This window comes from Salvia splendens, chromosome 18 (assembly GCF_004379255.2).
Source record: "Salvia splendens isolate huo1 chromosome 18, SspV2, whole genome shotgun sequence".
NCBI lineage: Eukaryota > Viridiplantae > Streptophyta > Magnoliopsida > Lamiales > Lamiaceae > Salvia > Salvia splendens.
In genome coordinates, this window is record NC_056049.1 from 22,898,958 (window position 1) to 22,970,270 (window position 71,313).

The 71,313-nt window shown below is 39.5% G+C and overlaps 7 protein-coding genes and 1 pseudogene across 7 annotated transcripts; 2 read left to right on the plus strand and 6 right to left on the minus strand.

Annotated features, from left to right (window-relative positions):
• Positions 1-3,458: 3,458 nt before the first annotated feature.
• On the minus strand, positions 3,459-6,096 carry LOC121777289 (transcription factor bHLH62-like). Its single transcript, XM_042174486.1, has 8 exons — positions 5,164-6,096; positions 4,912-5,085; positions 4,763-4,828; positions 4,613-4,681; positions 4,448-4,519; positions 4,221-4,361; positions 4,053-4,131; positions 3,459-3,963 (listed from the first exon to the last, which is right to left on the minus strand). The coding sequence occupies exons 1-8, from the start codon at positions 5,839-5,841 to the stop codon at positions 3,926-3,928; spliced, it is 1,317 nt and encodes a 438-aa protein (XP_042030420.1). The 5' UTR covers positions 5,842-6,096; the 3' UTR covers positions 3,459-3,925.
• A 5,741-nt stretch (positions 6,097-11,837) lies between these two features.
• Positions 11,838-16,149, minus strand: LOC121776186 (30S ribosomal protein S1-like). Its single transcript, XM_042173335.1, has 10 exons — positions 15,758-16,149; positions 14,839-14,998; positions 14,141-14,202; positions 13,613-13,772; positions 13,411-13,531; positions 13,114-13,195; positions 12,934-13,037; positions 12,444-12,522; positions 12,269-12,319; positions 11,838-12,187 (listed from the first exon to the last, which is right to left on the minus strand). The coding sequence occupies exons 1-10, from the start codon at positions 15,989-15,991 to the stop codon at positions 12,104-12,106; spliced, it is 1,137 nt and encodes a 378-aa protein (XP_042029269.1). The 5' UTR covers positions 15,992-16,149; the 3' UTR covers positions 11,838-12,103.
• Positions 16,150-25,045: 8,896 nt separating this feature from the next.
• Positions 25,046-32,589, plus strand: LOC121777177 (protein transport protein SEC23-like). Its single transcript, XM_042174344.1, has 12 exons — positions 25,046-26,055; positions 26,241-26,414; positions 26,581-26,742; positions 27,340-27,482; positions 27,823-27,898; positions 28,243-28,409; positions 28,648-28,720; positions 29,415-29,492; positions 30,323-30,484; positions 30,577-30,840; positions 31,771-31,875; positions 32,012-32,589. Exons 1-12 carry the CDS (start codon positions 25,285-25,287, stop codon positions 32,162-32,164), a joined length of 2,328 nt encoding a protein of 775 aa, XP_042030278.1. The 5' UTR covers positions 25,046-25,284; the 3' UTR covers positions 32,165-32,589.
• Positions 32,590-34,164: 1,575 nt separating this feature from the next.
• Positions 34,165-35,544, plus strand: LOC121775702. The gene has a single exon (XM_042172725.1). It carries the CDS (start codon positions 34,284-34,286, stop codon positions 34,992-34,994), a length of 711 nt encoding a protein of 236 aa, XP_042028659.1. The 5' UTR covers positions 34,165-34,283; the 3' UTR covers positions 34,995-35,544.
• Positions 35,545-37,637: 2,093 nt separating this feature from the next.
• LOC121775715 (UDP-glycosyltransferase 75C1-like) lies at positions 37,638-39,581 on the minus strand. The gene has a single exon (XM_042172741.1). The coding sequence runs from the start codon at positions 39,144-39,146 to the stop codon at positions 37,773-37,775; it is 1,374 nt and encodes a 457-aa protein (XP_042028675.1). The 5' UTR covers positions 39,147-39,581; the 3' UTR covers positions 37,638-37,772.
• A 2,171-nt stretch (positions 39,582-41,752) lies between these two features.
• Positions 41,753-43,417, minus strand: LOC121776226 (annotated as a pseudogene).
• Positions 43,418-50,928: 7,511 nt separating this feature from the next.
• Positions 50,929-52,439, minus strand: LOC121776496 (UDP-glycosyltransferase 75C1-like). The gene has a single exon (XM_042173669.1). The coding sequence runs from the start codon at positions 52,403-52,405 to the stop codon at positions 51,041-51,043; it is 1,365 nt and encodes a 454-aa protein (XP_042029603.1). The 5' UTR covers positions 52,406-52,439; the 3' UTR covers positions 50,929-51,040.
• A 3,276-nt stretch (positions 52,440-55,715) lies between these two features.
• Positions 55,716-56,929, minus strand: LOC121776940 (UDP-glycosyltransferase 75C1-like). The gene is made up of 2 exons (XM_042174083.1): positions 56,694-56,929; positions 55,716-56,598 (listed from the first exon to the last, which is right to left on the minus strand). The coding sequence occupies exons 1-2, from the start codon at positions 56,927-56,929 to the stop codon at positions 55,716-55,718; spliced, it is 1,119 nt and encodes a 372-aa protein (XP_042030017.1).
• Between the last annotated feature and the right edge of the window lie 14,384 nt (positions 56,930-71,313).

The following is a 71,313-nucleotide window of genomic DNA, read 5'->3' on the forward strand; positions in this document are numbered from 1 at the left end:
AGAATTGATTGAAATCTTTTTTTCACCAACAACCATCTTGACTTAATAATAAAGATATGATATGATCCCTCTTTGCATCATATAATTTGATCTTATGGTTAAATATATCTTTTTCACATACTAATATATTGTTATTTATTTTATGTGTCCACATAGATTCTTGAATTAATGGATAGTGCCATATTTTCTTGATCTTTGTACAAACCAAATCTTTCAAAAGCAAGAAATTAATTGATTCCGTTGAAAGATTTAAGTGTTTGGTACACTGATATTATACTGTTATTTAGGAATATTTATATATAGCTGTAAAGGTGAATTGATGTTCCAACTGTTAGGTACCAATTTTGTTATTAATGGAGAATAAGTATGCTTGCACGCACTTCTTAAATTCTAGTTAATGACAGCCCAAATTTTAGGTATAAAGAAGATTTTCGCAGCATCGAAGGTAGATGTGGTGCCGCGGTCGTTGCTAGTATTCGATGGTATACGAAGAATGAAAGAGAATCTCAATTACGAAGGGCTGGGGCAAATATGTTGCACTGTTGGATCGGCAGTAGCTCCAAAATCGAATTCAACGGTTTTTGGTCCACATGGACCGGCGGTAGAATTGGTCAATAGATTTTGTGGTTTACTACATAATGCATTTTTAAAACACCATTCTGGATGAAGAACACTCATACTATACCATAAGGTAACATAAGAGAATTTTAATTAGAGCGGAGCACCCACACCCTAGGGTCAGCAACATCATAAATTAAATTTAATAGAGTTTTTCGGCCACCATAGTTATAGACCGACGGTGGAATCAGTCGATAGGAATGATTAGCAAAAGGGAGGTGGAAATTAGGAATGGTAAAATTTTGTGCTTTAATATTTAGAGCATCCACATCCGTGCTATTTGACAAGAGCACAGATGTGGGCCCTGACCCACTTTTATTAGTTTTTTACTCCCTACTCTTCCCCAAGAGCACAACCCCCACATCCATGCTCTTCCGCAAGGACATGCTCAAGGGTCCCACCATTCCATTATTTAATTTAAATACTTCAATTACTAAAAACATTTCCACAATATTAAAATACATTAAAAATATCCGATACCATTACAAATTACTAAAAATTAAAAATTACATAATTAAAATCCTAAAAATTAAAAATTACATAATTAAAATCCTAAAAACAAAAAATTACATAATTAAATTCATAATAATAAAAAACACACTACTCGTGGCCGAATTTCGCCCAATGTGTCTTGTTCTTCGCGCTCCGCTTCAGGCTTCATCCATGATATCGGTGAAATCCATTTTCAGAGAGGGCTTGAGTGAGAGAGGAAGATGTAGATGAGTTGTATGAAAAATGATGAATGAGAGATAAATTTGATGTGAAAAATGGATGATGAATGTGTGTATTTATAGATGGTTTTGGGGTTTTAAAAAATTATAAAAAATCAAAAAAATTCCAAAAAAACGGTAAAAAAACGGCTATATTTTTGGGAATCTGAAAATATATATTTTTTAATTTTGGTATTATTTTCGATTTAAAAAAAATCCAACAGAAAATCCGTTGGCGAATAGAAACGTGCCACGTCACCTGCTCAGCGGCACATACGAGCTCGATGCATCTAGTAGCGGTGAGCCGCGCCGGCGGCACGGACGCCGTCCGTCCCAGCGAACACCGCTGCGGATGCTCTACGCAGTTTAGTGTCTGAATGCACAGTTCATTTTTGTTATATTTAAATTGAAATTGTAATAATAAATTTTAGTTCTAAAGCAATAAATCCGTGTTAAAGCTTCAGTAAACCCCCTAATTAACTACTCTAAGTCTCTAATTATTAAAAATTTTGCCTAACTGGATTTAGTCAAGGTCAATTTCTTACTTTAAGATACTGTATTTGATTTGGGAATTGGTTTCTTCATTGGATGCACTACATATGCAATAATTACCTTTTTCTAATATCCTGCCTTGTATTATTAATACATGTATCATGTATGTATTGCAATTTACTATTGTTGAATATAATTATTCAAGAAAACTGAAGAAAAATATTCAAAATCAACAATTTTCAATCTAAATACTCCAGCTTTCTAGTTGTCTGTCAAAGTAAAAAAAAACATTAAATATAGAAAATTTTAAAATATACATTGATTTCTAGTTGGAGTATTAAAAAACCAAAAGAGAATAAGTAGTACTATTAAATATTGAAAGTAAAAAAAAAATACTACTCCCTCCCTCCGTCCCATAGATTACTACTAGTTTCTGTCAAAGTACTAAAAAAGGAATAAAAGTCCACAGCAATGTTTTAAAAATCGGACCGGACCAGCCGGTTCGACCGGTCGGACCGCGAACCGGTAGGTAGTCCGGTCCGGTTCACCCCTTTAAACCACCACTGCATTGAACCGCCGTGAACCGGTGGAACCGGCCGGTCGGACCGGTTGGACCGTGAACCGGAAACATGTTTTCTATTTTTTTTTCAAAATTTTTTAAAATTTGTTGTTGGTAGAGGTTGAACTCATGACTTCTCTTCTAATTAAGAAGACCTCTACCACTCCACCACATGGGCTCATTGAACAATTTGAACATTAAATATTTTTATACATTAACCATTAATTTTATCTACAAAAACTAATCATTCATTTTGGTTTTATTATTCTTTAATATAATTATTAATTATAATATATATAATTATCATCCTTTATATTTTAATGATGCTCTACTTACCACCTATATTATTATTAGTATCATATAAGATTCATTATTTACTATAAATAAATTTTTTATATTACATACTTAATTTATATACCCTAGCTATTGACCTTAATGAATAATCTTATCTAAACTAATTAATAAGTACTTATTTCGTATTTAATTATATATTATTTTATGAAATAAATTTTCTTAAATTAATATAAACATTATCTATTTTAATACATGAAATATTAATTTTTTTATCTAGACTAACTAATATTAAATATATATATCTGAATATATTTACTAAATTTTAATATTATATATATTTATACATCACTAATTATCTATAAGGTTTAATGTTTTGTGATATATTATTAATTGTAAATCATTTACTAAATTTAATATATTTTTATATATATTTGCAACAGTAAAACGGTTAGACCGGTGGTTCGACCGGTTGGACCGGTTGAACCGTGAACCAGTAACGTCGTCGTTCGCTTGCCGGTCCGGTTTTTAAAACATTGGTCCACAGTGATTCATTTGTCCACTCACAAATTCACCATTGGCAACCTGTATTAAATTGCAACTTCAATTATAAAAATTCTTAAAACAAAAATTAAAAAATACTAAAATTTTACTGATTAGATGCAGAAGAAATAAATCAAATGTCAAGAAATGAATTTGGATTCCAGCTCAATGATGCAAACCAAATCAATTTCAAGTAGACATTTTGTCCCAACTAACAGCTGTTTACGAGTATAACAAATCAAGTCTTGTACAACTCACAAGCCCCACCATCAAAATTCTCCAAGGAATATGACATTTGTGGGAGCAAATTGAAATTGAAATTCATTAAATTGAACCAAAGGTACATCAATAATTGCACTAGATAAATGACAACTCTATGAATATCCACAAAGATTTTTTTTAAAAAAGGCAAAATATTGAAAAAAGAATTATTACATGGAAGATTGATGATTGTCTCTTCATCAACCCCTAAACACAATACATGTTACAATTGACTTTCACAGCCTTGGTAACTAATTAGTGTGGAAATTTCCTCCCAAAAAATTTGATAATCATATCAAAATACAGAGCAAGAACCAAAGAAGGGAAGTCTCCATTTTCTGTCACCATTTCTATAGCTTGAAAAAGCATTAGTTTTTTCCCACTATATACAGAAGCCACTCTCACTTGGGGCCTCAATTTGAATAGAAATCAAGAATGGTATATGAATCCATCATAGCTCAACTTTCATTTGAGATGTGGGAAGAATCCCTGCACATATTATCATAACATATATATCAAAATTTCAAGATTTTAAAGAGCAACTTTTTTTCAGACCAAAATGTGACATTATCACTAACCTTGAAAATTTTGCATCTGGCCTTGTCCGAATCCCATCTGCACAATGCTATGCAGATCATCTTCCCAAAAGGATGAGACCTACAAAAAACCACAAGATCATGTTACTACAAAGATTCCTAAAAGTCACGAAACCCGAATCTCAGATCAAGACTCATGAAACCACATACTTGAGAGGGTGCATCACCGAAATTCTCCATTTGAGGCCCCTGGTTCCTCCCATGGCTAGGCGGGAAAGGCGCCTCGTTCCCACACAGGGATTGGAATGGGTAGCCATCCGATGGGTACATAGAGCCGCGAGACTGAAACATCTGCAGCATTCATTCAAATCAGCCTCACTCACTCACCAAAAAGATCTATTCTTAGTTGATGATTTTGTGAGAATGTTGCTACTTACATCTTTAGACATTAGTGCTTCCATGTTGAAATCCATTCTCGGATTAACAGTAGTCAGTTTCATCGAAAGGAACTACACAACAACATAGCCAATTACAAACTGCACACACATATTATATATACACATTTTTTGTCATTGACATATTCTTGAATCTTGAATTCTTACCTCAACTTGGCGCTGCAAAGACTGCACATAATTAATGATCTCATCAAGCATAACGGCTTTCCCAGTAACCTATACATAGAACAACAATTCATCAACACTTTTTTTCTCAGAAATTTAATAAATTCAACTCTCTGAATCTGACCACATTACCTTATTGCAACCTGGCACAAGATCTTGAAGCACTTTCATCCTCTCACTGATCTTCTCTCTACGAACCTAAAGATGCAATTTTTATCAAACAACCACTCGATATAAAGCAAATTACATTTCTTGAAACGACGAATGATTGATTTCCATACTCTTTCTGCGAGGCTATGGGCGTCAGTAGCTTGGCCACGCCGAGCTCGGACATGGATGTAGTCCTTGGGAGGCTCCGGAAGCTTCGAATTATCCTTCGACGCCTTCTGATTCGCCTTCTCCTCTTCCGATTTGCTTCTCTTCCCACTCGATTCACTATTCTCCGACGCAGAAACCTGCAATTGATCAAATCACGTGAGCAATTCCGCAATTCTCTTCGAGAATTGTTATATAGAGAGAGAGAATTGAATTACATTAGCGACAGCGGTGTCTTTCCCCTTTCCCTTGGCAGCGGATTTTCTCTTTCTAGGGTTTCCGCCATTTTCGGGAAATGGGATCTGCTCGGAAACAGTCGAATTCTCCCTCGAATCAGCTGCATTATCAGGCGTGGAGGATCTAGAAGCCATGAACTTCTTCTCCGGAGCTCTAATTGATTCCCAGTTTTCTTGAACTGACGGCGGCGGGATCTTCGTCGTATCGAGTTTTGGGGGAATTTCGCTGAGTCCGCCCAAATTGCTGTTTGCGAAGCAGGATAATCTCGCGGCCCTCTCAGCAAAAGCCGGATCGGGGGAGAAGGTGGGGAGAGAGAGAAACTGATTACTCCCCCTCTCCTTCATGAGGTTGAGCTTCGGAGGCGAATTGAGAGGGGTGCTGTAGCAGGAGGTGTTAGCACTGTTGTTGTTGAAAGGGGAAATCTCCCCCGAATTGCAAATGCTGCCCAATCGCCCAATCAGCTCACGCAAAACGATGTTCTCGCCATTGTTGTTGCTGTTGTTGTTGTGTGAAGCGGTAGGGGATGAGACCATGGAGCTCAATGCGGACTCGAAGGGGTCGTTCTGATCGACCGAATTCTCCCAATTGGGACGGAAAAGCCTGCAATTGAGATCACTGGAGGTGGAAAACAAGTTGCTGGCGTTGCCCTCTTTCTCCATTGATGGGGTTTTTTGCAGAGAAAAAACAAGAAATCTTTCTTGGGAAGTATGGGGAAGTGAGATGCTTTTGGTGTGAATAAGAATACAAAAAGTGGAGCAGAGGCAAGGAGAGAAAGAGAGAGAAAAGGTGATTGCAATTAGCTCAGTTGATTCGCTTAAATGAGAGAGAAAGCGAGGAGAGAAGGATGTAATGTGAAAAACGAAAGAGGAGAGAGGAAGGAAGCAACGAGCTGAGAGAGATGTTTGTTTGAGACCCTTTTTTATCAGAGTACTATATTATATATATATATATGGATGGTGTATGTATAGGTTTTGGTACTTGCTTAGGTTGGTGCGGATGTCCGGCGAAATTAACCGCGGAATTCCAAAAAACACCTTCTGCCACGTTACAAGGACTTCTCACTGCACTGCCACATCATACGGACTTCCCATTGCATAATGGCGGAATTCCCCTGCGGAATTCCCGACGGAATTCTCACATTAAAAAAATCACAAATTCACAAATTAAACAATTTCCGGAAGTAAACAATTTACGTAATTAAAATTTCGACGAAAATAAAGAAAAAATTTCATTAAAATAAGAAAAGTACATTTCACCAAATAAAAAAAATACATTTCAATAATTAAAAACTACATCAACGATGACCCCTACGCTGCCACACTTCTTCAATAATATCGTTCTGGAGTCGAACGTAGGCTTGTTTTTGGCGCATGTCGGCAAATGCACGGACTCGATCGACGTCGTCATGGGGAATCCCCATGCGTACATTGCTAGTGGCCACGCCGTGGCTTGGACTCGCAGCATCAGCATCATCATTGGCCCAATCGGTCAGTGCTGGACATTCATCTTCGACGATCATGTTGTGCATGATAATACATGCGTACATGATGTCGGCGACACTGTCAACGTACCACAGCCGTGATGGACCCTTCACTGCCACCCATCGAGCCTGGAGCACACCAAATACCCGCTCCACATCCTTGCGCGCTGCCTCCTGACGTTGCGCAAAGTATACATTCTTCGCATCCGTTGGGCATCTGATCGTCTTCACAAAGACGAGCCACATCGGGTGTATCCCATTCGCCAAATGAAACGAAGTTCAACGAGCGGTATATATAGACATTACAAAAAAAACGAAATAAAGCGGAATTCCGGGACGTCCGTGGGAATTCTGAGCGGAAGTTCGCCATTGCGGATGCTCTTATCAAAGCATTACCCAAACTCGGTTATACACTTATATCTCGGCGGGCTCAGTCGTTGATCGATCCACCGTTCATACGAAAAATTCATTATATTCGGTTGTTATTTATTTCCGGGTACGACGACTCTGTTTAATTCTAAATGTGGTTCATTTTCGCTCTTTATGATTGTCGCACTGTTTTTTTTTTAATCATATCATGGGTCTAACTTTACGTATGAATTATTATGAAATTGTAGTCTTATTATTACTAATAAAAAATGGACAAACCAGGTTAGAGCCGGAACTAACTAAACAAGCCGAAGATCGCCCGAAACCAAAAAATTGTGTACTGTCTCTATTGAGCCGATGATGGTTTAAACTTGAACCGATAATTTTAAAACCGCGAGCATCTCTAATAACAAACTAAGGGTTTTAAATATACATGAGTTTTCCACACCCATTTAGTGGAGTATCTCCTATCTTTATCTAGCTACTTTTCATTATCATATTTAAATACAATGTACTTTTCATTTTCTTTTGCTTTTTGCCTTTACCCTTACTCTATTCTTTTTCTATTATTAAATATTCTTTTTTTTATTCAAATTTCAGATCACCCTTCCCTACCTCTATAGGCGATCTATGTATAATGTGTATGTACAATGCTTAGAAGTAGGTATAGTTATATAGTAGTGCAATTTTATTTTTTATTTAAGATATCAATTTTTTTTGTTCATCCCAACTTAAATAGCCATTTTTATTGTTAAAATAAATTAAAATATTAAGTGTCATTTTCATTCTATTTTACTCCGTTCAATAACTTCAAATTAAAATTGCAGTGTCACTACAAAAAGGTCATCTTTAATAAAATGGAGATAAAAATGGAGGGACTACTAAATTTTAGTAGGACAAAGGACATGACGCCTACTATAATAAGCTTTTCTCCTTTGAACCAAGCAAATTCTATATTATTTTCAAGAATAGGACCAATGTGTTAATCCCTCAATCTAATTATAAAAGCTTTTGATGTTCTTGCAACTCATGATCTAAATATTGTGACGTTAGACCTTTTTCTACCTTTTAATTATAAGCACTTTTTCATCCAATCTTAAGCCCCACATACAACTTGAAAATTTTATTATAATTAAATTTCACACAACAGTATAAATTGAATTTGAGCGATAGTATATTAATTATGTCCTTTTATCAAACTTAAATTATACGTGTAAATGAATTTAAATGTTAAGTGGGGAAGGCTCTATCATATCGTATTAATATTGATCGGATATCGATATTTTTATTCAAAAAGTAATAATTTGCTCTGTTTTTATCTACTCAATAATTTATTGCTTTATTTATTCTTAGTTTCTTACCAAATACAGATTCTTTTCTGATCTTGGACATATCTAATTGTAAGCCTTTGCTACGAACGTTCCTCTCGTTTGTATCTCTTACTCCTTTTGTATGTATTGTCAAGGTTGTTTTTATAATGCTACTTTGATGCTCGTCATCTTTTGGCTTGAGCCTTTTTGTGACACACTGATTAGGTGATAATATGAAGAAATGCAAAGTTGGTTATATAGAATTTTCTTTTTCTGAAGAAAAAATACTTAAAAAGAAAACATTAACATAAGATTGAGTGGTGAAATGGGAAGAGGATCTCCTTGCAACTTGAAAGACCCACAATTATTTTTATTAAATTTATTTACTACTACTTCTTAACTAGTGGAATTAATGTCATGTCACTATTGAGTTAGTTACACATATATATTACTATATGCGAAAACTTCTAGTGAAGTTCGTAATTGTAGTATTTATTAACTCAATTATGCCTCATAAAAATTTAGAGTTCTAGTAAAGTTTTTAGTACGAATCCAGAAAAAATGGTCAGAGCTGGGGTAAAGCTACCACACTATTAAATCCACAGCTAAACGGGGAATTTAATGGAGTTTTCTTACCCTCATACATTGAGGGTATATCGATCAACCCCGGCTCAACTGAAATCACAATTGATTATAGTCCTACGAAAAGTAGTAGTATTGTAGTACTAATAAAGTAGAAGGGAACTAAAAAATAATAAAAAGAGAAATATAATTAGAACGACTATATTGAAAGCAATTTAAATGGAGCTAAAATTTAATAAAAAGAGAAATATAATTAGAACGACTATATTAAAAGCAATTTAAGACATCATTTACTCACTAATATTTTATGGACGATTTTTGCAGTCCCCCACTCTCTCATTTCTTTCTGAGACTCGATCTCTTCTTCTCGTTCACGAATTAAATTAAAGTATATTATAACGTGTATTTCATGGATGATCAACAATGCCCTACACTGTATTTATTGTGTAAATCATTTATAATGCTTTTATATACGAAATTAGTGCAACATTGATGACCCCTCTTGGCCTCCACTCTATAGGTTGTCCACACAAGTCTAATGTTCACATTCAAATTTTCAAATATAAAATTTTTAAAGTGTACATAAAATTCATGAGCTTATTAGAATATACATTAACTGGATTCTCACATGTGGAATGATCTCATATATATAATTAAATATAATATATATTGAGGTGATAGCCTAGATAATAATTATAACAATAATAATAATAATAATAATAATAATAATAATAATGTAGGCTAGTACATTGTATGAAAAATAAGGGTTCTTTATTTAAAATAATTTATTTGGTCCCTATCGATTATATATATGCATTTTGCTAATAGGGAATAGAACTTAATTAAAATTATTGTTGGTCTAAAGTAGTTGCATGGCCTAAACAATCTTTGCTAGAGAAAAAAATGCATTCAAATCCCTAAGACTGATAATGTAGGTATTAATTATGAAACTACCACATAATGATCTTATCCATTATTTAATTCATTATACTTTTACAAATAATTATCTCAGCCATCTTTGACCAATATCTTGTTAGAAGGTGATCTTATTTGATTAAGTATAACATAATTGTGAGCTTAGAAATGTAATGATTATTACTATCCAATGAAATTTGTCGAAAAATACTTTGAATTAAGATAAATAAATAAGGAGATAAATACGTACCGAACTCTAGTTACACATTTTAGAATTCTTGAATCGTAAACAAAATAAGCTAATTTGAGAGTGAAATCAAGTTAATAGTAGGTAAACATGACTAAACAAGAGTTCATCAATTATCAAGTCCTGAATTAGATGTAAAATAGTTTTAATCAAGTGTGAAATCGAGTTTAGTCTCGAAACATAGGCAAAGATAACTAGTTCAAAAAAATAATTCAAGTTTAAGTAATAAATCGAAGGCAAAATAAACTTATTTAATTATGACTAAAAACCTATTTATCAATTTCTTATGAAATCTTTATTTTTTAGCTTCATTACATAAGAATGTCTATTTTAATAGTTTTCGAAAAAAAAAATACTCCACTAGGAGTACTTAATTAACCACGGAATCTTCTACTTTAGTTTTACTTTGTCTTTCTTAAACAAATTCACTACTCATTGGACTTTAACTTACGAGAAGTTTAATAAATAATTATGTAAAAACTACTCTAATCGAAATAACGTGACACTCAATCATTGAAACAATAATTTAGTTTTACCCCAAGAAATAAAATATGTGTGGAGAGACAATGGTTACTTAACCATTAATTAGTCATTAAAATTCACACAAACCGAGGTGACGGCAATAATTTTATCAGGATTTCAGAAAATAATTTACTGACAGGTTGCTGTGTTTTTTTTTTGTTTGATATTTTAACATGTTACTTTTCTTTGAAGAATAATTTTGGCAGAAATAATGAGAGAAGTCTCCTCCAATTAAATTATCGTAGAAGGAATCATCAACAAGAACATGATTAGTTAGTGGATTATTATTATTGAGTTTTTATTTTATTGCAAGTTACAGACAGTAATGTCAGAATTTTATTGTATAGTTTTGATTAATACTGAAGAATATATACATATAAGAAGAAGCTTGATGTTTCCTTGTGGTCCACGAGAGATTTATAATTATTTAATTTGTTGACCTGTAATTGCTCTTCTTTGAATTTAAATTTGTGAGAAATGAAAATTACCAATTTGCTTGTTCAATTCAAATGGAATCAATTCTGCAATTGGTTTTTGAAAAATTAAATTATTCAAGCAACGAATGTCAGTTCATTGTATACATCAATATGTTAGAAATGAGTGAGTAATTTCGTTATGATATTTTATGCTACCAAAAAGTAATTTAGTTGAGCGAAAATCTGTGGAAGAATTTGGTCTGTTTAGAAAATAAAAAAAAAAATGAAACAGCAATTTTATTTTTGACACTTAAATATATGAATATTAATTAAATTTATCAATTTTAATGAACATTTACTCAAATATATAAGTGACAAACCGGTTGTATATTTTATTGCATATTATTTGTCAATTATTCGAACTCATTACAACTTGCCATTTTATATTTGGTGTCAAACTAAATGTGAAGTGGCGAAAATCACGAAAGGCGGAAAATAAGAAAATATATTTAATAATGACACTCCTGTCCAAATTTTGACCTGATACAAAATTCAAAATTCCAGGTATAGTATCTATTTATTGTCAAGGTTAAATATTTAATTTTGTGCTACTTGTTAGAGTAATTACAAAAAAAAAACCCAATATTTTAATTTCGACTTTTTTAGCTATTAATTTAAAGCCAAAATTAAAACGTTGTGTACCTTTTCCAAATACCATAAAGATGAGATATTTTCGTATAAAATGCTAAAACGATAAGACAAAATCAAATATTTACCCTTTTTGCCAAATTACCTAGAGAGAAAACTACTGAAATAGAGAAGCAGATCAAAGAGGCTATTAACATCTGTTAAAATGTACAACTTTCACAAGTAAGCATTGTCTCACTGAGGCAAAGTAAGCATATACATATATGATTCAAGAATTACTTGAGCAAAAAGGAACAAAAAATATACATCACCTTGAAATTCTTTGAAATGTATGCGGATTGTGCTAATTGGCGCAGCGTCCCCCTCTAAGTAGAAGTGTATAATGCTACACAATCAGAAAATTCGGGATCTTCAGCACAAGGCGATGAGAAACTATGGGACTCGTTCCAGGACTCGCTGCAATGCTCTTTTAATTCCATCTTGATCAAGTGAGGTTACCAGTTGTATTTCTTGAACCTGAACCAAAGGTTTGGATTATTGTGTGAAATATGATGTAAATATATGTGTCTCTCGAAGAGAGCGGGTGGGAGAGAATGCCTGTCTTCCAGCTCGAGCGAGAAGTGTGTACTGATCGCCTATTGGGGGCGCCTGTCAGATGGTGATACATTTGGAATGAGTGACAAAAGATAGAGAGAAAAGATATACACTGAAACCGAAATTTAGAAACAAATTAGCGTTATGAAGACGATAAGACGGGTAAGTTTGTTCATACATTTGATAGCCAAAGCTGCAGATCTTGTGAAACTACCCGCTTCTCAAATCCTTGCCGGCTGATTTTCACATCATTAATGCTGGAGAGGGGAAACACAGGACATGGTCAAAACATTGAGACTGGTATCATGTATTACTAATAATACGCCTCGTTCTTGACTACAAAGGACTAAAATAAATATCTCAACTCATGAGGCATTTTCATGAGTCAATCGAAACAAGCCTCTACTCTATCCTCTCTCGCTGTTAACATGTTAATGCTAGTTAATACTTATCAATGGGACTCAGATTATTAGATTCTGCCACAATATCATAATTTTTGTAAACAAAACTCCGAGACCAATATATATATAATTAACCACTCTTAACAGTGAAGGCAGAGCACAAAGCAGCAGGATGAGAGAGAGATGTTCATTTCTGTATTTCCTAAGGGAATGACGGATGCAGAAAGTGAATCACAGCACAATCATAGAACATGATTCTAACCATACCCATCTTCCTTCAAAAGCTCTTCGATAATCGTGTCAAGCCCAGGAAGAGGTTCTATAGCAAAATGTTCACTTCCATTTAAGGCATTGGGATCAACTGAGGTATCCTGGTGAAGCACAAAAGTCATCAGTATTTGTATAAAGCCAAAGTTTGGTTGGGAGAATAGATAAGTTTGGCCAAACCTGAGGAATAACTTTGTCTAAAGTTTCCAAGAGGGGATCTTCCTCCAATTGTTTTATTGACAAGGTGATCCTCGATTTCTCTCTGCAACATGTTCCCAGTTTCACAAAAAACAGTCAATATATCTAGCGCACAAGTATAACTTTGTCAAAATTTATAAGTGTTGAAAGATTCCAAGTTTCTGAATTGCATAAGCTAGATTAAGCCTATGCTTATCAAGTTTTCTACCATATTTTTTACAAAAATAAAGCTCAACAGTAGACAAGGCATATAGGAGAAGCATCACTGCAGAACCACACCTATCTATGTTTATAATTTTGACTCTCACTTCATCACCCTCGAATAGGACGTCTCTTACATCTTGCACTAAATCCCATGAGACTTCTGAAACATGCACAAGTCCTGTGAGGTGATACAATCCTGCAAAGATGCAGAGCAAGTTTAAAACTCAGCTGCAGAATTGCAAACTGAATCAATTGGAAGTAACTCAGAAATACATACCGTCCGGGAAGAGCAGATGAATGAAGGCACCATAATCCTCGACAGACCCCACCTTACCTTCAAAAATGTTCCCCACCTTCAGCTGTGGAGAGAACTTAGACCAGTTGGCTTCCTTCTCTGAGAAGATCAACTTCCTGCTCTCCTCATCAGCTTGGATAGCCTAAGAATTGAGGATATCATCTAACGTGTTAACAATTTCACCTAAATTAATTTGCGATAATTCTAAGGTTATTGGAAGTCTTATTTGAAGAACATATTTCTAATATAGAAAGTCATATAGATGAAATATTTGATCACTATTATTGTGATCACTGATTCTCGGGTATCACTACTATGCTATTCCCAAGTACACCATTTTATATGCAGCTCTCTTAGTGTAGAGCACTTTATGACAGGAAAAATCTATATTTGGCCCCTATACTTCAGGTCCCAATACTTTATTTTGCTAAAATCAAGTCTACATTAACATCAGGTCTTTAACAGCATCCAAGAATTAGAAAAGCTATACATCAGTAAAGAACCCCTTACCTTCACAGAGATAATAGAACCTACCAAAGCTCTTGCAATCTCTTGGATGGACTTTTTGGGTTCTGCATGAATTGAATTCATCATGAGCAGAAGAAAAGATGAAAGTTGGCATAATACTGTAACAGTAAGAGAAGAAATAAAACATGTATCGTCATTTATTCCGAAGGGGAAAGGAAAGAGTTAGAAGTGCATAGAGAGAGCCTGATAATCTTCAAATTACTTAAGCTTGAATTGATTGAGTAAATCTATAAAATTTCTGGTATTTTAGACTTTCATCTTAACCCTTTGATGTGATTTTCTGTATTATCCATTAAACTTTTCAAGTAACTAAATATTTATAATTGCGATTAGAAAAAAATAGATTTAGCTGGTCAAAGGTGTCACTGAAGAATCCATTAGGAGAAGAGATGGTGTAAAAGTTTTCATTGGATGATTACATGCTTTTTCACTGAAAAAGAGTAGTAAATTCTGTAATTTCACATGCTGCACTGATCATCCCAAAACATCCACAAATTTCTACAAGTTTTTTTTGGCTTGACAATTGACAAAACTTAGTTATCTATCAATAAATCAATTTTTTTACACTAAATGAAACTGGATACTTATTATTTTAGCTAAAGTCATTTAATAACATTATATTTGGACAATAAGAAAAGTAATTTCCATTAGAATGTCGACCTTATAGGTGGAATGTGTACCTCTGCATGAATGGGAGGGGCTCAACTGTGGATAGGGAAGAAACCCGAGAAGAGAATAAAATTTGATCAGCAAGCCGCCACCATTGAATCCCTCAACTCTACCATCATAGGTGAGGCCTTTAGAGTGGTATGCCTTTGCCGCTTTCCAATCAGCAGACCTCTACTTCTTTGCATAACAAAGGAATAGATAAGAAGCTTGCATAAAATCAGAACCAAATATTTTATATTAGTTGAACATAAGCAGTATCAATCTTCTTCAAATCACCTAAAGAGTTCTTACAAAGTAGGTAGCACTCAGTTCTGAAATAAGTACTACGTAAGATTGTGACCCAGAAAAATGTGTAGACTAAGAACATTTACACCATATATGCACACAAGCAACAGCATGTTCACAAAAACCAGCAGACCACAATTATTATTGCTATTCGTCATTGCCTCAAATGCTGAACGCATCATCAGCCGCCCACCCACAGTCTCAAGTGAGCACATATAACATCAGAATATATTTTAGCTAAATAAACAAGGATAGTCAAATATGGTAGAAAATAATTAAACATTTACAAGTTGCTGAGAGAGCAGGACAATCAAGTTTGGCTGACAAATTCCTAGCTAAAAGTATCCCAAAAGACTGCATTTATCAAGTTTCTAAACAGGAACAAAAATAGACTGAGAATAAGCATGAGAAATGAGAATCATGACCAAAGATAAGACGGGTGAATGAGATGCATTTTAATAGTATTTCATTTAAACAGGTCAAAGATGAGCTTTTTTGGATTGCATAGAGATTGTGATAAGAATAATCTGATCATGAATTCATGATCACGAATTAGAGAATTTCACACAGTGATAAAGCAATTGTCACCCAATTCTTATAAAACAGAGTACCCAATCGAATTATAATAGAGGAAAACACACACACCCGGGATTGTTTGAAATCATCGGTAAGCGAAGATTGATCGACGCTGCCATCGGTTTGGGTGGCGCTGGCGCTGGAAAGAGAAACTCTAGCCGGGGTTAATAAATTCGGTCGCTTGGTCCAGAGATTGGTGAAATTAATCGAGGTTGGAGTGAGGGGTTTCTGAGAAGCGTTGTCAGAGGAGATGGGGAGAAATGCAAAGCCGCCTGAAGCTGATAATCCTACCAAAACAGGCATTGCCGAGACTGTCGCCACAGGCAAAATGGAGAAGCTTTGTTTTTGTGGTTTTGATTTGGTTTGGATTTTGGGATGATGCAGTGGAAATAGATGCGATTCATCGACGTGTCTTCTTCACATCCTTACTCGGTTGAAGAAGATTAGTTTCATTTCATTTTCACTAACAAAAACAAGATATGCTATTACAAAGCAATGACCTTATGTGACACGATATCTTCAACACAATAATCAAATTGATGGTATAAAAACCATACTTCTATTCATAGATAATGAAGTATTTAGGTAGAAACTATACTTGTATATTACGTAGGATCGACCGACCCCACCGTCAGCCCATGAGTAACATGGTAAACATTTCAAGAATCAACCTTTGATCGAAGTATAAAAACCATACTTCTATTCATAGATAATGAAGTACTATTTAGGTAGAAACTACACTTGTATATTACGTAGGATCGACCAACCTCACCGTCAGCCCATGAGTAACATTGTAAACATTTCAAGAATCAACCTTTGATCGTATGATAGCTCTATCTCTGCCTCGACCATTCACTTGTCTATTATGCGATTACGAGGACTTTGTCATAATATATAATCCGAACTTATATCTTATAAAATTGCAATTCGTAACTTAGATAACTATTAAATCATTTTCTTACTAATCTTATTTTTGCTATAGTCTCACGTCACGGTCTTTTATAGTGTCGAATTAGATTGAAGAGACCCAATCTAGATCGGCCCAAGTTCTGTATTACCCGGTCCATGTATGGCCCAATTGATTAAATAGGGTGGCTGAATTTCATCACACTTTTTGGAAGATAATTCTGTTAATAAAGTCCATTTATGCATTATACATTTATACTCCACATCTAAAATAAATCTCCAATTTACTATTCTACTTTGATTTTTTTAATCATATTTTGACGTATTCTTCACAATTCTTTAGATAGTTTTGTAGAAATGTAACGCTATGTGAACAAAAACACAAGTACAAATCTAAAAATGAGTTTAGATCGAAAGTAAAATGAAATTAATACAAAATAATACAGATACATGGAAATGTTTCAAATGTAAAGTAAATCCTGTCTAGGAAATATCTATAGAATGTAGCTATAGTAATCAATTAATCCGCCATTAAGATCCATTTTCTAAAAAATAATTTAAGATGGATCTTAATTCTCAATCCATTGAGTAACCCAAAACCAGCAAAAAATGGAGCCGTTAAAGATTTTAATAAAATTCCGGTCTTTTTTTTTTCAAACTAAGCAATTACATAGATCAAGAAATATTAATAAAATATCACTAAATATTTGAGCAATAGAAGAGCCTCATATCTTTAATTTAATCATCAAATCGAACAATATATATCAAGGAAAAATAACAAAAAAATTTCCCCCTCGGCCCTCACACACTAACATATATACAACCAATGAATATGGACAAATAGGCCTATCGTGGAATTACAAGGCAACCAAACGATTTATAAGGAGAGATGTGGATAGAACAATGAAGAATATACATATAGATACAAGATTTAGAAGATATTATTGAGTGTATCTGTTATGAGAATTGGGGCAAAACTGCACAATCAGTCAAGCTCGGTGTTAGCCGAGCTTAATCGTGCGCGGCAGGGACTGATATACTGTTAGGTGATTGATTGCAGCTCGGTGTTAGCCGAGCTTAATCGTGCTCGGTGATTAGCCGAGCTTAATCGTGCTCGGTGATTAGCCGAGCTTGCTGGTGCTCGGTTTTGGCCGAACTTAGTCGAGTTCGGTATTAGCCGAACTTAGTCGAGTTCGGTATTAGCCGTTGTTATTAACTGATGCATAGACAAACGTGAGCCGTCGGATGCGATTAGTTAGTTAGCTTAAATGACAGCCGTTGGATTTGTTATGGTTGTTAGATTAGTGTTATATAGAGTGAATAACCGAGCTGTGCAAGCGAGAGTGAGAGAAAGATTTTTCATCCATCAGTTTGTAATCTTCCACAAGAAATTGAATACAAGATTTCCATTAATTCTCCGAGAGTTGTTCTTAGCTTTATTCATTTTCATATCGAGTGTTTGTTCTTCTTGTTCCGGAATCGATCTTGTTGTGATAGCAAGATTGAGTCGCGTATTTGCTAACATTACAAATTGGCGCCGTCTGTGGGAAAACGAAGAAGGACGACGCATTCAACAATGTCTACCACGAAGTTCGACGTTGAGCGGTTCACCGGCGAAAATGATTTCGGCCTGTGGAGATTGAAAATGAAAGCTGTTCTTATGCAGCAAGGAGTCTGGGATTATGTCAAATCCAAGGCGGATGAGAAGGAGATTCAAGGAATGGATGCGGCGAAATCTCAAGAACTGGAATACAAGGCGTATAGCTCGATTGTCTTGTGCCTCAGCGATAGAGTCTTGAGGGAGGTTCAAAAGGAAGATGATGCCGCAGGAGTTTGGGAGAAGTTAGAGAAAATCTATATGGAGAAGTCGATCTCAAATAGATTGCATCTCAAACAAAGGTTATTCAATTTCAAGTTTTCTGACTCCAAGAACTTAGCAGATCAATTAGAAGATTTTCGCAAGTGCATAGATGATCTTGAGAGTGTGGATGATGCCATGAAAGATGAGGATAAAGCTTTGATGTTATTGAATGCTCTGCCTCAGAGTTTTGAGCAATTCAAAGACTCAATACTTCTTGGAAGGGATTCAAAGGTGACTTTAGAGGAGGTATATTCTGCATTAAAGCTGAAGGGAATGCAGAAATTTGTCAGCAAGCAAATCGATCAAGCTGCTGAAAGCCTTAATGTGAAGACTGCATCAAAGAAACAATTCAAATTCAAGAAACCCTCATCTGATAAATGGAGACCACGGGGTGCGAAGGAAGGTGATCAGAAGGAGTCAAGAAGTTGTTTTTGGTGTAAGAAACCAGGACACATCAAGCAAAATTGCTTTGCTTGGAAGAAAAGACAAGCTGAAAATCACAAAGCAGATGGTACAGCAGCTATCACTGAGGAAATTGAAGAGGCAAGAGCTCTCAATGTGGTGGAGGATAGTCCATTATCAAGGCTGTGGATCATGGATTCAGGTTGCAGTTTCCATATGTCCTCCAACCTTGACTGGTTCCAAGATTTAAAGGAATCTGAAGGCTCGGTGTTGCTAGGAGATGATCATGTGTGTGATGTAAGGGGTGTTGGGAACATATGCTTGAGGATGGAAGATGGATCACTGCGAAAGCTTACTGATGTAAGGTACATCCCATCCATCAAGAGAAATTTGATCTCATTGGGACTTCTTGAGAAGATAGGTTATAGATTGACCCTTTATGGTGGAGAAATGCTTGTTACAAAGGATGGCCAGACGATTATGAGAGCTATCAGAAGTAATGTACTCTATTATCTACAAGCTGAGCCTATTGATGGTTCTGCAAATTCAACTCAACAAACCATCAATTGGCATACAAGGCTCGGGCATGTAGGAGTTGCTGGGATGATGCAATTGGTGAAACAAGGCATAATTCAGATGTCTGAGTCTGATGTACAAAGACACATTGGATCTTGTGAGGAGTGCATACTTGGTAAGAGCAAAAAACTGCCATATGGAGTGGGCAAGCACACATCGAAAGAGCCTCTCCAATATGTTCACAGTGACATATGGGGACCTGCACCAGTGAATAGCCTTGGAGGAGGCAGGTATTTCTTATCCTTTGTTGATGATTTTTCAAGGAAGGTTTGGATAGTAATAATGAAAGACAAATCAGAAACATTCCAGAGGTTTCAAGAATGGTGTGTAGGTGTTGAGTTGGAGAAAGGAAAGCCATTGAGGTGTCTTAGGACTGACAACGGGCTTGAGTTCTTGTCCCATGAATTTGATCGATTCTGTAAAGATAAGGGGATAAAGAGGCACAGAACAGTCCCTCACAACCCACAACAAAATGGGGTTGCTGAGAGGATCAATAGAACCATTCTTGAAAGGGTGAGGTGCATGTTAATAGCGTCTGGAATGTCTAAACCATTTTGGGGTGAAGCAGCCTCTACTGCTGTTGTTTTGATCAATAAATGTCCTTCAGCTGCCATTGAAAATCAGACCCCAGACAGCAAATGGTATGGATCTTATGGGGATTATTCAAAACTGAGGCCATTTGGGTGTAGAGCTTATGCTCACATAAAGCAAGGTAAATTGGAACCTAGAGCTCTCAGGTGTGTAATGATTGGGTATCAGATGGGAGTCAGTGGGTACAGGCTGTGGTGCTGTGAGGAAGGAAACAAGAAAGTGGTGATTAGCAGAGATGTGATCTTCAAAGAATCTGAAATGCCTTTCCTCAACAAGGATAATCAGAAAGTTCATTTTGAGGTGGAAGACCAGAGAGTAACTACAGATGTAACTCAGACTGATCTAAATGCTACATCTGATGTCAGTGGTGGTGGAGCTTCTGAAATGCAAGCTGAAATCAGAACACCAGAGAGAGTGATTGCTAGAAACAGAGCAAAGAGGAATATTAAGCTCCCTTCTAGATTTAATGATTATGACATGATGCACTATGCACTGGCAGTGGCTGAACAGATGGATTACCATGAACCTTCATCTTATAAAGAAGCAATCAGAAGCCCTGAAAAGGATCAGTGGTTATTAGCTATGCAAGAGGAGATTGATAGCTTGTATAAAAACCACACATGGATCTTGGTACTGAGGCCTACTGATCAGAAAACAGTAGGGTGCAAATGGATTTACAAAAAGAAGGTTGAGGCCTTCAACAACAACCATATCAGGTTCAAAGCAAGGTTGGTGGCTAAGGGGTTCACACAGAGGGAGGGTGTGGATTACAATGAAATTTTCTCACCTGTTGTCAAACACAGCTCCATCAGGCTATTACTTGCTATAGTTGCTCAAAGAGATTGGGAATTGCAACAACTTGATGTTAAAACTGCTTTTCTCCATGGTGAACTTGAAGAAAAAATATACATGGAGCAACCACCTGGTTTTGTGAAGCCGGGAGATGAAAAGAAAGTGTGTTTGCTAAAAAGAAGTCTCTATGGTCTAAAACAAAGCTCAAGGCAGTGGTACCTGAGGTTCAATGTGTTCATGCAGAAGATTGGGTTTGAAAAATCTTTGTATGATCACTGTGTGTTCATCAAGAGAAGAGGTGGAGTTGCTGTAGCATATCTACTGTTATATGTAGATGATATGCTGATCTCTGCAGAGCATAAGGAAGAGGTGGAGTTAGTGAAGGCTGATCTGAAATCTGAATTCGATATGAAAGATCTTGGTGATGCCAAGAAGATTCTTGGGATGGAAATTATCAGAGATAGAGATCACAAGCAGATATGGCTGACTCAAAGGGATTATATCAGTAGTGTGATCAAGAAATTCCAGATGGATCATAGCAAACCAGTGAGCATGCCCCTGAGTTCACAGTTCAAGCTCAGCAGCAATCAAAGCCCTAAAGATGATGAACAGAGAAGAGAAATGGACAAGGTCCCGTATGCAAACATAGTGGGGAGTATCATGTACACCATGGTGTGTACAAGGCCAGATATCAGCCAGGCAATAAGTGTTGTGAGCAGGTACATGGCTGATCCGGGTATACAGCATTGGCAAGCTTTAAAATGGATATTAAGGTATCTCAGTGGCACTCGGGATTATGGCATACTGTTTGATGGAAGTAAGAATTTTGATACACAGCCTCTATTGGGATATTGTGATTCTGATTTTGCAACTAACATTGACACAAGGAAGTCCCAATCCGGCTATGTTTTCTGCATGTATGGAGCTGCTGTAAGTTGGAAATCGAGTTTGCAATCTGTGGTGGCACTCTCAACAACTGAGGCAGAATATATTTCCATGGCTGAGGCTGTAAAGGAGAGCATGTGGCTGAAAGGAATCTGCTCGGATTTTGGAGTCGATCAAGAAGCTGTGACTGTATTATGTGATTCAAATAGTGCCATATGTCTATCAAAACATCAGACATTCCATGAGAGGAGCAAGCATGTGGATGTTAAGCTTCATTTTGTGAGGGATGAAGTTGAAAAGGGCTCAGTAAAGATTGAGAAAGTAGCTACTGAGCACAATGCTGCTGATATGCTAACAAAGGTGTTACCCGGACTTAAGTTGAAGTATTGCATGGATTTGGTGAATCTGATTCAGCTGGAGTGATTGTGGAAGATGGATATGCTCTGTGGATTGTCCAGTTGTGTCCCAAGGTGGAGATTTGTTATGAGAATTGGGGCAAAACTGCACAATCAGTCAAGCTCGGTGTTAGCCGAGCTTAATCGTGCGCGGCAGGGACTGATATACTGTTAGGTGATTGATTGCAGCTCGGTGTTAGCCGAGCTTAATCGTGCTCGGTGATTAGCCGAGCTTAATCGTGCTCGGTGATTAGCCGAGCTTGCTGGTGCTCGGTTTTGGCCGAACTTAGTCGAGTTCGGTATTAGCCGAACTTAGTCGAGTTCGGTATTAGCCGTTGTTATTAACTGATGCATAGACAAACGTGAGCCGTCGGATGCGATTAGTTAGTTAGCTTAAATGACAGCCGTTGGATTTGTTATGGTTGTTAGATTAGTGTTATATAGAGTGAATAACCGAGCTGTGCAAGCGAGAGTGAGAGAAAGATTTTTCATCCATCAGTTTGTAATCTTCCACAAGAAATTGAATACAAGATTTCCATTAATTCTCCGAGAGTTGTTCTTAGCTTTATTCATTTTCATATCGAGTGTTTGTTCTTCTTGTTCCGGAATCGATCTTGTTGTGATAGCAAGATTGAGTCGCGTATTTGCTAACATTACAGTATCTAATTGATTCCATGGTTTTCCGATAGGACAAGCCTAGCTAAGATGACTCTGTATAGAACTACCTTAGCTTCTAAAGTTCTCTTAATTTTTTATTTATTTTAAATAACTAAATAAAATACTAACTACAATATTTAAATTCATTACCGTTTATATTAAAAATTCTTACCTTGAATTTATTACAAAAGACCATTGTGTAGATTGGGTGATATGAATATAAGGCCACCCGCAACGCGTTACGCGGGTGGCCCGTGTTTCGTTATGGAGTGACGGATCGGTGGCGGGACGCGTTGCAGCGTCTCGTCCCGTCACCGTCACGCCGGGCCGGCTGTCCCTCCTAGACCCATTGCGTGACGGCTCGCCACGCACTCCCGCGACGTGGCGAGCTCCCAGGCCATGCGTGACGCCGATTCGCCGGCCCGCGAGTGAGATTCGTCACGCTGACGCAATAAATTATTTTTTAAAAAAAATCAAATTATTTTTTTTAAAATTTGCAAACGGTAATGTTACCGTTTTTATAGCCGTTTTCATTTTTTATTTTTATTTATTTTTTTTACTCTATAAATACTCATAATTCACCCTCATTTCACACACAATTACACATATTCTTCCCAAATCATCTTCATTTCCTCTCCAATTTTCATCTCAAATCATCTCTCTTTTATTCTTCCCCCAAATTTAATCGATCTCATGGATCCGTATGAGCAAATGCGTCGAATAATGGAAGAATCACTTGAAGAAGATCGACGCCGGGAGGCGGAGGAAGCCGCGCCGCCCCAAAGACGCTCCCGTACTTACATCCATCATAACCGGGAGGAAGCCGCCGCAAGGTTAGACCGCGACTACTTCTGCGATAACTTGGTGTGGGGAGATACCTACTCCCGTCGCCGTTTCAGCATGCGGCGACCGCTATTTCTCCACATCGCAAATACATTGACGGCCCAGAAAGAGTTCTTCCAAGAAAGGTTCGACGCCGTCGGACGTCCCAGCCACACAACGCTGCAGAAATGTACGGCAGCAATCCGTCAGCTTGCGACTGGACAAACGGCGGATGTGTTCGACGAATACCTCCACATTAAAGACAGCATTGGGACAATGTGTTTGCTCCAATTCTGTAAAAGGCGTCCGGGCAGCCTTCACCGACGAATTTCTCCGGAAGCCAAGCACGACAGATTGCCAGTTTATACTCCGCCTTCACGAACAAGTGCACGGATTCCCCGGAATGCTTGGCAGCGTCGATTGCATGCACTGGCAATGGAAGAATTGTCCGGTAGCGTGGAGAGGGTCGTTCACGAGCGGCCATAAAGGCACCCACCCACCGTTATACTCGAGGCCGTCGCCGACTAACGGCTATGGATCTGGCATGCGTACTTCGGGGTCCCCGGCTCAAACAACGACATAAACGTGCTCCACCAATCCGACCTCTTCGCCGAAGTTTTGGATGGTAAAGCGTCGGCCATCAACTTCACCGCTAACAACCGACGCTATAAAATGGGGTACTATCTTGCCGACGGCATCTACCCGAAATGGCCAACCTTCGTGAAGACATGCCCCAGACCTGTGAACGCAAAGCAAACGCTTTTTCCGTAGAAGCAGGAGGCTGATTGGAAGGATGTGGAGCGGGCATTCGGGGTTCTCCAAGCGCGCTTCAACATTATCAAAGCTCCGGCTCGTACGTGGTTCATGGAGAGCATGGTCGCCATCATGTATACGTGCATAATCTTGTACAATATGATTGCCCAAGACGAAGGACCCGAGGCGGGAAATTGGTTCGACCCTGAAGTCCCCGGAAGCTCAACTGCATGTAGTCCGCCTCGAAGTGGAGTGCATCCGTCTATACAAGAACGGTTGTCTATTCGGGCAAGGACACGTGACTCTACCGTCCACGCCCAACTCCAAGATAATCTAATGGAGCACATTTGAGCAAACTTTGGCGGAGGAAATTAAATTATGTATTTTTATATTTTTTAGAATTTTTAATTATGTTTTTTTAATTTTTTACGAATTTTATGTTGTAATGTTATTTTATTTTTAATGAAGTGTGTTGTTTATTAATTGAATTTATTGGAAAAAAATAAAAAAATGAAACTGAATGAATAGTAATTTAAGGGACGAATAAGGGATGTTCCGTCCCTTAGTTAAGGAATAGAGTAAAAAAATATAGTGAGACACGTGAATGGTAATTTAAGGGACTATTAAGGGATGGTATAGTGACAGTGATAGGGTTGTGGATGGCCTCATGGATATATTGGGAGCCGTCATAATTTACCCATTGCACCTTCAATTACGTTTCATTGCTCGTTTGATTTCACACACAACACACACCCTTGACTCCATTTTCTCCCTCTCTTCCTCCGGCGTGACCCCTCTGCCTCTCCCTCCCTCTCTTCGCCCCCCTCTCTATCGCCTTTGGGGTCCGCCCAACCGCAAAAACCCTCATCCAGAAAACCCCCAATTTCCCTTAATTTTCCCGGAATCCCCTCCGATTTCGCATTCCCCAACCTAACAGCACCCCCATTGCTTCATCAATGGCCGCGCCGGAGCTAGCTCAAACCGAACCAGAGGGAATCGAAGGAGTCCGGATGACGTGGCTGAATTGGCCGCGATCGAAGGTGGAGGCGTCCAAGTGCGTGATCCCAATCGCAGCCTCAATCCAGCCGATCCGCCCCCACGTGGATCTGCAGATCCTCCCCTACGCGCCGCTCCGATGCAAGACGTGCTCCGCCGTGCTAAACCCCTTCTGCCGAGTTGATTTCACTGCCCTCATATGGATCTGTCCATTCTGCTTTCAGAGGAACCAGTTCCCGCATTATTATTCATCGATATCGGAGACGAATGTGCCTGCCGAATTGTACCCCAATTTCCCGTCAGTTGAATATTCGATCCAGAACCCGCAGGATTTCAACCCGGCTGCGGCGCCTTCTCCGATTTTTTTGTTTGTGCTGGATACGTGCATGATCGAGGAGGAGTTGGAGTTTGCCAAATCTGCGCTGAAGCGGGCGATTGGGATGCTGCCAGAAAATGCTATGGTTGGGTTTGTATCGTATGGCACGCAGGTGCAGGTGCACGAATTGGGGTTCTCGGAAATGTCAAAGGTGTATGTTTTTAGGGGATCGAAGGACATCACAAAAGATCAGGTCTTGGAGCAATTGGGCCTTGCTGTGCCGGGCAATAGGCGGGCTGGCCCGGGCATGCAGAAGAGTGGCGGTGTCCCGAGCCCTGTGGCTGGAGCTGGGCCAAACACGGGTATCAATAGATTTTTGTTACCCGCATCCGAATGCGACTACACACTTGATTCAGTAATGATTATTTACCTGCTATCTGCATATTAAGTTTTTGGTTTGGTCTTTGAGGATAGAGTTTAGAGCCTGGATATACATGTTATAAATAAATGTGACTTATTATTTTACATTGTGGCAGTTTCGATCATTGTTTTATGTCAAATTGTCAATCTTATCTTTCTGTGGGACTTTCTGTGATGCAGTTGTTGGACGAGTTAGTGACCGATCAGTGGCCGATGGCCCCAGGTAATAGGGCATTGCGGTGTACGGGAGTTGCATTGAGTGTTTCCACTGGACTTCTAGGGGCATCAACATCAGGGACAGGTGCAAGGATTATTTTATTGGTAGGAGGTCCATGCACAGAAGGTCCTGGATCGGTAATGCCTTGAATTTTTAGTCTCCATGAAATATGTGTATACTGTATAACAAAAAACAAAAGGAATGGACTCTAGCAAATAGAAATGCTTCCTCCACCATTTTGAATCTTGTATTATTTTGTTTGGAAACTTAGCTGGTAATAACAGTGTTCTTTGTCTTGTATAGATTGTCTCAAAAGATCTGTCTGATCCAGTCCGTTCACATAAAGATCTTGACAAGGACGCAGCACCCTTCTTTAAGAAAGCAGTCCATTTCTACCATGAACTTGGGAAACAGTTAGTTAGTCAAGGACATGTGTTGGATGTCTTTGCCTCTGCTCTCGATCAGGTTTGTGGTGCTCAACTTGACTTCATATTGCCTGTTCATGGTTTATGTTATTTGTGTATTCATTATCATGCTAAACATATGTTACAGATGGACTGTACAGGTCTATGTGAGACTAAAAGAAAGTGCTGGTTCAAAATTTGTCTTTTCTGAACACTATTATCTTTCCAAAGCGAGGTTTCTTTTTGAAGTGAGAGAACATTTACTGAGATGGAAACTAAAACAATCAATGCATAATACTCCTATCTAAAATATTGCTACCGGTTCTTGTTCCTATTTATGGATGTTACTAGCATAAATCTCAATATTTCTGAACTCCCCCAGCCAAAATATAGAATCATAAATTGTTTTTACGCACCATTACTCCATTAGTTCATACTCTGTGCTGTAGTGGATATAATAAACACGAATGTCTTATTTTCAACTATGATAATAAATACAAAGATTGGAGAGTGGATATCTTCTTACATTCCTTGGCTGACCCATGTTGGGCACTGCTTTGGTTTATCTGGGACTTGGTGCATCTCACACCTCTACAAGATTCCTATTTCAACCAATTCCGGCTTTACTGTTACTTAACAGTGTGAATTCACACTTCAGGTTGGGATTGCTGAAATGAAGATTGCCATTGAAAAAACTGGTGGACTTGTTGTTTTGGCTGAAAGTTTTGGCCACTCTGTCTTCAAGGATTCGTTCAAGCGCATATTTGAAGTTGGAGAGCAGTCATTGGGGCTTGCATTCAAGTAAGTTGACCATTGGAGTTAGTAAGGTCTTTTCCAGTTACATGGTAGCAAAGCAAAGGAGGGTGCACTATCTCTTTATTTTAATTAAAAACTTGCCATTTTATATATTTGTATCATGATTATGCTGTTTCTTGGTTGTTTAATAAGCATGACCAATTATATTAGAAATATTTTCTTTACTATCTAATAAGTTCAGATTAGTAGCCACTTTCTTTATGCTGAGGTGAAATATTGATTGATTGTCTCGTTTTTTAAACTAATATGATGCATTGACTTTTGTTTGACAGAAAGTTATGGTCATTTCTAACATCTTATAATAATTATCACTGAATATTTTTAGTGGTACGCTGGAGATCAACTGCTCAAAGGATATCAAAGTCCAAGGGATCATTGGTCCATGTACCTCACTTGAGAAGGTTTTTAATCCAAACTTCATCATACTGTTTTTAGTAGTAATTAGTACTCCCTCCGTTCCTTGTTAAAAGAGGCATTTTGTTTCGGCACGGAGTTTAAGAATAGTGTGTTAAGTGGAATAGTGGATGGTGAATGTAGTAAGAGAGAATAAAGTAAGTGAGAGGATTACTTTTTGCCAAAAATAGAAATGACTCAATGATGTTGGAACTTCCCAAAATAGAAAAATGACTCAATTAACATGGAGCAGAGGGAGTATAAGACTCCAATTCTAGTTCTGTTTGCGGGTTGCTGTTTATGCTGTTACATTGACTTATCTTGTCTGATACGGATATGATGTTTTGTGCAGAAAGGGCCTGCTGTTGCTAACACAGTTATAGGACAGGGCAATACTACAGCTTGGAAGATGTGTGGCCTTGACAAAAGTACGTGCCTGACGGTTTTCTTTGACGTTTCATCCAGTGAAAAGTCTGATCCTTCAGGGTCAAGTCAATTATACATACAGTTCCTTACTAGGTATGAGGGAATCTCTATAACCTATCTAGTAATTGAATGAGTCCCAACTAGTAATTCTGACTTTCATTGGCCCTTTCTCTCTTTTTTTTCGTTTTTATATTTTTTCCTACCAGTTTTGTATTCCAAGATGGTATGCCTAGTTTTTTCTCTCTTGATAAGATGCATGTTTCCGTCTTAGCAATGAGTAACTCAACTACAGATGCTGAATTGTAATATAATTTCTTTCTTTTGGATACAGTTATCAAAGCTCTGATGGCCAGATGAGGCTGAGGGTCACAACTGTTACACGGAATTGGGTGGCAGGCAGTGAGGTTGGTTATTTCTCCTCTCTCCCAATCTTTTTCCTATTGTCTCATTTTCTGGGAAGATCCTTCAACAAGAAAATGTTAGTTGTAGTAGTTTATTATTGCATCTGTGTTGCAAGACTCAGTCCCTCAAGAGCCTTCAAGGCACACTACATCACTGAGGTGGTGAACCTAGGCTCTAAGGCATGTGTGTCAACAAAAAAATATCATAGGCTTTTTTATACTCCCTCCGTCCCGCTTTAGCAGTCCCAGTTGCTTTTGAGCACTCATTTTGTAAAAATGATAATAAATAGTTAAAGTGAAGAAATGGTAAAGTAAGAGAGAGAATAACATCGAGAAGCGGGACGGAGGGAGTATATAATTTTAAATGAGTACAAGTTCTGCTTATATAGTATTTGTATAACAAACTAAAACATAAAAAAAGGAGTTTGTAAAAGTGAAAAAGTTGGGAAAAGGGAAAACATCTAGATTGTAAGAAGTTTGGTGAAGAAGAAGATGAGGAGATATAATGTAACATGTTTTGGAATTTATTTAGTTGTGCTTACAGGAAAGTTTGATTTACTATTAATTTATTGGAAATCATCATGGTTCTGTGTGTTGTGAACATGCTTCTTTTTAGTTCTCTTATTATTGTTCACAGAAAGTATGTTATTTATTTCTGGCTGACTGAAACTCTTCCCCATTTTCTGTGTGGCTTCAGGATTTAGTTCAAGGATTTGATCAAGAGGTTGCTGCTGTAGTAATGGCCAGACTAGCTTCTTATAAAATGGAAATAGAGGTAAAACTTGTCCCATACCTTTGGCACCTGTCCTATGAATATGGAGCAAAAAATACCTAGTTTTTTCTCTGTATGCTAGCTATGAATTTGGCCATCTCACTCTGGGATACTGGGTTTCTTCCACTAGGACATTTGAAAAATGAAGATACTGATAAAGTGACATATTTGAGATCTGTGACTTATTGAGAAAACAAACAGTTGAATTTGAAGGAAATTAGCTGAGTAAATGCTAACATAACTTTGAAGATGGACTGAAGATTAATCAATCGGGTTACCAAGTCTCATAAATATGATTTTTATACATTTAAGGAACAATATGGATACCAGATAGGATAGTTTTCGTACTTTAGGGATGACTTGACGTTTGTTAGTGCTATTCTTGTCTTGCTAGATAAATATAGTCTAGAACTGAATCTAGGCGACAAGGGTAGAAATAATAAACGACCAAATTGATGTTATAGAGGTTGAATTATTTGATGCAGGCTTCTATATTATGTATTTTATTGCTTAGTTATGATAGTTTAATTGGAGAAGATGGACTGAAGATTAATCAATCGGGTTACCAAGTCTCATAACTGTGATTTTTATACATTTAAGGAACAATATGGATACCAGATAGGATAGTTTTCGTACTTTAGGGATGACTTGACCTTTGTTAGTACTATTCTTGTCTTGCTAGACAAATATAGTCTAGAACTGAATCTAGGCGACAAGGGTAGAAATAATAAACGACCAAATTGATGTTATAGAGGTTGAATTATTTGATGCAGGCTACTATATTATGTATTTTATTGCTTAGTTATGATAGTTTAATTGGTGACTATGCTCAGGAAGGTTTTGATGCGACAAGATGGTTAGATAGGAATTTGATACGCTTGTGTTCCAAATTTGGGGACTATCGCAAAGATGATCCTGCCTCGTTCACCTTAAACCCCTGTTTTTCGTTGTTTCCTCAGTTCATGTTCAATCTGCGACGGTCACAGTTTGTACAGGTGAAATGCTGCGCACAGTGTTTATGTTTCCTTGCTCAATTATAATATTGTGTAATAGTTCTTAATCTCTCTAGTTTTCCCTTTCTCTATAGGCGTTTAACAATAGTCCGGATGAGACTGCCTATTTCCGTATTTTGTTGAACCGAGAGAGTATTAGCAATGCTGTAGTCATGATTCAACCATCACTGATATCATATGCATTTAGTTCACTTCCTGCACCTGCTTTTCTTGATGTACAATCCATTGCACCAGATTGTATTCTCCTGCTGGACTCTTATTTTAGTGTCGTTATATTTCACGGAATGAGTATAGCTCAGTGGAGGAATATGGGTTGCCAGAACCAGCCAGAACATGAGGTATGTTTTAATTCTGCTCATCTTGGTTGGTGACTGTTGTTACATTTGAACTCTTTTAGGTAGAGCTTCTATTGTTTTATCAATTGAACTCTTTTAGGTTTTAATTGTTCCTGCTTTGGCTGTCTTCTGGTGTGGGTAAAATGACGGTGAACTCGTACTAGGAAATATTGACGGGAAACTTAATGCCATTAGCGTATAGTAGTTGATCTGCTTATTTTGCTTTGTTAACTTTTTTTTTCCATCAAGGCAGCACCGCATCATAGGATAATGTTAGGACTTCCTTGAATTGGATGTATTTCTCTAATTTATGAAATGGTCACTTCCATTCAAGTTCCTTCTCATGGAGCATTATTATGACTAATAATTTGTCTTTACTAGATATTTTATCTATTCCAACTCTTTCAAGTGGAAGCTTAACTCTTGTACAGATATGGAGAGTTGTTGGATTAAGAGAACTATAGTATATTTTGCCATCGAAGAGCTTTTGATCTTTGTTTGAATTGTAACAATTGCAATTCCTAGTCCCTTGAATTATGCTTTGGAGTTCAGCTGTAGGTTTGGCCATGCTGTTATTGTCTTATTTTCTTCCGTTCCACGTCATAGTTTGACCGGTGATGATGATATCTGCAGAGGGCACATCATTTTTCTTGCCTCTAAACATCTATTTCAGCTCATGTTACTCTTCATGCGATTGCTCTCTTCTTTCAGTCATGCACAATTTCCTTGGTTTTCTGGTAATAATTATCATATTTGAAAGTCAATATCTTCCTTCTCGTCTCTAGACATCTCCAACGGCCTGTCTTACTGTTCATAGTTGGTATTCAGTCCATATATAACATGAAAGGTTTCATCTTTGCTGTGCTACATTAGAGTGATACTTTGTTGCAATGCACGAGAGAAATTTCATTTAATAAACCTTTGCATTCATAGGCCTTTGCTATGTTGTTACAAGCTCCACAAGAGGATGCCCAATTGATAATTCGTGACCGTTTTCCTGTACCAAGGCTTGTGGTGTGTGATCAGCATGGTTCCCAGGTAATCTTTACCTCCTGATATAATCCAATCTACATTTTATTGTTTTCTGGTTGAGGTGAATGTGTGACCATATCCAATCTTGCTAACTATTTTTTTCATCGATTCATCTTTGAATGCGTATAAATGTTGGCAACAGGCAAGGTTTTTGCTGGCAAAGTTGAATCCTTCAGCCACCTACAGTAGTGCACAAGAAATGATGCAGACCGGTTCAGATGTCATCTTCACCGATGATGTAAGTCTACAAGTATTCATCGATCACCTTCAGAGGCTTGCAGTTCAAGCTTCTTAACAAGGTAATGAGAGTTGATTCACCTGCTCAACGGTTTCTTGGATTCTCTGGAAAAAGTGCTGGAGTGAATTATGCCTCGTCTAGTTCCTGTATGAAACTATGCCTTATTGTCGTCCAATTGCGAGAATGAGGTTATAGAGCCTCACTGTTTGAACAATGAGTAGTTGGTGGGCTTGAGAGGTCTTTTGCTTCATTGGATTCCGAGGTGCTCGCCGAATTTTTGTAACTTAAATAGTTATTGGACAGACCTAAGGGTATAGTTGTAAGTTAAAAGGTGACATTTTTTGTGTTTTGACATATATTGCTAATTTTCCACCTTATATTCCGCTGTGATTGAAATTTTTGTATTGAATTTTAGGATGTGATGGAGGCTAGACAGCTTTTTGTTATTTCTATTTGGAATAGAAAGTATATCTTCCAACTTATCTTTGTTGTGGGTTCTTGCCATCTTGTTGTTATGACCATATACAACCGTGCGCCAATACAAAATGCGTGCAACGGCAAATTTTTCGGTTTTGAACATTGCTACTGCTTGCTCCCTCTGTTCCGCCATTGTTGTGGCGTTTCTTTTTGGCACGAAGTTTAAGAAAAAATGTTTATTGTGTGAGCGAGAGAAAAGTAAGAGGAGAAAGTAGTGAGAGTAACGTAGAAAAGTGAACGAAGTAAAAGGGAGAATGAAGTAAGGAAAAAAGGTGAATTAATTATTATTACTACTATGTAGGGAAGTTATTCAAACGAACTTTTTAAAATGAAAAAATGATTCAACTATAATGAATTTTAAAATAAAAAAATGATTCAAATGAAAAAAAAGAGTTAGTATTTGTGTTTGTACGGTTCACTTGGGTTAGGCTTTACTTAAGTCGTCAATCGATTTAATTAAATTAGGTTTTAATTGGACATTGAATTAATTGGTTGTTCAATAATTCAATAAATTAAATGGCTAATGTGTTTAATTAACTACCTTATAATTGGGCTCGGTCCATTATGATTTATGCGAATGGATAACCTCATTTAATTATTTGATTTCACTTAATTAATGGGCTGATATGTTTAATAGGCATCACTTATATAACGATGAGCTTAATTTGTGCTTTCGTTGATAAATTGGGATGAAATCATGAAAACGAACAGGGATTGTGTTTTCTATTTTGCATTGATGACTAGGATTGATTTTATGCTTTTGTGATGAATGGTTGAGATTAAAAGCACACGGATTATGCTTTTGTGCTTCCTATTTTTGTGCATACGGATAAGATTGATTTGCACTTTTGTGATGAATGACTGAGATTAAAAGCATACGGATTATGCTTTTGTAGTTTTTACTTTTGGATGAATGGCTAGATTACTTTTATATTTGTAATGAATGGTTAAGATCAAAAGCACCTAGATTGTACTGTCGTCGTACTATTATAAATTGAAAAGTTTTACTCATTTATTTGTATCATCAATTATTCTACTCGTTCAAATACTGTTCTTTCAAAAACTATTTTCTATCCTCTGAAATGGATCCAAACTCTCGTTACAATTCTTCATCATCTTCGGATGAAGATGAGGGAAATTTGCAAATGATGAACTTTTTCATCCAAACACAAGAATTTATGCTTCAAAGAATCCACAGCAACAACTTGTTGATTCAACACCTTCTTGACCAACAAAGCCGCCAAGCAACACGACGTGGTTCGGTTCTCGGGCATATTGTCATCAATCGTGATCGAGAGGGAGCTCACGTTAGATTGTACAATGATTACTTTGCAGATAATCCATTGTGCAATGAGGCCATGTTCCGAAGAAAATTCCGTATGTCTCGTCCATTGTTCGTTCGCATTGTGGATGCAGTTAAGGAACACGATGAATATTTCATACAACGACGAGATGCAACGGGACGGGCGGGACTATCACCCCTTCAAAAGGTAACATCAGCTATTCATGTATTGACAAGAGGTTTGCTACCTGATGCCAATGATGAGTATGTCAAATTAAGCGAGAGCAGTGTGATTAAAAGCCTAAAACGTTTTTGTCGCGCGATAATAGAGTTTTTTCAACTCAGTATTTGAGAGCGCCAACAAGTAGTGATATTGCTAGACTTCTATATATTGGTGAACAACATGGATTTCCGGGGATGTTGGGCAGTTTAGGTTGTATGCATTGGAAATGGCAAAATTGTCCTACCGGGTGGAGTAGTTCACGTTCAGGTCGTAGTGGAAATCCTACGATTATTCTTGAAGCTATAGCGGATTATGATCTTTGGATATGGCATGCTTATTTTGGATTCCCTAACACCAGCAACGATGTTGATGTGAATGTGTCAGCTTCATCTAATCTTTTATATAATCTCACTCAAGGTATTGCTCCTATAGCTCATTATGTTATTCAAGGAAAAGAATACAATATGGGTTATTACTTAGCTGACAGTATATATCCGAAATGGTCTACGATTGTGCAAACAATTGAAGAGCCTCGTTATCCAAAGACGGAATATTTTGCAATGAAACAAGAAGCATGCAAAAAAGATTTAGAACGCGCTATTGGTGTTCTTCAGGCACGTTTTACAATTGTGGTAGGACCTGTGCGTGATTGGGATAAAGAAGCATTGCGTGACATAATGATTACATGTATAATTTTGCACAACATGATAGTTGAAGATGAGCGCGATTTTACTTCTCCAATTGAAGTTGCTAGAGAGGCGCCAAAACCAGAAGTTGAGATGGCAACCAATCAAGATGCTCGGTTTCAAGAGTACTTGTCTTGGTATGAAGCGATAAGAACTAAAAATGCTCATCTAGAACTCCAAAATGCTTTAGTTGATCATTTATGGGAACGCTCTAGTTGATCATTTATGGGAACAACGTTCAGATTTCAAATCTTAGATTTAGCTATCTTACGTGTTAGTGGAATATCTTATGTAATAGTGGCACGTTTAATGTTTTTCAGCTATTTAGATTGTTCAGTTTAGTGGAAGTTTGTTTTGAAATCGTAAATTTTAGCTATTGTATGTATGTTGTAAAATAATGTAATTGAGGCATGGTTAATGTTTTTCAGTTATTTAGATTGTTCAATTTAGTGGACGAATGTTTTTGAATTTTCTGTATGTATAGTCTATAGATGCAAATTTGAAGCAGTACTCGTAAAAAAATGTCATGAAGGTTGTGGCAACACATTGCAGGATGAGATAAACATATCTTCACAGTTTATTAGAAATAATTAAAATGCCATGAGTTAAAAAGTACAGGATTGTGTAATAGTAATTATAAAGGAATTGGAATCGATATAGATACAGAATAGAAATTTATACCTAATTTACGGGTTGAAATTATCTGTATAATTAAATACATTCTGTCAATATATATAATAATCACAAACAAGCTTAACAATCTACTACATACCAAACAAGTACTTTAAAAATTAATAGTTTCTAGATTATAAATCTTTATTAGATGAAAAAATATTAAATCATATATCTCTGAAGTTTAACCACACACACTCTGCTGCAATCTAGAATAGATAGGAAAAACAAAAGAAGAAAATCATCATATCAAAATAAATGGAAAATATTGAGAATAAAGCTGAAATTGCAGTACTAATTAAAAAAACTTTTGGAAGAAGGCAATATGGCTATATTCAACACTATAATAAAAGGGCTCTAAATAAACAACTAGTTTGTTGAAGCAAAACAATTTGAGATTTATATTGCTGCTTGGGAAACTGTGTGAGCCTAATGAATCGCTCATTGAAAATATTTTAAAACCAAATCACATAAAAATAGCAATAATCATGATTCATTAAGCCACACAATTTCTAAAGCCACATTATTTTTAAAATGATTTTCAACCTCAACCAACTTTTCTACATAGAGCCCCTTCATTATAGTACCGAAATATAGCCTTCAAATATGTCCCGTTATCAATAGCACAACCCCTGCAAAAAAATAAAAATATTCGTTAATAATTTTAAATAAATGATAACAAAATACAATATCCATAAGCAAGTAGATTGTCGGTGACGATATTCACAAAGATTTTAATCAATAATAAAAAATACAAAAAAAAAATAGAATAAAAAGGACAGTTATGGTGATTTACAGTGACGTAAAAGGTAAAACTTGAAAAGATAAAAACATCAGATCAAAAAATTTCACTAAATCGGGTAAAAGGAAACGGTTGAACTTGAAAATATAAATTTAAAAAAATAACAACCAATTTCAGTAAATTAACCGGCGATCTAAATATATCTAATAGTTCTCACAATAAGCAATTTAGATCAGCAACATACATCTTTAAAGACATAATTCAAACAAAATCAACGGTAAATGTTGAATAATAATGGAAAATTATTCAAAACCTCATAAACTGAAGCTACCGGGATACCTTGAGCTGCCGCCGTAAATCAAATCTCTACCGGCACTTTCTCCACGAAAGCCGATCGCAACAGCAACAGCAACAGCAACAAATTGATTCCAAAAATACTCAAAATTACTGGGAGGGAGAGCTGAAAGAAGCAGCAGTGATTTATGAGGGATGGAGGTATTAGAATTAGTGATGTGGTCGATCAATTTATAGAGGCTTAATACTTGGAGAAGAATCTAGGTCTAGGGTTTGAGGGTTTGTGGGCTACATTGTTCACTGTGATGAATATGGGCCTGAATTTTTTATTCGAATATACTATTAACAAGAAAGTTTTTTTTTTCTAGTTCAATAATAATAGACATTCACCAGCTACCTCAGTGCATTGCAAATGGTAGAAATTGGCCCATTGGTTTAAAGTTTTATTCTTCACCAAAGTCAAGCCATTATTGCTGATTATTTCAACCATACCTTTTAAGCTAAAGCTCATTTTTATTGATTGATAATCTATTGAAATGAATAAAAATTAGTTTAATCCAATTCTTCAATAATTCATACTCCTATTTCTTTCTTCATTCTCTCAATACTAAAAATAATATACATATATATATATATATATATACCTTTATTTTATACTTTAAGCTTTTTTCTCAATTTGGGCTCTGTCCCATGAGAAAATACACAAAAACTATGGGGAAAAGAAGAAATATTTTATTCACATCACCGGCCCGGGAAGGTCAATAACCCCATACTCTCGCCGGAACAAATTATTTTCATGTAATAATAGTTCTTTTCAAATTTGTTTCAATTGATAAATTTTGATCATAAGTAGAATCAAACTTTGAGTTCCTAATGATTTTTTTGTTTATTTACATTTTTTATTTTGCAAAATAGTACTATATGTTGTATTTACTCTATAACTGTATCAAATTATCAACGACGGTATAGTTATTTGGTACTCTCTTCATCAGATTAAATATCTCATTTTAACTCGACACATATTTAAAAAATGCATGCAAATAAAATTAATTTTAAAAAATTAGTGAAATATAGTTCATACTTTTATAAATTAATTTTCTATACTGATACTATTTGTCATTTAATAGCAATATGATAAACCCAACAAGTCCAACTCAATTTACAAGATCAAGGCATATATATTAGCACTAGCTTTAGTTAAACTTAATTCATAGGAAGGAAGAATTAATTTTCTAATTCCGGCCAGACATATTAGTCCAGTCCGATTAACATCCCTACTAATGATGACTTCAACATGCTTGATTTAAAAACACCTTCAAATTCATGGTGGAAGATCCATTTTCCGCCGCAGCTTCTCTGGCCAATCCCTTCCATTTATTAGCATTTTGCCTGAATTCCACACTCTTGACTCCACCATCCATCACTTCCTCAACACACCTCCAAATCTCCTCACTCTCCACAATCCCATCCTCATTAGCTCTAACCCTAGCCCCAATCCTCCAAACATCCTCTATCATCTTCGCATTCGTCCCCTGATCCGTCCATCGAGGGAACGCGACAACCGGGACCCCACACGACAGGCTCTCCAGAGTCGAATTCCACCCACAGTGCGTGACAAAGCATCCCAGCGAGGGGTGCGTCAGCACCTCTAGCTGGGAGCACCACGTCACGATTTTCCCAATCTTATCCAAATCTTCTAAGCAGCTCAGCTTCTCACTCTCCTTCTCCTTCTCCTCGCCTCGCATTACCCACAGAAACGGCCTCCCAGAGCGAAGGAGGCCGGCCGCGATCTCCTCCATCTGTGCCTTCGGGAGCCTCAGCAGGCTCCCGAACGACACGTAGACCACCGACGACTGCGGCTTCGAGTTCAGCCACTCGATGCAGCCTTCGGATTTCTCGAAGAAGTCGACGACGAACGACTTCTCCCACGAATCCTCTCCGCCGATGAAAGCGGATGGAATCAGCGGTCCGACTCCGACCAGCTCGTAGCGGTCGATCGCAGTGAGCGCTTCTGCCTCGAGCGAGTCAAAGGTGTTGACGAACACCTTCGGCTTGCTCGGCTCGGCATCGAGCGCTTCGAACTGCTGCATAAACGCCGCAAGCGCTTCCGAGGACGAAGAAGGGAGGAGGAAGGTGGGAAGGTCGGTTTTCGAGAGCGGCGGAGCTCCGGGGATTTCGATTTTCCAGCCTGGATTATCCGATTTTTGGGTGATTTCGTCGGAAAATCCGTTGAAAAAGTGGTAGTATATGCTGAAGACGGTGGCCGGTTGGATCCAGAGGAGCGTGCTGGGGATATGGAGCTCACGCGCCACCTCCGTCGCCCAGGGGAGGAGGATAGTGTAGATTAGGCACGTGACGGGGCGGCCCTCCTCCGCTGCGGCGGCGATGGCGTCTCTCAAGGCCTTGGAGCCGTTGCTTCGTATACTAGTCATGAATTTTTTGGTGTCGTCGCTGAGCTTGTAACCGTCGTCGTATCCGTCGGAGAATGTGAGGAGGTTTAGGCCCTTGTTGGCGGCGGTCTCCGCCATGCGCCGCCGCGCGGAGAGGCTGGTGGCGAAGGTGACGTGGACGCCCGTTTTTATGAGCTTCTTGGCAAATTGGAGGGAAGGGTTGATGTGGCCTTGTGCTGGCAAGGTTACTATGAGCACGTGGTGGTTTTCCATTGGTCAAGGAAGGATTTCCTATATATGCACATCTTAAGTGATGAATTGGAAAGTTGGAATGTATAAATATGTGTAGATATCATAAAAGTTTGGGATAAGTAGTGGAGGGATGAGTGTGTCATGACGTTTGAGGTGACGACTGACGAGTGCAAAATCAAAGATGAATTTTCCTTGCTGCAGGTTTGATTAAAAAAGTGAGATTTTGAGGTTGAGATTCAATTAATAAATCAAAGATGGATTTTCCTTCTTGTTTCAATCATGATCAAAAAGAGGTATGCAAAATCATGCACGTGATAGACAAAAGGACAAGGAAATGGTGAATCATGATGCAATGGAATAAGCTTGCAATCTCGAAGCAAAAATTGTCATTTTGTTTAGTTAAGGTTTGCTTGTGTTTCTAGGTCCTTGTTAATTAGAGTAAGAGATGCAATTACATAATAAAAGATGGATATCTGTCGATGCAACTATCTTTTTTATATGGAAAATATTAATTCTAGTGAATGATTCATAAATATGAATGACGAATCCAATTTTTTTATGACTGTAAAAATAGCTAGGTCATGTAATGGTCAATCTCTTAAAGTTTTAGAACATTATAATATCAAAAGTTGTGAATTTAAAAATTTCACAATTCATCCACAGGTCTTAATTTCGGTGAGATCGTGAACTAAAAAATCTTAAAAAAAATGTTTGTTGTTCGAAGAGCTGAAAAGTCAATCAATATGTTTGCGCTCCAAGTCATTAATTAGGCATTTTTGTTCTCTCTTGGATATGTGGCGGAAGTAATAGTAAAAGAGAGACTATTGTATTTTGATTTTAAATTCATTGAGCCACTTATATATTTCTACTATAATAACTAAAAATTTTAGGACATCTGGATTCTGGACACACCACTAAATCTAATTTAGTCTGAAGTTGCACGTAAATTAGCTTTTAATTAGTCCCCGAGTTACATGTAAATTAGATTAAATTAGTACATATGATATGGAAGGTGGATTTGAATTAATTGCCAACTTCCCTCATTGAATGTTCATTTTTGCTATTTCTGATATTCTCCATTAAACATTAATTTTTATTTTTACTATAATAATACTCTGTGAATTCCACTTATTTCATTCACATTTTTATAATAAACAAATATATAAAGATGGGTTCCACGTTCTTCTAATGTTTCAATGACTTTCTTTTATATTTTATAAAATCGTCTCATCAAAAGGAGAATATTAGAACTAAACTATTAATGAAAAAGTAACACTACTTGTATTAATTGAATATACATTTTCAGGAGCCAGCAACCCTTTGTCCACACTCTCTTTGCAGCGTTTGGATCTCTTGTTGTTTTGTGGAGAGAAGCATAGTAGAAATGTTGTCTCACATATATTATTATTTTAATTATAAAATATAGTATTAAAATATTGATTTTTTTTGTAAAATAGTGAGGAGAGAGACAGCAACTCCTCTCTCCATAGCAGGGGATCCAAATCCCTCTCTGCATGTTTTCTCCCCATGTCACATGTTTTACTTGGATGAACTCCAAAGAATTAAAGTATAAAGTACGTTTCATATCTCTCAAAAGTGATAGAAATCCATGGGTTCCATCCTAAAACCAATTGGTGATAGGAAGAGAGGTCCATGAGACTTATATAGTGGATTAAGCTTTTTGTATACACCGATGTGAGATAATTTTTTATGTTCATTTTATGTTTCAATTGCCAACACCCTCCCTCAAACCCTTAAAGGTGAATCTTGGAGGGGTTGGACTTTTTATCATCGATTGGACAATCGACCCAATTTTTTTTTCCGATCGGTTTATACTGCTGGGTCAGTCATTTTTTCGGTTTCAGCCCAGTTATATGTTAAAGGTTGTTCCTCCCTTAACGGGCCGTCAACCGTGGTTGGCGGCAATGTAACAGTACCGGCGCCCGGAAAAGGGTCGGCGGCTTCAAGGAGATCGACTGTGCGCGAGATTTCTTTCCCGTCGGGCAGTGCGTCGCCTAGGTTTTCAGTTGTCAACGTGTTGTTGGGCAAAATAATATTTTCATTCATGAAGAGTTATGAACAAAATAGCCCTATTTATAATCTATGGACCCTAGGTTTGGTTCGACCTAATCCTACATCGGGAAAGAACCAACAAGAAAACCCGACGGAGCTTATAATTACGCTCGATTTAAGTGCAAAAATAAATAATAAAAGACCAACATTCTAGGAAATAAAATAGCAAAATAAAATAGCAAAATAACGGACTCCTATTTGGAGACAAAATCGCCAAGTCTTTCCGGCGGTCTTCTCTTCCTCGCGGGCTTCGTCGCGGCAATGGAATGAGGCTGCTGCTCCTCACGCACTACTTCCCCTTCATCTAGCTCCCGTGGTTCGTCATCCGCCTGCTCCGGTTCGGTGGGTTGAGGTATCGTATCATTATACTGCTGGGTCAGTCAATTTTTAGCCCACAATCGGTGACCCGCTTTGATACCATGATAGAAATCCATGGGTTCCATCCTAAAACCAATTGGTGATAGGAAGAGAGGTCCATGAGACTTATATAGTGGATTAAGCTTTGTGTATACACCGATGTGGGATAATTTTTTATGTTCATTTTATGTTTCAATTGCCAACACAAAGAATAATAAACGTAACATCTAAACCATTTTTAATCGTAATAAAATTAAACCACGCTATACATGAATACAACACTAATTTATAAGAAGGTCATGAATTATCCAAATGCGTGCGCACGGTGTGCTCAGCGCGCGCTTGTGCATATGCATACTCAATGCCTAAGCACGGACGTTGCATGACTAGGAGGCGCACTACTAAGCTTCAAGATGCATGTACCAAAAACGCCTTCAAATTCATGGTAGAAGATCCATTTTCCGCCGCAGCTTCTCTAGCCAATCCCTTCCATTTATTAGCATTTTGTCTGAATTCCAAACTCTTGACTTCACCATCCATCACTTCCTCAACACATCTCCAAATCCCTCACTCTCCAGAATCCCATCCTCATTACCTCTTACCCTAGCACCAATCCTCCACACATCCTCTATCATCTTCGCATTCGTCCCCTGATCCGTCCAATGGGGAAACGCAACGACAGGGACCCCACAGGACAGGCTCTCCAGAGTCAAGTTCCACCCACAGTGCGTGACAAAGCATCCTAGTGACGGGTGCGTCAGCACCTCCAGAGCAAAGGAGGTCGGCCATGGCCCGTATCACCCACAAAAACGGCCTCCCAGAGCGAAGGAGGCCGGCCGCGATCTCCTCCATCTCGGGAGCCTCAGTAGGCTCCCGAACGACACATAGACCACCGACGACTGCGGCTTCGAGCTCAGCCACTAGATGCAGCCGTCGGATTTAACGAAGAGGTCGCCGCCGAACGACTTGTCCGACGGATCCTCGCCGTTGACAAAAGCTGAGGGAATCAACGGTCCGACTCCGATCAGCTCGTAGCGGTCTAACGCGCCGAGCGCTTCCGCCTCGAGCGCTTAGAAGGTGTTGACTAGCACCTTCGGCTTGCCCGGCTCGGCGTCCAGCGCGTCTAACTGCTCCTTAAACGCCGGAAGCGCAAATTTATGCCCTTCCGATGACGAAGGGAGGAGGAAAGAGGGAAGGTCGGTTTCGAGAGCGGCGGAGCTCCGGGTATTTCGATTTTCCAGCCTAGATTATCCGATTTTTCGGTGATTTCGCCGGAAAATCCGCTGAAAAAGTGGTAGTATATGCTGAAGACTGTGGCCGGTTGGATCCAGAGGAGCGCGCTGGGGATGTGGAGCTCACGCGCCACCTCCGACGCCCAGGGGAGGAGGAGCGTGTAGACAAGGGACGTGACGGGGCGGCCCTCCTCCGCTGCGGCGGTGGAGCCGGTGGCTTAGCATCGCGCCGTCCATGAATATATTGGCGTCGTCGCCGAGATTGTAACCGTCGTCAAATTCGTCGGAGAAGGCGAGGAAGGTTAGGCCGTTGGTGAGGACGGGCGCCGCCGCGCGGAGATGCCGGTGGCGAAGGTGACGTGGATGCCCATTTTTATGTGCTTCTTTGCAAATTGGAGGGAAGGGTTGATGTGGCCTTGCGCCGGAAAGGTTACTAAGAGGACGTGACGATGTCCCATTGGTTTTGTATTAGCAAAAAGAGTGGTGAATTGAGTGCGGGATTTAAGGGTTTGGAACAATTTAAGGAAGGGATATTTGTTTGTATGAATCTATATATAGATAAGTTAGTGTGTGATGTTTGAGGTGACGACAGAGAAGAACAAAATCAAAGATGAATTTTGCTTGCTGGTTTGATTAAAGTTAAAATTATGGGGTTGTGATATTATTAATGAATGAACCACATGCAATTTGTAGGTTTTGCTAATAACATGACAAGTGAGGTGGTTTGAGAGTAACAGTTCCGAGACTCTGAAATTCGGTTAATTTTTGTGACGCAATGATGGATGGGAATTGGGAAGGGAGGCTTTTGAAGTTGCAGCATTTTTCGGTTCATGATTTAGCTGATAGGATCCATCTAAGAGCATCCGCAAGCATCCGCAATAGGGCGGACGTCCCAGCGGACAACCACTAGAGCATATCAAAAACACCTTTTGCTACTAGGACATCTCAATGCACTGTCACATCACTATGACATTAATTGAATTTATTTATATATTCAAAAAATATTTATTGGAAACTCTAAAATCATAAATAGTTATCCTAAAAAAAAAAAAAAAGAAAAAAAAAATAGTTATCCATTTAATTTTGATATACCGTTCAAAACGGTATACCGAAGTTCAGTACGATATACTGAATTTTTGATACGATAACGTTATAGATATTATACATACTGAAATTTTGGAATACCGAAACTTTCGATATGGTAATGATAGGAAAATTCTTTCATATCGATATTTTTGATACGATAACAATACAAAATTTTCGATACGATATATCGTATCGACCCATCCCTACTTCTTCGATCACCCGTATAAAAATCATACTGACTCCATTTTTGGTGTCTCTAGATTTGTGCTCCAAGTCATTACATAAGCATTTGGGTATCTTAATGGATTTATCAAAGAGGTGTAACTAGTGGAGGGACATACGACTTCAAATTTTATAGTACAAGTATTTATTGTTCCACTCTATGATTAAGCTATTTATACTACTAATTTATAGTATCTCGTTTCTATTTTGTAAGTTCCGTTAATATATGGTAAAACACCATTAAATACATGTCACATGTATGATAATAATATGTTAATTACTCTTTCTTCTATATCTCTTAGTTTAATTATCTTCCCTTTCTCAATAAACTCAACATCTATTTTCTAATCTACATGATGAAAATAAGCATTTCTATTATCTTGGAATGGAAAAAAAAATATTTTTCTGTCTCACCATAAGCGAAGAGCTTCTTTCAAGCATTCATTTTAAAAAAAATGATTACTCACAACCATTTAAATCTTATGATAAATTTATTATAAAAACAAAGTTATTAAGAATATTTTTCAAAACATGAGTATTCACGTTTGTTTAAAATATGATAATTTAATTTATTTTATAAATATGAAAAAAGTACTTAATAAAAGTTTAAACTTAAATAATGAGAATTATCTTATTTTGGGCCAATGTATGAAACTTGGGTTAGTTTTGGGTTAATTCTAACGGGTTACGAGTTATTCGAGTTAGGGTAATTCATGTTGTGATATTTGTGCACTACAACTTTTAAACTATAATCTTATAAAATTATCGGTTCTTGCTGTCAATTCGTGGATTTCGGATTGAAATTGACATCTCTAATGCCATTAAAATACCTATCATATGCAAGGTAATGTTTGAGAAAAAATCGTCCGTCATAATAAGAAGTCTATTGTGTATGTAGATCTCAATTAATAATGGATAACATAAAGTTTATTATAAAAGTAAAATATAAAAGAAATAGGAAGAAAAATGATTGTAGCAAAAATAGACTCTTACACTAAAATTTAGTGCATCCACAACCCATTCCCCACGCCATGCCACAACTCACTACCACGTCATCAATGTCCTCACATTTTATGCGCCACACCACACCCCAACTCCCACAACCATGCGCCACATTCCACGCCCTCCCCAAGACACAAACAATTATCATTCACTAATATTAACTATTTTAGTTGTAAAATTGAAAACAATGAACAATTGTAACACAAAAAAATCATTCATTTATTATATAAATTAAAAATTACAAATTATAGAAATTACAAATTACAAATCCTAGAAATTAAAAAAATACAAATCCTAAAACTTCAAAAATTACAAATCCTAAAATTTTTAAAAACTAAGAAAAAAAGTTTGAGAGTATAGGAGTTGTGTAGAATAAAGTAAGTGCAGAATGGATATAAATAGAGGAATTTTAGTGTTTGAAATTATAAATAAAAAATTGGGTTGCGGCGCATCGCAGGCCGCACAATGCGTGCTGCCTAGCGAGCCGTACCGCAACGGGGCAGGGCGTCCTACCCCAACTTAGGCACCTCATCCATACGCCCCGCGCGCCTGCCCTCCAACCATGGCCTCCCATCCCCCACCGCATTTGGGGCATGACATCCAGTGAAATAGAAAATGAAAAAAATGTACTTCCGTCGTTTGTCATTAGGTGTCTCGGTTTATCATTGTAGTTCGTCCACCATTAGAAATCCCGGTTCATTTTTACTATAAATGATAGGTAGACTTCGCATTATACCAATTCCATTTACATTTTATCATAAAACTTGTTAAGAGAAAACCCAAAGAATCAAAGTTGAAGAAACTAAATCACAAGCAATTTGTCGAACACAAACGAGGCGCCAAGAATCGAAACGATGACACAGGGATTTTACGTGGTTCGGCTCTTTCGAACCTACGTCCACGGGAGAATCACGAAAAGCTTTATTCCAGACTATCAAGAATTACAATCATACAATCATACAACATAAGAATACACTCTAGAGTCAATGGTTCACTTTTCACTCATGAACTCACGTCAAGAACAAAGACTACTCTTTTTGATTCCTCACAGAGATAGTGTATCTTCTCTCACTCAAGTTGTTGATCTTGTTACGAACTTCAAACCGCAGCTTCAACATCTCTTAAATCACCTCAGTCATCTCACAACTGAAATAGCCATTGCTAGCTGTTGCAACTAACTTTCAAGTTTGAACTCTTCATTTTGCAATTCAGTACCTGAGTTCCTTTTGTTGCTCATTTAAGTATCCATAATCAACAAATCTCCACCTTGGATCTTGAATGAAGCAATGCTCGATCATCTTCTCCAAACCTACAAAATTCGGTACTTGACCAACTTCACTAGCTCTAAACAATGTCTGAGTTTGGAGCTAGGAATGGTTTTAGTCAGCATATCTGCAACATTATGCTCGGCGGAAACCTTCTGAATTCTCACCTTCACTTTGTTCACCTCATCTCTGATGAAATGTAACTTCACATCCACATGCTTGTCATGGAACGTTTGATGCTTGGACAAACATATTGCACTATTGTTGTCATACATGATTGTCACTGCATCTTGACTTATTCCAAAATTAGAGAGAATGCCCTTCAACCAGAAGCTTTCTTTCACCGCCTCTGCCATGGCTATGTTCTCAACCTCTGTTGTGGAGAGGGCCACTACAGATTGTAGATTTGATTTCCAACTCACGGCCGAGCCATAAAGGCTAAACACATATCCAGTGTGTGACTTTCTGATGTCTTGACTCACAGCAAAATCTGAATCACAGTACCCTATTACAGGTTCAACATCATTATCAAACTTTTGACTACCATCAAATAAAATACTGTAATATGATGTCCCCTTGAGATACTTCAATATCCACTTCAACCCATGCCAATGCTCCATCCCAGGATCTGCCATGAACCTGCTTGTGACACTGATGGCATGACTAATATCCGGCCTTGAGCACACTATTGTATACATAATGCTGCCAACAATGCTAGCATATGGTATCTTCAACATTTCCTTTCTGTGCTCATCTGTCTTTGGACATTGCACAGATGGCAGCTTGAACTGCTGTGACAGTGGCATTGTCACTGATATGGTATCTTTCATCTGAAATCTTTCAAGAAGCTTGTTGATGTATTCTTTCTGAGTGAGCCACAATTTCTTCTCTCTCCTATTTCTGATGATATCCATGCCCAGGATCCTCTTAGCATCTCCCAAATCCTTCATATCAAACTCTGATTCAAGCTCACTTTTGATGCCTTGAATCTCTGCCATTGTTGCTGCTGCAATTAGCATATCATCCACGTAGAGCAACAAATAGGCTGCTGCAATCCCCTTGCTCTTCTTAATGAAAACACAACTATCATATGGAGATTTCTCAAAACCTACTCTCTGTATGAATTCATCAAACCTGATGTACCATTGTCTGGAGCTCTGTCTCAGGCCATATAAACTTCTTTTCAGTAGACAAACTTTGTCTTCTTCTCTCTTTTTCACAAAACCCTCAGGCTGCTGCATGTATATCCTTTCCTCTAATTCCCCATTCAAGAAGGTTGTCTTCACATCCATCTATTGAAGCTCCCAATCTTTGTGAGCAACAATGGCTAGCAAAATCCTTATGGAGCTGTGTTTCACCACATGAGAGAATATCACATTATAGTCTATGCCTTCTCTCTGTGTGAAGCCTTTAGCCACCAGCCTAGCCTTATATCTCAGTTCATTATTTCTGAAAGCTTCTATCTTTTTCTTGTATACCCATTTACAGGCAATACACTTTCGATGCTTTGGTCATAAAAACCAAGATCCAGGTGTGATTCTTGTAGAGTGAATCAATCTCTTCTTGCATTGCTCTAATCCATCTCTCCTTTTCATGGCTTCTAACTACTTCCTTGTAACTTGAAGGCTCATGATACTCAATTTCTTCAGCAACTGTGAGAGCATAGTAGAGCATGTCATAATCACTGTATCTTGAAGGGAGCTTGATCTGCCTCCTTGGCTTGTCCCTTGCTATAACATGACTTTTCTGCTTGTCACTAGCCTCTCCTGTATGGATTACATCTAGAGTCTCATCATCAGATCCTACATCATCAGCATTCTTTTGCTCAGATCCAGTAAGCTCCACCTCAAATTGAGTATTATCTGGTTTCTGTTGCAAGTATGGCATTTCATCCTCCTTAAATACCACATCCCTACTAATCACCACCTGCCCCATGCCCTTTTCTGTGCACCAGAGTCTGTAGCCTTTCACTCCCCTTTGATATCCTAGCATAACACATTTGAGGGCCCTAGGATCCAGCTTGGTTCTCTTAGCATGTGCATACGCTCTGCACCCAAAACTCCTTAGCTTTGTGTAGTCACCAGGTGATCCATACCATCTTATGTCTGGTGTGTCATTATCAATGGAAGATGATGGGCATTTATTAATAAGAACTACATATGTTGAAGCAGCTTCAGCCCAGAAATGCTTGGGCATACCCGATGAGATCAGCATACATCTTAGCCTCTCCAAAATGGTTCTGTTGACCCTCTCAGCCACTCCATTTTGCTGGGGGTTATGAGGGACAGTTCTATGTCTTTTTATCCCTTTATTCTTGCAGTAATCATCAAACTTAGATGATAGGAATTTAAGCCCAGTATCTGTTCTTACGCATTTCAATGCACTGCCTTTTTCAGTTTCAACCTCAACACACCATTCTTGAAACTTGGTGAAAGTCTCAGACTTTTCCCTCATCACATAGAGCCAGATCTTCCTAGAAAATCATCTATTATTGACAAGAAATACTTGCCTCCACCCATGCTTTGAATTGGTGATGGCCCCTAAATATCAACATGTGCATACTCCTGTGGCTTTAATGATGTGTGTCTTCCTACAGCATATGGCAATTTCTTGCTCTTTCCCAGTATGCACTCCTCACATGATTTAAGCTCATCTTCAGTTGCATCTCCATTGAAAGCTATCAGATTCTTCTTAGCAAGTTCTTTTAGTCCAGCATGTCCCAGATGGTCAAGCCTGTGATGCCAATCAATCAGCCTGAGCCTCATCACTGCATTTATCTGGTCTGCATCAATGGCCTTGGCTCTGAGATAGTATAGGTTGTTTACTCTTTCAGCAACCATAAGAACATATGTCCCCTTCAAAACCTTTATGAAACCACCAGCCAAGATAGATGTGAAACCCTTTCTCTCAAGCATTCCAAGAGATATCAAATTTCTCTTAATAGGTGGGATATATCTGACTTCAGAGAGAATTCTTTGAGTGCGATCTTCCATGAGTATTCTGACACTGCCTATGCCCTTTACTTGGCATACTTGGTTGTTCCCCAATAGTACAGAACCACCTGCATCTTGTAGATCCATGAGCCATCTCTTCTTGGAGGTCATGTTGAAACTGCAACCTGAATCCATCACCCAAACATCCGGAGCTTCATCCTCTGTCACATTCATGACCTGCGCAACTTCTACCTCTTATGTGACATCTACAGTATCTTGAGTCTTATCACCCTCGGCTTGCTTCCTTTTCCAAGAGTAGCAGTTCTTCTTAATGTGTCCAGGCTTCTTACAATAGTGACACAATTGGGATTCCTTCTCATCAACAGGTTTCTCTTTCCAAGGCTTTGGTTTCTTTTGGAATTTCTTTTTCCTATCCTTCTTCGAATCAAACTTAACATTCAGACTTTCACTTGCCGGATCAGCAATCTTTTCAGCTACCTTCTGGATCTCCTTCATCTTTAATGCAGAATGCACCTCCTCATAAGTGATCTTGGAATCTCTCCTGAGCAATATTGCATCCTTGAATTGTTTGAAATTCTTTGGCAGAGAATTAAGTAGCATTAGCCCCTTATCCTCATCCTTGATGGTCTTCTCAATATTTTCAAGGTCATCTACATACTTGGCAAACTCCTCAAGCTGTTCCCCAATGCTTCTTGACTCAGAGAACTTGAATGTGAACAATTTCTGCTTTAGCAAAAGCCTGTTGGTGAGAGATTTAGTCATGTACAATGACTGAAGCTTGCTCCAAACACCAGTTGCGGTCTCCTCCTTTGAGACCTATCTTAACACCCTATCACTAAGACTAAGAATCAGAGTGTTGTAGGCCTTATCATGAAGATCTTGGGCCTTAACATCACCCTTATCCACATCTGCATCTGCCTTGCCTTTCAACACATCCCATAGGCCCTGCTGCATCAACACAGCCTTCATATTGAGCCGCCATAGCCCGAAATCATTCCTGCCTGTGAACTTCTCCATGTCAAACTTTGCTGTTGTCATCTTGCGGGTTAGATCTTCCCACAGACGGCGCCAATTTGTTAAGAGAAAACCCAAAGAATCAAAGTTGAAGAAACTAAATCACAAGCAATTTGTCGAACACAAACGAGGCGCCATGAATCGAAACAATGACATAGGGATTTTACGTGGTTCAGCTCATTCGAACCTACGTCCATGGGAGAATCACGAAATGCTTTATTCCAGACTATCAAGAATTACAATCATACAATCATACAACATAAGAATACACTCTAGAATAAATGGTTCACTTTTCACTCATGAACTCATGTCAAGAACAAAGACTACTCTTTCTGATTCCTCACAAAAATAGTGTATCTTCTCTCACTCAAGTTGTTGATCTTGTTACGAGCTTCAAACCACAGCTTAAACGCCTCTTAAATCACCTCATCCATCTCACAACTGAAATAGCCGTTGCTAGCCGTTGCAACTAACTTTCAAGTTTGAACTCTTCATTTTGCAATTCAGTCCTTGAGTTCCTTTTGTTGCTCATTTAAGTATCCATAATCAACAAAACTAATATAAAAATAGATCTAATTACTGTCTTTCTCCGCTCAACTTCCATCATATATATTTATTATAACCCATGCCGAATATAAATGGCGGACAAAGGGAATGTTTATTATAAGAGAGCTAGTAAATACTATTCCAAACAAGGACAAGTACAAACTTCAAGATGCATGGTCCAAAAACGCCTTCAAATTCATGGTGGAAGGTCCATTTTCTAGCGCAGCTTCTCTAGCCAATCCCTTCCATTTATTAGCATTTTGTCTATATTCCAAACTCTTCAAACCACCATCCATCACTTCCTCAACACACCTCCAAATCTCCCGACTCTCCACAATCCCATCCTCATTCCCTTTAACCCTTACCCCTATCTTCCATACATCCTCTATCATCTTCGCATTCGTCCCCTGATCCGCCGAACCAGGGAACCCCACGACAGGGACCCCACACGACAGGCTCTCTAGAGTCGAGTTCCACCCGCAGTGCGTGACAAAGCATCCTAGTGATGGGTGCGTCAGCACCTCGAGCTGGGAGCACCACGTCACCATCTTCCCAATCTTATCCAAATCTTCTAAGCAGCTCAGCTTCTCCTCCTCCTCTGAGTCTCGCATTACCCAAAGAAACGGCCTCCTAGAGCGGAGGAGGCCGCCTGCGATCTCCTCCTTTTGCTCCTTCAGGAGCCTCAGCAGGCTCCCGAAGGACACATATACCACCGACGACTGCAGTTTCGAGTTCAACCACTCGATGCAGCCGTCAGATTTCTCAAAGAGGTCGCCGCCGAACAAGTTCTCTGACGGATCCTCTCCGCTGATGAAGGCGGGGGGAATCAACGGTCCGATTGCGATCAGCTCGTAACGGTCGAACGCGGCAAGCGCTTCTGCCTCGAGCGAGTTGAAGGTGTTTACGAGCACCTTGGGCTTGCTCGGCTCGGTGTCGAGCAAGTCGAACTGCTCCTTAGACGCCGCAAGCACAAAATTATCCAATTCTGAAGAGGAAGGGAGAAGGTAGGAGGGAAGGTCGGTTTTGGAGAGCGGCGGAGCTCCGGGGATTTGGATTTCCCAGCATGGATTATCCGATTTCTCGGTGATTTCGTCGGAAAATCCGTTGAAATAGTGGTAGTATATGGTGAAGACGGTGGCGGGTTGGGTCCAGAGCTGCGCGCTGGGGATGTGGAGCTCACGCGCCACCTCCGTCGCCCAAGGGAGGATGAGCGAGTAGACTAGGCATGTGACGGGGCGACCCTCCTCCGCTGCGGCGACGATGGCGTCTCTCAAGGCCTTGGAGCCGTTGCTTCGTATACTAGTCATGAATTTTGTGGTGTCGTCGCTGAGCTTGAAACCGTCGTCGTATCCGTCGTCGAATCCAAGGAATGTTAGGCCCTTGTCGTCCGCCATGCGCCGGCACACAGAGAGGCTGGTGGCGAAGGTGACGTGGATCCCCAATTTTATCATCTTCTTTGCGAACTGGAGGGAGGGGTTGATTTGGCCTTGCACCGGAAAGATCACGAGGAGGATGTGGCTCTGTTTCATTGGTGGAGATGGATTTCGTATGAGCTAAAATGAATGGTTGTGACTGTGGGATTTGAGGGGATGTAAATATTGATTTTACTCTAGCCATTTATATTAAATTTAAACTTAACAAAATATTCCACTCACTTACTTTTTTATACTTTTATTTTTATCTAAATTACACAATAACCCATTGCACTTTGTCAATAACTTAAATTTAACTAAATGTGTAGTATTAGGCATAATATTAAGTAATATTAATACTAATAGTCATAACTAATCAATAATAATAGACATAACTAACCAATATATGTAGTTGTTATTTAAAAAACGTGTAGTATTAGGCATAATAAATTTAACTAATATAGACCAATGTCTCATTAATTCAAGTGAACCCCCATATCTAGTACTCTAGGGTGATGTTCGGTTTCCAAGATAAAATAATACCAAGATATAATCTAAGATTGAGTTGTGGGATTATTTTAGTCATAGGGGGTTAGCTATGACTAATTATTATCCATCTAGGATTGAGTTATGGGGTTGAATCTCATGAACCAAACACACTATAAATTTAATCCCGGATACAATCTTGCAAACCGAACACCCCATAAGTATATATATGTATGGGATTTGCTGCCCGCAGGGGCGTAGCGCAGTTGGCAACGGAGGGGCAGATCTTGCTGCGGGATTTGCTACGCTAAGTGTCATTTATGACGCTGATTGTGAGCAACGATTTTTTCATTTTATTTATTTTTTCTTTTCTAGTGTTTTTTCCTTTCTATTTTTCACCTTCATTTACTAATAGTCTATCCCAAGCAAATATTTCTCGCAAAATTCAGGAGATCACCAATTAGCATAATCACAATCACAATCACAATCAAACACTAGTATTTCTTTATAAATGAGCTGGCCCATCGATTTCTAGAGCCACTTTCTTATCAAGGCAATCGAAGCAGGATAAACGAAATAAATATTATGGCTTAATTATGGGGATGCTTATGTAAACAACGAACTCAAAGAATGAGAGAGCGGAAATTCTAGGCTATAAAACATGGGGATGAACGAAAAAAATACTTAGTTAGAGCATCTCCAATGGCGATAGGCCAGCCATAGGCTAGCAACAAACTCCTCCTGCCACATCATCAGAACTAAAACTCCTCCTGTCACATCATCAGGACAAGCAACTGGACAAGCAAAAGGCTAGCAATAGACTAGCCACAATAAACAATATTATAAAAAACAAATAATAACAATCACACAAAATACAGAATTAAATTTACGACACAGATACGAGAAAATTCAATAATAATAGTAAAATTAAAAAAGTACATTAATTAAAAAAATACATTAATTAAAAAAAACCCCTCTTCCACACACGAGCCCCCGCCTCCGCCTTACTCTTCGTGGTCGTCGCCGCCGCCGTCGCCGTTGTCGCCTCTATCCGGGACCCCTAAATCTGCGGCATCTGAGCCAGCGTCTGAGCCCCCAACTGTGCCGAGGCGGCATCCAAATCGACCTGCATACTCTCGAGCATTGAGTGAAGAAACCTCTTCTCCACGGGTCAGTTGCCGCCCTCCATTCAGCTAAGATCTTGTGCATCTGAGCTCGCGTTTGTTGAGGCACGAAGAAGGCGAGCTCGGTTAGCGACGTGCCAACATGGGGGGATGCCGACTGGACCTCCTGGGACCCCTGGGTGACCCCCCTCGCTACCCGTTGCGCCCGCCTTTGACCAACTGGGCGAGTGCGGCGAGTAAACGATGGAGGGGACGGGAACTCCTGAACATCCTCGGGGAGGTTGTGGGAACCGCCGCTGCTGCCGCTGTAATCACCGACATAGTTCAGTCGCTGCTTCTTCGGCTAGCCAGCATCGACACCTGCCCGAAACTTCTCAGAGTCCATCAGCACCTCATAGTAGTTCCAGTAGGTGAACTCCTTATAAAGCCCGGGCACGGGGAAGACTTTCTCCGCTATCCTCCTGCAGTCCTCGTTAGTTTGGCCACTGGTCTGCATGCGGAGAGCGTTGGTGTACAAGCCCGAATATCGGGCGACCGCAGCCTGATTCGGTCCCACCCCTTCCAGCACTCCTCCCCGTTGTGTGGCCTCCCATCCGGGCAAAATGCCTTGTAGGCTGCTGATATTTTAGCCCACAAGTTGACGATCCTCTGATTGTTCGAATGGAGGGGATCATCGCAAACACTCACCCAAGCCTTGGACAGCGCGACGTTCCCCGCATCCGTCCACTTCCTCCGTGCCGGGCTGTCGTCATCAGCCGGCTGCGATGACTCGCCAACCACCCTTTTGCCCTTCCCCTTGCCCTTCTTCTTCTGTGGTGTGCCCCGACCCCGCCCTACTCACCCCCGTTTGAATGAGAGTGTCCGCATCCTCGAGATCTATCCCCAACTCCTCTAAGGAGAAAGTGTCACACCCAGTGAACTGCGTCTCCGATGGGGTCGATGTGTGCGAAGAAGTAGTAAAAAAATCAAGACTGGGGCAATAGACATTGTCCTCCCCCCTGGCGTCCCCTGCATCCCCGGCTGCCACGCCGGCATCATCTGCATCTCGGCTCCCCACCCTGGCATCATCTGCATCCCGGGTTACATCCCCGGTACCCCCTGCCCGCCCTGCATCCCCTGCCATCCCGGGCATCATCTGCTGCCAAGGGTACATGTTGTAGTACCTTGCCATCGGATCCCATCCACCTCCCACGGGTACCGTGGGAGTTTGAGACCCGCTCGTCATTGGAGTAGACTCGTTGTTGTTCTCCATTTTGCTTTATTGCTCTTGTACAGAAATTAAGTGTGAGAGAAAACTCGTTAAAACAAGCGGTGCGAATGAAAATTACGTGCAAATCACGTATATATAGTGTTTCGAAAAATTAAAAAAAATTGAGCTAGCCGATCGGGAGCCTGCAATGGCGGTCAGGCGAGCAGATCGGCCAGCGCCCGAAAATCGGCGTCGGGTCGCCGATTTTTTCGCCGAAATAGCGCTCGCCGATTCCAATGGTTCGGCGAGCGGACCGGCTAGCGCCGGGAATCGGCTAGCCTGTCCGCTCGCCGCCATTGCAGATGCTCTTAGTAAGAACAAAAACAAAATAAAGAAAAAGCGTTGCTAACTGCTTACGTGGATCGTCGCTCACAATCAGCGCATCAAATTAAATCTCAATATCTAGCTTCCATCGTTTATATACATATGCTAATATGCAGCATATAAATCTCGCTATACAAATGTTAATTTGTCATTATCTACGTAACAAATTTTATACGTTAGAATTCCTCGTCGTGCCATTATTTCCTCATTTTCCGTGCCACACCCCAATTCCCATTTTCCGCCATTATTTCCTCATTTTCCGTGCCACACCCCAATTCCCATTTTCCGCCACAGCTTCTCCGGCCAATCCCTTCCATTTATTAGCATTTTGTCTATATTCCAAACTCTTCAAACCACCATCCATCACTTCCTCAACACACCTCCAAATCTCCCGACTCTCCACAATCCCATCCTCATTCCCTCTAACCCTAACCCCTATCCTCCATACATCCTCTATCATCTTCGCATTCGTCCCCTGATCCGCCAAACCAGGGAACCCCACGACAGGGACCCCACACGACAGGCTCCCCAGAGTCGAGTTCCACCCGCAGTGCGTGACAAAGCATCCTAGTGATTGGTGCGTCAGCACCTCGAGCTGGGAGCACCACGTCACTATCTTCCCAATCTTATCCAAATCTTCTGAGCAGCTCAGCTTCTCTTCCTCCTCCTCTGAGTCTCGCATTACCCAAAGAAACGGCCTCCTAGAGCGCAGGAGGCCGCCTGCGATCTCCTCCTTTTGCGCCTTCGGGAGCCTCAACAGGCTCCCAAAGGACACATATACCACCGATGACTGCGGTTTCGAGTTTAGCCACTCGATGCAGCAGTCGGATTTCTCAAAGAGGTCGCTGCCGAACGAGTTCTCTGACGGATCCTCTCCGCCGATGAAGGCGGAGGGAATTAACGGTCCGATTGAGATCAGCTCATAGCAGTCTAACGCGCTGAGCGCTTCCGCCTCGAGCGAGTCGAAGGTGTTGACGAGCACCTTAGGCTTGCCTGGCTCGGCGTCGAGCAAGTCGAACTGCTCCTTAGATGCCGCAATCGCAGAATTATCCAATTCTGAAGAGGAAGGGAGGAGGGAAGATCGGTTTTGGAGAGCGGCGGAGCTCCGGGGATTTGGATTTTCTATCCTGGATTATCCGATTTTTCGGTGATATAGTCGGAAAATCCGTTGAAATAGTGGTAGTATATGGTGAAGACGGTGGCGGGTTGGAGCCAGAGTTGCGCGCTGGGGTTGTGGAGCTCACGCGCCACCTCCGTCGCCCAAGGGAGGATGAGCGAGTAGACTAGGCATGTGACGGGGTGGCCCTCCTCCGCTGCGGCAGCGATGGCGTCTCTCAAGGCCTTGGAGCCGTTGCTTCGTATACTAGTCATGAATTTTTTGGTGTCGCCGCTGAGCTTGAAACCGTCGTCGTATCCGTCGTCGAATCCAAGGAAGGTTAGGCCCTTGGCGTCCGCCATGCGCTGGCACACGGAGAGGCTGGTGGCGAAGGTGGCGTGGATCCTCAATTTTATCTTCTTCTTTGCGAACTGGATGTTGGTTTTTGGGATTACAAGAGACAACCCAAAGAAGGAAAACAAATGGAAAACTGAACTGAAATTACAACTGAAAAATTGAAACAACTAAACCGTGAAGATTGATAGCCGAGTCGAGGAGGCCTCTTCCCGCAAGACGAGATACGCCCCGGTAGTGCTATCGGTTTGGCGTGTCGTCCCCAAAGGTAAAACGGCTACGTCTCTGGTGAAGCAGCACCGCTATCAGCAGAGCTCCGGCGAACTAGATGGAGGAGAGGGCAGAGCTTCGACAGAAAGACAATGCAGAGAGAGAGAGAGTATATGATGTAAATGCTTGTGAATGTTGTGCAGAGATGCATGGAATGGCTAGCCTATTTATAGGCCCAGTCCACTGCTGGGGGGTCAACAGCCATGATGGTTGTCATCATTGCGAGAGTGTAACTGTCGAACGTTACAACCGTTACGAGAGCTTGTGGCAGGCTTGTGCCTTTCGCGTGTGGATTTCTCACGTGGCAGCCGTGTAGGCTTTGACTGTGCCACGCTTGACAATGTGTCAAGCCACTTGGATTGCTGACTCGGCGGTGGTCTAAAAAGATTAGTAATGGTCCAGACCCAAGCCCAAAGACCACCCAAAGACCAAGATCCAAGATCGAGATCGGGACCGGGACCGAGGCCCACGAGCAGGGCATGGGCACGGGCTCTGGCTCGGGCGGGCGGCGGCGGCGCGCGCGTGTGTGAATGTTGTGCAGAGATGCATGGAATGGCTAGCCTATTTATAGGCTCAGTCCACTGCTGGGGGGTCAACAGCCATGATGGTTGTCATCATTGCGAGAGTGTAACTGCCGAAAGTTACAACCGTTACGAGAGCTTGTGGCAGGCTTGTGCCTTTCGCGTGTGGATTTCTCACGTGGCAGCCGTGTAGGCTTTGACTGTGCCACGCTTGACAATGTGTCAAGCCACTTGGATTGCTGACTCGGCGGTGGTCTAAAAAGATTAGTAATGGTCCAGACCCAAGCCCAAAGACCACCCAAAGACCAAGATCCAAGATCCAAGATCGAGATCGGGACCGAGACCGAGGCCCACGAGCAGGGCATGGGCACGGGCTCTGGCTCGGGCGGGCGGCGGCGGCGCGCGCGTGTGGGCTCTTTCACCCATCTTGGTCCACTATAATTATTAAGTAGCATAAAGTCACTTAATTTAAACACATTAAAAGATGTGTTACTTCTCCAATGTGGGATAATTAACACTAGTTAATTATTCCCTAAGCTCAAACTCCAAGCTTTAATTAAAAGCTAATTATTCCCAACTTTAATCCACTATTTCTCACTCACCGGAAATCGGATTTGAGAAAGTGAATATACTACATTTATCTACGTAAAATGTAGATCGACGCTATATCATTTAATTTCACAAAATTAAATGTCTCGTCACATTTATTATTTAGTCAAAATCTATTGACCGGGCATATTTAATCCATGATTTTTACAATCCCCCACATGAGTGGAAATAGCCGAATGCATATGCATGCAGGCACAAGCTCAACCCTCGAGAGGTATATAAGCATAAGGATAGGTAGTTGTTGGCTTTGAACCCTCCATGGTCGACACCATCGGATACACAAGCGGCTTAGTAGCTCGATGCTTTGAACTAATCCCCCACAACGTGCACCGAGACAATGGTGTTAATGCTTAAACACCTCAACCTCATCCGTTCTCACGTTTTGTGTCCATTGCGGTCTTGGACATCACTTTGGATTCATAAGTGCGTTTTTATGAAGCGACCACACTTCGCACTTACATAGGTGATTCTTAGTCAAGTACCTTGTCATACTTGGTCTCTTTGAGAACTCCATCTCTTTGAGATCCTTAAGAACCATTAAAAGTCATAGACTTAGCCTTTACCACTAGGCAAGTTCTCCAACACTCTATTGCTCTCTAGGGAATAGATATAGTTGAGTGTTTCTCATGAACTCTCATAGCTTAGTTGTCCCTTTGAACCAAGTTCTTAGGATCTCCAGTCATCATGGTTGGGTTACCACTATGATAATTCTTTAGTTTGTGGATTTCAAACCCATTCCTTCTAGTAACTTATTCATTTGATCACGGTTTAACCCTTTGGTCAGCGGATCCGCTAGATTATCTATTGACTTCACGTAGTCAATTGTAATCACCCCTGTTGTGATCAAATGTCTCACGGTGTTATGTCATCGACGTATATGTCGAGACTTACCATTATAGAAGCCATTGTTTGCCCTTCCAATAGTTGCTTGGCTATCGCAGTGGATCAGCACTGGTGGCACTGGCTTAGACCAACATGGAATATCTTCAAGGAAGTTCTTAAGCCACTCGTCTTCCACACATGTCTTGTCTAAGGCGATGAACTCCGATTCCATGGTTGATCGGGCTATACATGTCTGTTTTGTGGATTTCCACGATACGACACCACCCTTAATAGTAAAGACGTATCCACTTGTTGAAAGTGAGTCTCTATTGTCGGATATCCAATTTGCATCACAGTACCCTTCAAGTACCGGGGGGTATCTCGAGAAGTGTAGCCCAAGATTTTGAGTATGTTTTAAATATCTCAAAACCCTCACAAGAGCTCTCCAATGCTCTTTGCTTGGATTGCTCGTGTAACGACTCAACTTGTTCACGACTCAACTTGTTTACGACACAAGCAATGTCAGGTCGAGTGCAATTAGTTAAGTACATAATGCATCCGATGACCCATGCATACTCTTCTTGTGCAACGGGCTCGCCTTTGTTCTTACTCAAGTGAACGTCGAGTTCAATTGGAGTTTTAACCGGCGCATAGGCTTTGAATTTATTCAATATCTTCTCAACATAATGCAATTGTGTTAAGATGATTCCATCAGACGTTCTTAGAATCTTCATTCCAAGAATTACATCGGCTAGACCCATGTCTTTCATGTTAAAGTTTCTCTTTAACATGGCCTTTGTATCGTTAATTACTTGAGTGTTGCTACCCAAGATTAACATATCATCAACGTATAGACACACTATAACATGACCGTTATTAGTGCTCTTGATGTAGACACATTTGTCGCACTCGTTGATCTTGAACCAATTTGATAACATCACATTATCAAAATGGCGCTTGTTTCAATCCATATAGAGACTTTACGAGCTTGCATACCTTTTTCTCTTGTCCGGGTACTACAAACCCTTCGGGTTGTTCCATATAGATTTTATCTTCTAGTTCACTGTTTAGAAACGCGGTCTTTACATCCATTTGAAGAATCTCAAGATTGTGCAATGCAGCAATAGCGAGAAGCACTCGGATAGATGTAATCCTTGTTACAGGTGAGTAGGTATCGAAGAAGTCATGTCCTTCCTTTTGTTTAAAACCCTTTACTACTAATCGGGCTTTATACTTATCCACTGTTCCATCAGCCTTAAATTTCCTTTTAAGTACCCATTTGCAACCTAGAGGTTTCGCACCTTCAGGTAGATCTACCAAACACCCCCACACTTTGAGGTATTTGTAGTATGACTTCCTTCCCTTCCACAACTCATAAGGAGTAACATGTTTTCCTTTGAGAGGGATCTTATTCAAGATATAGTTGGCTGTCAATACAGCTTCCTCCCCCATGTTATGTGGTAATCCTGAAGTCAAAAGCAGTGCATTCATCATCTCTTTTAGAGTTCGATTTTTGCGTTCTGCAACACCATTAGATTGTGGTGAATATGGTGCAGTCGTTTGATGAATTATACCACTTGCGTTGCATAACTCCTCAAACGGGGCTACATATTCGCCTCCTCTATCGCTTCAAATCGTTTTGATTTTACAACCAAGTTGATTCTCAACTTTGTTCTTATAATTTTTGAACGCTTCTATTGCTTCATCTTTACTTCTTAAAAGATAAATGTAGCAATACCTTGTGCAATCATCTATGAAAGTGATAAAGTACTTATTACCACCTTTAGTTTGCACCATCTTTAAATCACATACGTTCGTGTGAATTAATTCAAGGGGTTTTGTGCTTCGTTCCACCGAGTGAAACGGCAACTTAGTCATTTTTGCTTCAAGACAAATTTCACATTTATCTTGGATATCCAATTCATTAGCCTTTAGTAAATATAAATTCACTAATCTTTTAATGGCTTTTGAATTCACATGTCCCAATCTACAATGCCACAAATTTGAACACTCAGTCAAGTAAGAGGAAGTAGATGCTTTATTATTAGCTAAAGGCTTCGCAACACTGCGAGTTGCCACACTAAGTTTGAAAAGCTCGTCGGTTACATAACTTTTCCTGAGGGATTTTTCAAACTTATACAATACAAACCTATCAGACTCAAATACAAGTTTAAACCCTTATTAACTAGTATTGATCCTGACACTAGGTTCTTGCGGATGTCCGAGACATGCAGCACATCCTTCATCGTTATTGTGACGCCAGACGTCATCATGATGATCACATTTCCGATGCAAAGAACTTCAGAGGATGCTTGATTCCCTTGTTGATCTTCCTCCCTTCAACAGCAGTGTAGGAGGCAAACTTGCTCCTATCTGAGCAGACATGAGCAGTAGCGCCGGTGTCGATGTACCAGCCACCCTTGTTATCTAAAAGGTTAACCTCTTTAGTGACCACAACAATGAGGTCGTTTTCATCCCAGTCCTTGAACTCCTTCTCAACGACGTGGGCAGTCGGCTTCTTTTTATTACTGCGGCAGTCCTTTGCAAAGTGTTGTAGGTTGCTTTCCCTTCCCTTTGTCATTTGGACGATTTGGGCGAGGGCGTTTGTTTGAGGGACCGCCCTGCTCCAACAGATTGTCTTTGGCTTCGAGTGGGGTGAAGCCCTTAGCCTTTTGGTCGCTTTTGCTCACATCGGCCTCAATGCGCAATTACACGATCAAGTCTTCAAGGGTCATCTGCCTTCGCTTGTGCTTGAGATAGCTCTTGAAGTCCTTCCAACTAGGAGGAAGCTTGTCAATGATCTTGCACCTTAGGAATTTGTCGGGCAAGGTCATCCCTTCAGCTACTAATGCGTGGATGATCATTTGGAGCTCTTGAACTTGCTCCATGATGGGTCGCGAATCGACCATCTTGTAGTCCATAAACTTGGATGCTACAACTTGTTCAGTATCTGCAACATTATCTATGCTATACTTCTTTTCTAGTCTTTCCCACATTTGTTTAGATGTGGTTACATTGGAGTATACATTGTAGAGGCTATCATCTAATGCACTTAAAGTAAAATTTTTACAAAGATAATCCCCTTTTCTCCAAGCTTCATAGTCCGCCATGACTTCGAGCCTAGTCTCTTATCACTTGGCACGGACGGCTCGTTTTTCGCGAGGAAGTTGGCGACGCCCAATGTTGTCAAATAGAACAACATCTTTTGGTACCACCTTTTGAAGTCAGATTCTCCAAACTTTGGTGGCTTCTCGGCAGGTGGCATCATTCTTGGTGCCAAAGGTGCCGCACTTGGTCCATGGAAGGAACCAATTCTGTTGCCCCCGAAGGAGCCAACAACATGATTGGGCATAGAGCCCCCACCATTCATGTCAGGCATAGAGCCCGCCATGGTCATGTTGGGCATAGAGCCCATCATGTTCATATTGGTCCCGGAGGAGCCAATACCGGTGTTGGTCCCGAAGGAACTAGCACCCGTGTGAGACCCGAAGGCCCCAGCACCTGTGTGAGACCCGAAGGCCCCAGCACTCGATCCATTAAAGGATCCGAAGGAACCACTAAAAGTGGAACCAACCGATCCACTCGAGGTGGATCCACCAGTGTGCCCAAGGGGGTTAACGAACTCCCAAGGAGTTGTTGACGAAGATGGGTAGCGCCCTGGAGTGGGCATCATCGTCGGAATCGAAGAAGTGTTGACCGGTCCAGTGGTCGCCATGTTGGAGGAAATGGCGGCGGCGGAGGTGGCAGCAACGGTGTTGGATTCAGTCGACATCTCCAGCAAAGGTGTTAAAGGTTTCGAAAGTTTAATTTCAGTTAAGTCCAAATTCCTTCAAAAGCAAGTTATATCTCGTCTTGCGATTGTTGGTTTCTGGGATTACAAGAGAAAACAGTAGGGCGTAATACAACCCAAAGAAGGAAAACAAATGGAAAACTGAACTGAAATTACAACTGAAAAATTGAAACAACTAAACCGTGAAGATTGATAGCCGAGTCGAGGAGGCCTCTTCCCGCAAGACGAGATACGCCCCGGTAGTGTTCTCGGTTTGGCGTGTCGTCCCCAAAGGTAAAACGTCTACATCTCTGGTGAAGCAGCACCGCTATCAGCAGAGCTCCGGTGAACTGGATGGAGGAGAGGACAGAGCTTCGACAGAAAGACAATGCAGAGAGGGAGAGTGTTTATGATACAAATGCTTGTGAATGTTGTGCAGAGATGCATGGAATGGCTAGCCTATTTATAGGCCCAGTCCACTGCAGGGGGGGTCAACAGCCATGATGGTTGTCATCATTGCGAGAGTGTAACTGCCGAACGTTACAACCGTTACGAGAGCTTGTGGCAGACGTGTGCCTTTCGCGTGTGAATCTCACGTGGCAGCCGTGTAGGCTTTGACTGTGCCACGCTTGACAATGTGTCAAGCCACTTGGATTGCTGACTCAGCGGTGGTCTAAAAAGATTAGTAATGGTCCAGACCCAAGCCCAAAGACCACCCAAAGACCAAGATCCAAGATCCAAGATCGAGATCGGGACCGATGCCCACGAGCACGGCACGTGTGGGCTCTTTCACCCATTTTGGTCCACTATAATTATTAAGTAGCATAAAGTCACTTAATTTAAACACATTAAAAGATGTGTTACTTCTCCAATGTGGGATAATTAACACTAGTTAATTATTCCCTAAGCTCAAACTCCAAGCTTTAATTAAAAGCTAATTATGCACAACTTTAATCCACTATTTCTCACTCACCGGAAATCGGATTTGAGAAAGTGAATATACTACATTTATCTACGTAAAATGTAGATCGACGCTATATCATTTAATTTCACAAAATTAAATGTCTCGTCACATTTATTATTTGGTCAAAATCCATTGACCGGGCATATTTAATCCATGATTTTTACACTGGAGGGAGGGGTTGATTTGGCCTTGCATCGGAAAGGTCACGAGGAGGACGTGGCGCTGTTCATTGGTAGAGAAGGATTTTGTATGAGCTAAAATGAATGGTTGTGAGTAGGTGTGCACAAGGGTCACGAACCGCCGGTTCAGGGTCATGAACCGGCGGTTCAAGGTTCAGGAAATGCTTGAACCTGAACGGCCCGCCTAGCTCCCGGCGGTTCCGGTTCAGGTTCAACAACCGGCGGTTTACGCGGCGGTTCAAAACCGCCGGTTTTCGGCTTGAACCGCCGGTTCCGGGCCGGTTCGACGGTTCGTCGACTTTTTTTTTTTTGCATTTTTCAACTATTCAATTTTTAATCAAATTACATTACACTTTCGAAGTTTTTTATGTATGAAATGTGAGTAAATAAAATAGAAAAAAAATACGACTAAAGTTGCAATTTTATTGAAATTGCATGTTTACAAGTTACAATTGTTTATGTATGAAATGTGAGTAAATAAAATTGAAAAAAAATACGACTAAAGTTGTAATTTTATTGAAATTGCATGTTTACAAGTTACAACAATTACAAATCGAAAACATATGCCGGTCTTGGAGTCTTAAACAAAATTTAAATACAAATGAGACTACTAGTCAACAACTAATTACAAATGACAAGAACGACGTTGGAGTTCTTAAACGTATAAGTGTATTATATATATACTCTTAACCGGCGAAGAAGATCTTTCTACATAACTAAATTAAGGACACCTTTAGCAATTCAACTTTAAATGTTGAGTTTCGTCTAACAATCAACAATTATAGTAGAATTGTCAAAAGTTTCCCTCATTTAGCCGTATAGAGAAATATACTTCATCGACTAGAGTGTATACAAATACAATTATGTAATTGTATTTGCATATTTTTAAAGTAGGAATTAATGGGAAAAAAAAGAAATAAAAGAAAAAGGACTTGAGCTCAACTTAAATTTAAAATTTAAGTTGAGGTGCCTACGTATCCCAATTGCTCATTTGCATTAGGGAATCAAAGTCCACGTAGTTCTCTTACCTTACTTACCTATTTGGCTTGGCCGGCGGCGGTTGACGGTTGGCCTAAGCTTCATCCCCGGTGAATTCATCTTGTGATCCCTCTTGACGATCATCCCAATCATTTTCTTATTCTCGGACGTCAGCTTTGGCCCAATCATCAAGTAACATCACGGCTTCCATATTTTTCGTCGAGAGCTTACTTCTTGATTCATCCAACACACGCGAGCCAACACTAAAAGCGGACTCGACGGCTACGGTGGAAGCCGGAACAGAAAAAATCTCCTTGGCCATTGAAGCAAGGATGGGAAAATCTTTCTCGTGGGTTCCCCACCAATCGAGGACGTCGATTTGGGCGGGAGGAGTAGGACCTTCATCACCAAAGGAAAAGAGTGAATCAAAATATAAATCTAATTCACTGACCATACCTGAGGACCTTCCGCCGGTGCTGTAGTTGTATAGGTCGGCTAGTTGGGATTGCGCGTCGGGGTCATCATAATCGGCTTGAAATACAAAGCCATAGTTATGTTGTGGAGGAGGGGGTCTTCTGACTTGGTGGGTGGTGTTATACTTGGTTTCATATTCGGTGTAGAGAGAGCGCAAGTTAAACTCGAGGTTTTGTTGCACAACTGACCGGTCCGGGAGGTTTATTTGAAAGGTTTCTGAGAGGTCGACTCCAAATTCGTCACTGGTATCGGATTGGATTGCTTGAAGGGGACCAAGATCAATTGAACTCAAATTGTTATAATACAAATCTAAAATTCTAGAGGTACCTGCTAATTTCCATTTTGGATCCAATACCTTTGCAATCAAAAACACGTTAGGAATCTCACTGAAATACTTGAGCCATTTTTCAATCATATAATACAAAACGCACATTAACTCGGGAGAAGAGGAAGCATTTTTCATTGCAGTTTTAAAACCAAGGGATATGTACATGCAATGCTACAAAACACGAACAACAGTGCAATAATAAACACCCGACAATTCAACAGTAGCATTTTTAAAATATTTGAACAATTTAAATTAAGCCAAACTGTTATCCCAACAACTATGCGAAAGATATAAATCACGGTAGGGATTAGTTCTATAAAAATCACATAAAGCATCTTTATGTGTCAAAGTAGAATTCAGACAATCATATGTCGAATTCCATCTATGAGACACATCCATAGTAAAATTCGTGTACCTGACATTCTTTTGATGGCAATATTTCTTCCATGCTTTGCCAATAGGTGGCTTTTGATGGATTAATCTAACTGCATTTCTAATAGGAGAAACATGCTTTTGCCATAATTCAAGCGCATCCTGTACACATAAATTTAAAATATGACAAATGCATCTTTGATGAAAATACTTACCTCCAATTACCGGTGTACAAGCCGCAATCAAATCGGCGATACTTGCGGTGTTGGCAGTTGCATTATCAAAACCAATAGAAAATATCTTGTTGCATAACTGAAACTCATTCAACACTTGTATAATCAAAGAAGCAATTTCGGGTGCATTGTGTGGAGTTTCAAATTCTCTAAAACCAATTAAACGCTTGTTCAAAGTCCAACTATTGTCCACAAAGTGAACCGTAATACCCATGTATGAATGACGGTTAAAACAATCCGTCCAAACATCTGAGCAAATGTTCACCCTGTGGCCCAAGTTAACTAAATAACGTGATAATTCTACCTTTTTCTCCAAGCATTGCCGAACGGTAGATCGTTGCACGGTCATTCTACCTATTCTTTTGATTGCTACATTCAAACCACTTTGCATAGTAACCTCAAAACTTTTGTCATCAAAAACATTAAAGGGCAAATGCTTCATAGCCGCCCATCTAGTCATTGTATCATCAAAATTCTTTTTCTCATATTTAAATAGAGGCGTACCTGACGAACCCGAGCCGGCGGGTTGGAAGTTTAGTTGGCTTTGGGTAGAGGTAGTGCCGCATTCTACCGGATGCTTTGTCACCAAATGGCGACGGAGGGTGCCATATCCACCACCGGCGGACCATTTGTACACTTTATCGCAATAGTTGCAGTAAACATGAAACTCCGAAGTCTCTTCTTGAGAGTTCGGATCGTGAGGATTTGGAATCACCACCGGGACCCTCTTGTAGTGTTTGACAAAAATGTCTGATTTCAAAGCTTTTGCCGGGTTAGTAGCGGGTGGAGGAGGGGGAGGCATCTCCTCATTTCCGCCGGTGCTAGAAGGAATATGAGAATGCAATCTATCCTCGTTGTTGTCCGAGTCCGACGATATAGTAACGTCGAACTCCTCATCTTGTTGGGAACGACCTCCCCTACCCCCACCTTATTGCATTTCAGCAAGTAGCATGGCGGTCCTATGATCTTCTTCCATCTACAAATATTATGTTCGTAGAAGTTAAAAGTATGAACGCAAAAAAAAAATTTAATGAAGTTTTAAAATATGAATTGGAAAACAAATTTTTCATTACTTACTTGCATGCGTTCGGCTGCCAATCGGAAAACCTCTTCCATAACATCTCGACGACTAGGTCGTCAAGATTTTGAGGGACGCGTAGTACTTTGATCTTGGGCTATTCCCTTGCCCCGATCACCACGTCCCGATCCACCACGAGAAGAAGACATATTGATAAATGAAAGTAGTATGGACTTGGAATGAAATATGTATGAAGTATAAAAGAAGTGGTAAATTATGAGCACAACAACAAATATAGTAGTGAGTAGAAAGTGTAGAATTGAAACGTAAACTTGCACAATTAGGGAGAATGAGGAGAGAATAGAGAAATGAAGATTGAGAATGAAATCCTTGTTAACACAAGAATGGGGTAAGGAAATATGAAGGAGAAGTGAGGTATTTATAGGAGTAAAATTGGATTAAAAAAATAAAAAATTTTGAAATTTGAAATCGGCCGAACCGCCGGTTTACCGCCGGAACCGGCGGTTCGTCCACGGTTTGCGTCAGAAAACCGGCGGTTTATGACCGGTTTTGCAGGCCTAAACACTGCACCTACGACCTAGCCTCTGAAAAGTCACCGGAACCGGCGGAAACCGGCTGCCAAAGCGGCGGTTTCTGAAGAAAACCGCCGGTTCCCACCGAAAACCGCCGGTTTACCTAAACCCTACCTGAACCCCTACGAACCCCTAGCCTACTTTACACTGTGCGACCCTTTGAACCGGCGGTTCGAACCGCCGAACCGCCGGTTCACGGTTCAAGATATTGCCGAACCTGAACCGACCCTTTCGACCCGCCGACCCTTCTGCCGGTTCAACCCGCCGGTTCCGGGCCCGATTCCGGTTCATGAACTGGCGGTTCCGAACCGCCGGTTAACCGGCGGGCCGGGCCGGTTTGTGCATGCCTAGTTTTTTTTTTTTTTTTTTTTTTTTAAAAAAAAATTAACTTCATATATTTATATCATATATATGAAGGAGGAAATTACAAATCAACTCCTATAACAAGGAGGAAAGACAAATTACGCCACCCAGGGTTCGAACTCGAGACCTCCAGGATGGACGCGGTATCCAGCACCCTTTACCGCTAGGCCAAGGGGCTTGGATGGTTTGTGCATGCCTAGTTGTGAGTGTGGGATTTGAGGGGTTTTGAACGAGTGTAAATATGCTCATAGATGGTTGTCCCCCAAATACAAATTCAACTATCATAATCAGAAAATAAAAGGTGATGGGTGGGCCAGTTAAATATTGTAATTAGAAAATAAAAAAGTGTGATGTATTCATTGCCGCCAAACCAGTTAAATATTATAATCAAATAAAAGGTGATGGGTGGGCCAATTAAATATTGTAATTAGAAAATAAAAATGTGATTGATGTATTCATTGCAAAATAGTACTCCCTCCATCCCACCTAAAGATGACCCACTTTCCTTTTTGGTTTATCCTATCCATGATGACCCATTACTATAAATGAAAACACTTTTCTCTCTACTTTATTCTCTCTCTCTTACTTTACTCTCTCCACTTAACACACAAAATAAAATTGCATAAAACTCCATACCGTCCAAGGAAGGGGTCATCTTTCTTGGGACGGAGAGAGTAATATGTTATCACCAAATATAAAATGTTTTACGATGGTTGGAATAAATTAAAAAGAAAAACCTGTCATTATACAACATTCTTAATTATTACATTAAATTCAAATTCATTTTAGCCTAAATATTATACTAAATATTAATTTTACTCTAGCTATTTACATTAAATTCAACCTTAACAGAATATTCCATTCGATCATACTTATCTATTTTATCTAAATTATACAATAACCCATTGCACTTTGTCAATAACTTAAATTTAACTATATGTCTAGTATTAGGCATAATATTAAATAATATTAATACTAATAGTCATAACTAATCAATAATAATAGACATAACTAACCAATATATGTAGTTGTTATTTAAAAAACGTGTAGTATTAGGCATAATATAAATTTAACTAATATAGACCATCCCATTTAACTAAATGTCTCATTAATTCAAGTGAATCCCCATATCTAGTACTCTAGGTATATATCTTTGCTGATATATATGTATGGGATTTGCTACGCTAAGTGTCATTTATGACGCTGATTGTGAGCAACGATTTTTTTCATTTTATTTATTTTTTCTTTCTAGTGTTTTTTGACTTTTTCCTTTCTATTTTTCACCTTCATTTACTGATAGTCTATCCCAAGCAAGTATATCTCGCAAAATTCAGGAGATCACCAATTAACATAATCACAATCACAATCACAATCAAACACTAGTATTTATTTATAAATGAGCTGGCCCATCGATTTCTAGAGCCACTTTCTTATCAAGGCAATCGAAGCAGGATAAACGAAATAAATATTATGGCTTAATTATGAGCCAATTAACATAATCACAATCACAATCAAACACTAGTATTTCTTTATAAATGAGCTGGCCCATCGATTTCTAGAGCCACTTTCTTATCAAGGCAATCGAAGCAGGATAAACGAAATAAATATTATGGCTTAATTATGAGCCAATTAACATAATCACAATCACAATCAAACACTAGTATTTCTTTATAAATGAGTTGGCCCATCGATTTCTAGAGCCACTTTCTTATCAAGGCAATCGAAGCAGGATAAACGAAATAAATATTATGGTTTAATTATGAGCCAATTAACATAATCACAATCACAATCAAACACTAGTATTTCTTTATAAATGAGCTGGCCCATCGATTTCTAGAGCCACTTTCTTATCAAGGCAATCGAAGCAAGATAAACGAAATAAATATTATGGCTTAATTATGAGCCAATTAACATAATCACAATCACAATCAAATACTAGTATTGCTTTATAAATGAGCTGGCCCATCGATTTCTAGAGCCACTTTCTTATCAAGGCAATCGAAGCAGGATAAACGAAATAAATATTATGGCTTAATTATGAGCCAATTAACATAATCACAATCACAATCACAATCAAACACTAGTATTTCTTTATAAATGAGCTGGCCCATCGATTTCTAGAGCCACTTTCTTATCAAGGCAATCGAAGCAGGATAAACGAAATAAATATTATGGCTTAATTATGAGGATGCTTATGTAAACAACGAACTCAAAGAATGAGAGAGCGGAAATTCTAGGCTATAAAACATGGGGATGAACGAAAAAATTTTACACATTAGAAATTACAAATCCTCAAAATTTTAAAAACCAAAAAACAAAGTTTGAGATTAATAGGAGTGGTGTAGAATAAAATCGGTGTAGAATAGATATATAGAGGAATTAATTAAGGTTCGAAACTAAAAAAACAGAGTTGTGGTGCATCGCTAGCACCACAACGCGTGCGACCGGGCGTCCCACCACAACTTAGAGTGTCCACTGTAGGGGCGGCGCGCCGGCCGCCCCCATCCCGCCTCCGCCCCACCTTGCTAAAGTGGAGGGACTGACCGCCCCGAGGCAGACGCCATTTTTGGGGCTGAAGGCCCTCCGGCGATTTTTGTGTGAGGACGCGTGAAAGAGCAGGTTTGCGTCAGGTGTCGTTTCAAGCAAAGGGTGTATCCTACTGATCAGTATGGAAGTCCCTGCTATCCTTAACCTGGTATCAATAATCCTCAACCCACTTCTACTGGCTAGTATAGCGGACGTAAGGGTAGAATCCCACAGAGATGAATGTGTTTTGGGAATTGTGGTGATATTCTGGAAGGTTTGGTTAGCTACCACGCTTGGGTTGAGTTTCTACCTAGACGGGAAATTAAGATGGTACTCTACTGACTAGGAGGCGGGTGAGATGTTAAACATACGG

What these genes read in the sequence shown, in the direction of transcription:
- LOC121777289 (XM_042174486.1), bottom strand. Translation starts at nt 5,841, where the DNA reads ATGGAGAAAGAGGGCAACGCCAGCAACTTGTTTTCCACCTCCAGTGAT. An exon ending in AAGACACCGCTGTCGCTAAT is followed by an intron (nt 5,086 to 5,163) that starts GTAATTCAATTC and finishes GATCAATTGCAG; the next exon opens with GTTTCTGCGTCGGAGAATAG. An exon ending in TCGGTGATGCACCCTCTCAA is followed by an intron (nt 4,132 to 4,220) that starts GTATGTGGTTTC and finishes GGTTTTTTGTAG; the next exon opens with GTCTCATCCTTTTGGGAAGA.
- LOC121776186 (XM_042173335.1), bottom strand. Translation starts at nt 15,991, where the DNA reads ATGCCTGTTTTGGTAGGATTATCAGCTTCAGGCGGCTTTGCATTTCTC. An exon ending in GTTCTATTATCTCTGTGAAG is followed by an intron (nt 13,773 to 14,140) that starts GTAAGGGGTTCT and finishes CTCAATTCTTAG; the next exon opens with GCTATCCAAGCTGATGAGGA. An exon ending in GAGCTTTTGAAGGAAGATGG is followed by an intron (nt 12,523 to 12,933) that starts GTATGGTTAGAA and finishes TCCCCTCTCCAG; the next exon opens with CATTAATGATGTGAAAATCA.
- LOC121777177 (XM_042174344.1), top strand. Translation starts at nt 25,285, where the DNA reads ATGGCCGCGCCGGAGCTAGCTCAAACCGAACCAGAGGGAATCGAAGGA. An exon ending in TTGCCTCTGCTCTCGATCAG is followed by an intron (nt 26,743 to 27,339) that starts GTTTGTGGTGCT and finishes TTCACACTTCAG; the next exon opens with GTTGGGATTGCTGAAATGAA. An exon ending in GTGATCAGCATGGTTCCCAG is followed by an intron (nt 31,876 to 32,011) that starts GTAATCTTTACC and finishes TGTTGGCAACAG; the next exon opens with GCAAGGTTTTTGCTGGCAAA.
- LOC121775702 (XM_042172725.1), top strand. Translation starts at nt 34,284, where the DNA reads ATGTTGGGCAGTTTAGGTTGTATGCATTGGAAATGGCAAAATTGTCCT.
- LOC121775715 (XM_042172741.1), bottom strand. Translation starts at nt 39,146, where the DNA reads ATGGAAAACCACCACGTGCTCATAGTAACCTTGCCAGCACAAGGCCAC.
- LOC121776496 (XM_042173669.1), bottom strand. Translation starts at nt 52,405, where the DNA reads ATGAAACAGAGCCACATCCTCCTCGTGATCTTTCCGGTGCAAGGCCAA.
- LOC121776940 (XM_042174083.1), bottom strand. Translation starts at nt 56,929, where the DNA reads ATGGCGGACGCCAAGGGCCTAACCTTCCTTGGATTCGACGACGGATAC. An exon ending in GAGCTCCACAACCCCAGCGC is followed by an intron (nt 56,599 to 56,693) that starts GCAACTCTGGCT and finishes CGGATAATCCAG; the next exon opens with GATAGAAAATCCAAATCCCC.